The sequence below is a fragment of the Nicotiana sylvestris genome, chromosome 3 (assembly GCF_000393655.2).
Source record: "Nicotiana sylvestris chromosome 3, ASM39365v2, whole genome shotgun sequence".
NCBI classification, from domain to species: Eukaryota; Viridiplantae; Streptophyta; class Magnoliopsida; order Solanales; family Solanaceae; genus Nicotiana; species Nicotiana sylvestris.
The window spans coordinates 154,729,981-154,802,069 of NC_091059.1; the positions used below are offsets into that span (position 1 = coordinate 154,729,981).

The following is a 72,089-nucleotide window of genomic DNA, read 5'->3' on the forward strand; positions in this document are numbered from 1 at the left end:
GCCCACTAATCAGCCCGGAACAATAATCAGACGGGCTATTTTTTATTGTGTTCAGCCCGAACCAGCCCGTCCGGTTAACACCTCTAAGTCCCATATTATGAATAATCCAATCATCTGTCAATTGAGAAATAAGGCCTATAACCGTCCGATAATGAAACTCACTTGAGAACATTTTCATGATCAGAATGTTTCTAATTTTACAATTCAAGTATTAGGCAACATAACAGGCCACTAGAAAAAAAATTTCTAGTGTGAGAAACTCTGGCCTCTCTCTAAAAGAAAACACCAACTAGAAAAATACCCAACATCCCTAACACTGGAAAAACAAATGAACAGCATTAACAATTTAGAAATCCTTCCGCCAGAACCTTCTGACACTGACTCTACTTTAACTAACCAATCTACTACCTTCAAGGATAAGTTTCTATCCAATGAAAATGAGAGAAACATTTCCATATCCCAACCACCTTCTTATTTAATACCGATGGCTGTTGATATAATCGAGGAAGAAGGGGAAAAAGACCAAAGAGACGAATACACAATTCCAATAACGGGGAAGACAAACAACGTATCTACTTTCCTTGGCGACACTTAGTGATAATTAAACTTCAAGGGGAAAAAATCCCTCACCAAATTCTCAAACAAAAACTCACTGACATATGGAAGCCAACGGAAAACTTCCCTCTTATTGATCTGGGAGAAAACTATTTCACAGTAAAATTTTGAAAAGAAGAAAACATGATCAACGCTTTACAAAATGAGTCGTGGTTTATCTTTGGCCACTTTCTATCAGTCCAACTGTGGGAGCCAAATTTTGTTCCATCAAAAGCAAAACAATCCCTTACGACGATATGGATACGACTCCTACAACTCCCCACTGAGTTCTATGATGAAACAATTCTGAAGAAAGTAGGCAACACCATTGGAAGGGTTCTTAACGTAGATGTTTGCGCATCGTCAGCTCTAAGAGGCCATTATGCAAGGCTGTGTGTGGAACTTCCACTACTCAAAGCAGCTAAATCCAATGTTTGGATAGGATCCCACAAACAACAAATTTTATATGAGTGTGACAAGCTCCTATGCTTAAATTGTGGCCATCTTGGTCACTTAGTAGGCCAGTGCAAAAAAGCCAAAACACAATCTAATAAAACATCAACAGAAAAGGAAGAAGAAGAACAACTTCTCAACATGCAGGAACAATCGCACAAGATCGACGAGGAATGGAGGACTGTCACTTTTAACAAAGGGAATAAAAAAAGCGTGAAGATTGATACCCAAGAAGTTTCAAACAAGGCAGGTATTAATGTCAATATTTACGATGCAAACACAGGTAAATTTCTTAGCTCTCAAACTCTCTGTTATAAAGCTCGTCCTAATACTGGAAAAAATATAATCAAGGAAGAATCCACCCTTAACAATAACAAATTTCAATCAAAAAACCACTTCTCAGCTTTGATGGATGAGGATATGGTTTTGGAAAATCCTACAATTTTTTTTACCAGGAAGAATAATTAAAAATAATAATGAAACCAATGTGTTGGACATTAGTGACACAACCAATGAACACGTGTCACCTAACACGACAGAATTCCCTAATAACCTACAAACTTTTGCTCCTATAAACACCCTCAACCCTACTAATACGCATGCACTAACCAACAAAACAATGCCTAATCCTAATAATAATCCTCGGTATGCTTCTAATGGAAAAGCTTACTTGTCAACACCCCAAACACCAAAGCTTCAAATAGCCAATAATATTAAACACGTATCCCCAGCCCAACCCACCACCATTCTTAATAAATCCCATACGCCGTCCCCTTAAATAACATGCAAACGGACGACGAAATCATTGCAAAAGATACTGAAATCTTTTGGAATATCAACAATCAATCCAATTCTCCTATTAATTCTGATAATCCACTAGAAAATGCCAAGACTTCTTTTGCCAAGTCGGAGACGCCACACTCTCATCCAAATACTACGCCTAAGTCGTCTCCAAAACATGGCAAACCAAACACCACAAAATCCTCAAACACAGAACATTCCCACAATCGTCATTCAACCACCACTACCGGTAACCCACCAACCACTATCTTGGGTGGAGTTAGGATTGATGGGCCATGCAATCTCCTTCAACATAATGTTGAATGGAAGGGAGACAGTCATAATACTGCAGAACTCACACTATCTAGCTCAACTAATATCGGAGGGCATCCGATTGGCCATGAATAATTTCATGAATCATATGTGGGTGAACAACATTCTACACCTAGTGGCACCAAACTTGCCCCCCAACCTAACCCAAATGATGATGGGAGAATGGAATCTCCCCCCCCCCCCAATTTTGTCCAAATCCAAAACAACCACCCAGTGATGGATTTGCCATTCTTCACTCCAGAGATAGCAACAACCATCAACCCTATCTTTACCTCTTGGAATGCACATGCAAACCAAGCTTAGGTTCCCAATGCACATCATGCAACTCCAGTCCACCCTCCACAAAATACGTCACAACCTCACACCCAAGGAAATCCACCAAACCAAGAGGCAATGATAGAGGAGGTAGTGGAACCACCCATCAACTTACTCCCAGAATTAGTGAAAGAAGATTCAAACTTAGACGGGGTAAAAGTGTTCATCTTCACGGAGATGCAGGAATAGAGGCAAGTGCTCAACTGTCCATTGGTACTTTACAAGTGCACGATGGACATACGACCACCAGCCGGCTCAACAGTGGGACAACATGCCCTGATCTTAGTTCCCTTCCAGAGAAGGAACCCAGTACATGCACCAAGGGTGCTGGAGACCGGGGATCTTCACAATTGGACGATCAATATGAATAGGCCCATCTCTTCCTTCATTTGGAATGTTCGTGGAGGCAATAATGACAACTTCAGGTTAAACCTTAGGGAAATGGTTGACATGCATCGCCCTGGCATGGTCACTCTGTTGGAAACCAAAATGAATAATCATATATCTCTCTTAAACCCTTTTGGTTTCTCCGACATGATTGAGATTTCAGCTGAGGGTCATTCAGGTGGAATGGTCATCCCGTGGGATCAAAACACGGTAAATATCCATAGTTTCATGCGTAGAAGTTAGGAGATCAGTGCTACTATTGAGGTAATTCCCACATGTAAAACTTGGATTTTTACTTCTATACATGCTACCACTAACATCAACCTCATTAATATGCATGATAATTATAACGGGCCATGGCTAGTAGGGGAGATTTCAATGATGTAATAGACTCATCAGAAAAACTAGGAGGAAACCAAGTTAATAGAAATCGCTCTAAATATCTTTGGAATTGTATTAATAAATATGGCTTAATTGATCTAGGGTTCAAAGGTTGTAAATTTACTTGGACTAATCGTAGAAAGAAAAATAATGGCCTTATTATGGAGAGATTAGACAATCCTTGCCAATAGTGAGTGGTTAAGTTACTTTTCTAATGCCTTCGTAACTCACCTACCTAAAACCCACTCGGACCACAATCCTCTTCTATTAGAAATAATTCCTAAATCAAACATCTCTCTACCAAAACCATTTAGGCTTGAAACCTACTGGTGTAGACACCCTAGTTTCAATTCCTTAGTTGCGGAATGTTGGGAAAATTCCAACTACATAGGCTCCGCAAAAATCTTCCTAGATAAGGTTAAAACTTGGAAAAATATGATCTTTGGAGATATTTTCAAAAAAAAGAGCAAAATATTGGCAAGACTTAAGGGTATACAAGAATCCAAGCACTACCACACTAGTAACTTCCTACATCAATTGGAACAATCCCTTCAATTAGAGTATAACAATTACCTCAAAATTGAAGATGATTATTGGAAACTTAGAGCTAGAATATCCTGGATTCAAGAGGGTGATGCCAATGCAAAATTCCATCACATCATGGCCACCAACAATAAAAGAAAGAACAAAATTGTTTTTTTCAAAAATGAGGAAGGAAAGTGGATCAATGATCCGTATGAAATTATATCTCATATTAAGCAATACTTTAAAAATTCCTTCAAAACTTCTCACATATCTACTAATTGGAAGGACATTCTCTATGATCCCACCAGTTTCAATAACATCGATCTAACAACTGTGGATAATCGATTATCCCTTCGAGGTCACCACTGCAGTTTTTTCATTTAAACATTTTAAAGCCCCTGGACCCGATGAGATTCATCCATTTTTCTATCAAAAATTCTGGAAATTGGTGGGACCATCAGTTATCAACCTTTGTCTTCAAATTTTCCAAAACAACTCAATTCCTGAAGACATGAATAACATTTACATCTGCCTCATTCCAAAAATTCATAATGCTAATAACCTAAAGAACTTTTGTCCAATTAGTTTGTACAATACGGTGTATAAAGTTATTACAAAAATTATTGCTAATAGACTGGAACCCTTCCTAAATGATTTAATTAGTCCTCACCAAGCCAGCTTTATAAAAGGAAGGCATACTAGTGACAACGCCATTATAATATAGGAACTGATCAACCAATTCAAAAAGACAAAAGGGAAAAAGGCTAGTATGATATTAAAAATCGATCTAGAAAAAGTATTTGACCGATTGGAATGGTCTTTTATTTATCGTATGCTTAAGTTCTTTAAATTCCCCCCGTCCATCTCCAAATTAATCATGAACTGTATTAGTACACGCAAGATAGCTATCTTAGTCAATGGTACTACTACTGAGTTTTTTACACCTAGTAGAGGCATTAGACAAAGTTATCCCCTATCACCCTACATTTTCATACAAAGTATGAAAATGTTCTCTAGGCTTATCTCTCATGAAGTAGATATATGCCAATGGGAGTCACTACACCTCAATCATCAAGGCCCGTGCATATCCCATTTATTCTTCGCTGACGACTGACCCTAATGGCCAAAGTTAATGAGATATCATGCACCTCTATTAAAAGATACCTCTCTTTTTTTTGTAAGCTTCCATGTCAAAACATTAACATTTAGAAATCTAGGATAATCTTCTCAAAGAATTGCAATGCTAATTTAGCAAAAGAAGTTGCTGACCACTTTTCAATAAATATTAGTAACTCCTTTGGAAAATGCATAGGGTATCCTATTCTCCAGAATAAGCCAACACCCAGGGATTACCAATTCATAATTAATAATATGCAAAAAAAACTTGTTTCGTGGAAAGTAAAGTTTCTCAATATTGCTGGCAGAACGCCCCTCGCAATATCCGCTCTAAACTCTATATCAAGTCATGCAATGCAATACACTTACCTACCCAATAAAATTCTCAGTCAAATAGATTGTATCCTACGCAATTTTATCTGGGGATCTACAGATGAAACCAAGAAAATTCATTATGTGAACTGGGACACCGTAACCAAACAAAAAGAGGAAGGGGGTCTTGGCATCACAAAGGCCAAATCTAAAAATATTATTTACTCTAAGCAAACTTACTTGGAGAATCCTAATAATCTATGGTCCAGAATTATCATATTCAAATATGCTAACAAGGGCCCAAAAACACAATCTTCCTTTATATGAAAAAGCATTCTAAAAAGATGGTCACTCTTTTCCAAAGGCATAAGGTGGTAACCAAGCATAAATTCTAACCTAGATATATGGTACTCCACCTGGATCCCAAATATTCAAAACCTTAGACTATGCATTGAAGGTCCTCTCACATAGTTTGACTCAACACTAAAAGTGAAAGACATTATCACTTCGCGGAAATGGGACTTATCAAAAGTCTCTTTTGACATCCCTACAAATGTTAATTCTAACATTGATTTAATCCCTATGCCTCTGAAACAAGGTTGCAATGACACCCCAATATGGAAACTCAACACTAATGGCCTCTTCACTAGCAAGAGCTGCCTCAATATCATTAAGGATAACAATATTAACCCACAGTACGACTTCATGTGGATATGGAAGCTTAAATGTCCTAACAAAATAAAATATTTTCTATGGCAATGTCTACACAATCGTACTCCATTCCGCCAATACCTTCTCCAAATAGGGATCAGCATTGATAACACGTACCCTGTGTGTCGACCAGAAGAGGAATCCCCTATCCATATACTCATAAGTTGCCCTATAACTCAAACTCTTTGGTATAAACTAGGGTTTGCCAACCTAAATATCACCAACACTTCTCACTAGCTAATGCAAATAAAGGGTCTTACTCCCAGCATAAACTTATCTTATATTCATATGGAATGGCGGGATATTCTAGCCTTTGTAATATGGGGAATTTGGCTAAATAGGAACAACAACAATATTAACAACACTACTCATAGACCATCCTTGCAAAAGATTCTTAATCACTCACATGAATTTCACTTCATGACCAACACAAACCAACTCACAAAAGATACAATTCCTATCAAAATTAGTTGGCATGCACCCGAAAAAAGCTGGTTTAAATTAAACATCGATGGAGCTTTCACGGCTAAAACAATAGTGGCATAGGTGGTGTATTCAGTACTGGAAAATGGATTCTAGGTTTTAACAAATACTGCAAGGGTTTATTCCCATTACATTTGGAATTGCAGGCACTCCACGAAGGGCTTCTACTGGCAGTGAAGTTTCACTACTAGAAATCCGGTAAAAAGCGACCAAAGTTGGTCGCTTATAGGCTTAAAAGCGACCAAACATGTCTGGTCGCAATATTGCTGGTCTCTAAGGTAAAATGACCAAATATTCCGGGTAAAGACTATAGCGACCAACTTTGGTCGCTTTATTATTTTAATAATATAATTTTGGCGACCAAAGTTGGTTTCTAAATGTAAAATACGTTATTTATTTATTTATTATTAATCATAAAAAAGCGACCAACTTTGGTCTCTACAAATATTATATTTTAAAATCTGAAAAATGTTGGTCGCTAACTTCAAGAAATAATTTTTTTTAATTATAAGCGACCAACTTTGGCGCTATATTTCCAGAAATTATTATTTTTTAAAATAGAATAGCGACCAAAGTTGGTCGCTTTTGAGAAATCTGGGTTAAATAGCGACCAAGGTTGGTCGCTATTGCCCAGAAAAATATTTTTTTAAGGGAAAAGCGACCAACTAGCAACCAAAGTTGGTCGCTTTTCTTGGTATATTTTTGGCAGAAACTGCCTGTTTTGGCAGCTACACCACCTGCCAGCTTACCAAAAATCCTAAACAGACATTTTATGCCAACAACAACAACAACAATAAAAAGCAACAAAGTATAAAGTTCAATAGAACTAACACATTAAGCTAACAAAACTAAGTTAACGCTTATTACAAGCTCATTCGAAAAGTGGTTCTATTGTCTAGTTTAAAGTATATAAAGTACTCAAGGAGTGTTCTTTCAGCATCCTCGTCCGAAAGTTGGATTGTCTCGCCCGACTCATTAGGTGGCTGACTGCGTATGAATTCCCCCACATCAGCTGTGAAGCGAACCTATAAGAAAAATTATATTGAATTAGTATTTCAAATTTATATAAAAGTAAATCGAAATACTTAATGAAAAGTAAAAACTTACATGTATAGTCGAGGCTCGACCCTCAACCCACCTTTCTGGATCAGTCTCTTTCTTCTTCTTTACAATACGAGTCTCATTGAATAGCTCATCTTACTTCATTGGCATCATAAAGTTGTCTGGTGGCTTTGGTGATTATCCTCGTGGTACTATTACTCGGGATGAACTTAGATACAGAGGGTAACTTGGATACAGTACCCGACAGGGTGTCTTTGATCAATTGTTGTTCTCATTAGCGACAATGATGATGAGAAGGCAATGACATGTGTTTCAAACAGTCATGATGTAGGTAAGAATTTAACATTTCCTAAGCAGATAAAAGAAGAGGTTATAGAGGAATTCTCTACTTCCTCTTGGAAAATGAAGTGGAGAATTCCTCTATAACCTTTTCTTTTATCTACTTAGGAAATGTTAAATTCTTACCTACACCATCACTGTTTGAAACACATGCCATTACCTTCTCATCATCATTGTCGCTAATGAGAACAACAATTAAAGGCACACTATGCCAGGTACTGTGTCTAAGTTATTGACCAGTCCGGTCAATATTTTGACAAAATTAGCGACCAACCTTGGTCGCTAATGTATATCAAATAATTATTTTATTATTTTCGCCAATTTAGCGACCAACTTTGGTCGCTAAAGTTTGGTCGTTTTTTTTTTTCGGAATTCTAGTAGTGTTTGATCTATTTCCTATAGAAATAGATACGGACTCAACGGAGGTAATGAATGCCATCAATAATGGACATGCAATTTTAACTAATCTAATTCAATCATGCAAATCGTTAATGCGCCAGGAGAAGGGCCTTCTTCTCCGACATAACTTCAGACAAGGGAATATAGTGGCAGACGCACTAGCCAAGGAAGCAAAAAATAAAGAAAACAAATGTTACAAGCCAGGAGATACAAAACTTTTTGCCGATCCACCATCTTTCGTGAAGCATCTTTATGATAAAGACTTATGCAGGGAAAGTTGTTTCGTGAAGCAAGTGTCAACTTCTACTTGTAATTTGCTAAAAACTCCAGGAAATCAAAGTGTTGCTAGTGGTGGCACTCCTTTTGAAACAGGGATATGTACCCTAATGCCTTTTGGTATTGACAATATGGGTTGTAATATGTTAATTACTACTTAGTATGCAATATAACTTCCTTTTATTACTCAAAAAAAAAAGAGTATAGTGCGATATGTATGACATCAATCTCAAACTCAAATAATAGAATAAAAGGGCTACTCAACAATAATTGATGTATTTGGATGGACAATTTGGTTGTCAAGAGACTATAGTTCGAACTATCAACTTATTATTACGTGCTTCACTTGAATCCAGTAACTTATCTTGCAGAGTAATATTTTTTTCCTTCCCCTAAGCATGCTAGAAAAATAACACTCCTACTAATTTATTGTAAAGCTTTCTTGTTATTTTATCAAAAATAACTTATTATAAATTTTTCTAGATTATTGCTTAGATCTCTATATAACAATATACTTATATAATATTCATTCATTATAAAGTCAATTTTTTCCCTAAATTAATTTATATTATGTTATACATCCTCTATAAGATCATTTGTTAAAAAATATCGGAACAAATAAAATTATTATAATGAGGCTTGATTATATTAGGTTTTTTTCCTTGAACATCAAAAAAGAAAAGATTTTCCGTCTAGGCGATTTTCGCTGAAATGAAACCATTATTGCAGTTTTTTTTTTTTTTTTTTTAAAAAAAAAGGAAAAAAAAAAAGAACGGAAAAAAGAGAGGAAAAAAAAAAAAAAAGAAGAGGAAGAAGCAATATATGTCATCTGGTATGATGCTTCCCGGTAGGCTAAATCTCATTCGTTGAATAGCAGTGGGAATTTCAGCGTTGGGGCGAAAAACACAATGGCATCATTTGGAAGGAAACAGGGCGCGGCAATGGCCAGCAATCTCCTGAAAACCCTAACCGGAAGATCTTCCAATTTCCGATCCAACGCCAGAAGTTTTAGCGGTGTTGGTAGCACTGAGGTCGTCACCTCCCACACTGACAAATGGATGCAGGTACCTAACTCGTTTTCTCCTTTCTCTTATCTTCATCTTTCTATCAGATTTATCCAAATTTTTTGCTGAACGGAATTTTTGATGCCCTAGCTTATGGTATACAGAGATTTTAAAAATGGAATTTTCAGCTAGTCTAAGTCTTCCTTACCAGCGGCATGTGTCAAAATGAATTTCTGAAATTAGAGACAAAAGGAGAAAAGAGCTGAAATCGTTTCGAAACTTATCTAGTTTGATACCCTAGGAAGTCTAACTGCAGAAAAATTTGATAATTGGAGCTGTTGTTTCTTAATATGAAGCTTGAATAAATATGTGAAGGTGAGGATTGATTTCTACAGTGAGGGATTAGAAAATTTTCTGACCTTTTAGGGTGATACTTTATCTTGTGAAAGGGAATCAAATGTTGAGTATTGGATATTATTCTTTAAGTTTACGATGTGCATATTACTTGGCTAAATGGCAACCAAAATCATGCTTTAGAAGAGATCAGGGTAGGGATATCGTGCTTATAGTTTCTTCTTACATGGACTTTGAGCAATACTAATCTGAAAAGGAAAAAAAATTCAGATTTTTACTGCATACACACTTTTCTGGGTTAGTTTCAGGTCAGTTCTTAATCCCAATTAGTATTTAAAAGCAACCATGATTTTCTGTCCTCAAATGTTGGACAAGTTAGGTCTAGCGGACGATCTTGTTTTGCCAAGCTAAATCTGAGGCAAGCTTGACTTTGAGAGGTTCAGGCTTGAGTAGGCTAGCCTAAGATCTTGACCTTGACACAATCTAGAAACTGGGAGGCTTGGGATTGAACAGTTTGATTGGAGATCAATAGCGTTTTCCAATTTTCAGAGTTCAAACCGGTATCTTTGCAACTCAATTTTCAGCATTTTTCATGTGGCTGAGTGTGAAACCTCAATTTTGTGTTGCATGTCAGAGAAGGCAGTTGAAATGGCAGTCAATGTTGAAATCACGGAAAAGGAAAGATGAGATTGGAATAGGAAATAGAGTGGGAGAGAGACAAAAGAAGAAAGATTGGAGACAGGAGAGTAAAGATATGAACACAGTATTGTAGTTGGCAACAAGTGACTGATCGGAGATGGGAGTGACAGGAGTAGGAGAAGTAAAACCCGTGTCTTAACTGAAAAGTTGTTGTATTTATGTGTTTATCATATATATCTGAAGGCTGATAGTATTAGGAAGATATTTAATGGTGTTTTGATTTGGACAAAATGTGTTTAAGCTACAATTATCTCGGTGAAGAATTTAAAGGGGCTCAGGAGCATGGAGACAAACTTCTATCATACTGAGATTAGCAGAATGCTAGTCAAATTAAGCAATTCTAATTTGCTTGAGTAGCTTGTGAGCTGGCCTGGCATGCCTGCAGCCCGAGTAGTAATCAATTTTCTTCCCCCTCATCTGCAAACCAAAGTTTTATTTCTCTTTTCCAAAGGATTCTGCTCTAGTTGTCTTTCCACAGGCTGCACCATACAGTCCTATGACCATTTGTGTGGTAGAAAATGTGTTGTGTAGTCAATTTTTGGACAGGAATTATGCAATGCAGGCACTTCTATAAGCTTGTCAGAAATAATATAGAAAGGTGACCATTTTATAGAACTAATGATAATCCAATAAGCTTGATTTGAGCCGAGGGTCTATCAGAAACAACATTTCTACCTTATACATGGTAGGGGTAAGGTTTGCATACACTATACCCTCCTCAGGCCCAACGTGTGGGATCACACTGGGTATATTGTTGTTGTTGTTTGAAGCTTGATTTTTTTTAAAAAAAAAAAAATAGTGGAACAATAAGGTTCAAGATGGTTCCAAGGTTTTTTTTTTTTTTTTTTGGGGGGGGGCGGGGGGAGATAAGTGAGATGGTTCCAAGATATGAAGTCCTCGTTTTTGCTTCAGTTTCTGTCAAGCCTTTTTTATTTCAAAATTGCATCAAGGATTTTCTCCCTATTGATCAGTATCAAACCAGTGGAAGAATAAGCTTGATCAGAAAAAGCTAGTGGAACAATAAGGTTTCAAGATGGTTCCAAGATACGAATCCTCGTTTTTTGTATTGTTCCTATGATGCCACTGCTAATCCATAGTTACATTAAGAATTTTCTTCCTGGTAAATACTTTGTTTATTTTCCTGATTGTTGTGTGGTGCTTAAATGGTAGGATATTAGCAAGAAATCTCCCATGGAGTTGATCAATGAAGTTCCACCTATCAAGGTTGAGGGCAGGATTGCCGCCTGTGAAGGAGGTAATTTGAATACTACCACCATCACCATGTTCCCTTTTTTTTTCCGGGAAGTGTTCTTGAGTTGCTTAAGAAATACTGCTTCCATTACAAATCAATCTGCCTTAAAGTGCTCTTTTTTTATCTTCTGAAACAGACACTGATCCTGCTCTTGGACATCCAATTGAGTATATATGCCTTGATGTGGACGAACCAGCTGTATGCAAATACTGTGGTTTGCGCTTTGTTCAAGATCATCACCATTAGGGCTGCATGATGAGAATTCCTGAACTAAGAAGAGTCTTCTTCATTTTATATCTAAACAGTTGTGCTTATTTTGATCCTTTGTACTAATGATGCAGGCAAGTTTTGCTTCTGGTAATAAGGATTAGTACGGTCTGTGTGATCCATTTTCTTAAAGCTGGTATACAGATGCTTTTCACTAGTTCATTTCTCTTTCGTACACAGGCCATACTACATGCTTTTGCCGATTGAATCTATGTTAGGTGCCAAAGGGTTATGTTAGATATAATGTTTTAGAAGGCAAAATTGGAACTCGTCCGGAGTTTGCCCATGAGGCAAGGCACTCAAAATGTCTGGAGACATTAGGGGGTGCTTGGCCTCGTGCTGTAGGCGTTGGCTTACGCTTCAAGCGTCCGTATTTGCACCCAACATGACGCACCAGTGCACTCCATCTTTATTTTTATTTTTTTATTTTTTTATTCTCTTTTCGCGCACTCGCGTGAATTTAATTGCAAACATTCAAAATTCCGTAACTAACTCTTTACTCTTCAAAACGCTTCCCATTATCAGAGAAATTCGAGGATATTTGTCACTCAAAAGTAGAGAGACCTAACATCGTATTCTTTTTGACTAAGAATACAATGAGGGTGTGCTTCGACGAAGATTTCAGTTGAGAATAATAGTCGGTCTTCATCTTTATTTTTCCTATGTCTTCACTGTTTAGTTTTCAATATTTACTCTTCAAATTCTGTTCTTGTTCTCACTGTAAATATTTCTACATTGTCAATACATAGAACTTAAAATCACTTAAAATCTTGATATTTCTTTTATCAAAAACATAGAGGAAAAGACAAATCTTTTCCTCTTTGGAATAATTTCAGCCACTGCACTTTTATTTCCATGGGCTGAATACACAAGTGACTAAACAAAACGTGAAAAGAACACAGAATTGACCTAGGCTATGAATAATCATACCATGAAATCTGTAACTTGTAAGAAGCCAAAATTTCCCGAAATAATGGGAAAAGAATAGGTCATTCGCGGAACATTTGTCAGTAACAAAATTCTCAGTAAGCGCCCCTGATCATTCTTTGGCAAAATTATCTCAAGGAAAAAAAATTCTTCACTTGTCACCCTCAGCTGCTGCTAATTTCTTCCTCTGCTGATGTTCAGCAACTTTATAATCTACCACTTCATGAAATAAGTTAGGGTCTAATACACAGTCCTCACTTCCATATACAGCAGCTTGAACACTAGCCATCAGTTTTGCAATCTCTCTGCCTGAAAATCCCTCCGTCCTGGCAGCAGCTTCTCTAAGAATATCATCCGTCAACCCTTTTATCTCTATTTTCTGCTGCTGCTTCTTGAATAAGCTTGAAAAGAAACCAGGTTTCCTTTCCCCAGCTTGAGCTATATATCTTTCCAGATACAGTTTGATCAGCTTGAAGCGCTCACCTTCCCCAGGCAAAGGGAATTCGATGACTTCATCAATACGGTCTGCAACAGCTGAATCAAGATCACCAGGGCGATTTGTAGCTAAAGCAAGTACTATATCTTTTGACTGATCACCGGTGCGGAAAAGGAGGGCATTGAGGGCACTCCTCTGAGCTTCACTCATATAGGTTTTGTTTCGCCTGAAATTGACATGAAAAGGCAAGCTCAGAGATCTAATGGCTGAACAATCAAATTCTACATGTCCATCACCTAAACATTGTAAAAGAGTAAATCTGACAAGCATATAAATACCTGGCTATAGCTATAATATAAATATATATATAAAAAAAAAAAAAAAAAGAGAGAGAGAGATGATAGAACTGATTAATCTAGGGATCAATGTGGCATCATTTAATTTGGATGACATTTAAGGTCAGAATTTCCCTTCACCTAATCTCTCAACTTTGGCTCTGCCATCAAGTTAACAAGCAAGTCTGCCTACCTTCGCCTAAATGGAATCAGTTCAATTCTATATATTGCTTCAGGGCTTCAAGAATCATCCAATTGAATTTTCAGGAGACTATTTGTTCTACAAAGTTATTCCCCTAGATGCAATTATTTGATCTCCATTGGACTAACTTCAGCAAGTTATCACTAAAACGAGAACAAGGTACTTGTAATGAGTTCATCATTGAGGCATGCCTAGCTATCCTGAAGGTGGGGTTTTTTCAGTGCCTTGCTACTAAAACAAATTCGACCAGTACATCTTAAAGTCAGAGAAGACCCCAGAGATCCCTGAACAAGATTATATGAAATTACTTTGTCGAAGGAAGTACACCTCCTAGCATGATGGCGGGAATAAATAGTCAAACCTATCAAAAACTATTAAAGATCTCGATCAATCAAATGCAGCAATGCTAGGGGAAAGTCACTTACTCGCACAAAAATGCATCTGCTTCGTCAATAAAAAGTAATAGACCCTTTCTGGATTTTTTGGACCAGTCAAATAACTGATGTATTTTAGTGACAGCCTGCGATCCCAGTGGCGCAACATCACCACCCGTCATCAATGCATAGTCAAGTCCCTGACAAAGAGAATCAAGCATATTATTGACCACCAACAAAATTAGAATATCCAAGTTATAGATGTTCCATAAACGGAGTCCACCAACGTCAACACTCTCTTGAAAGATTGCCCTTATAAAACTTATTTATGAGTCTCTAATTTCAGAACTGTTATGCTTTGCATCGAAAAGCAATTTCTTTTTATCAGCGACTTTGTGTCAACTTATAAGATGGTTTACGTATGCCAGCTTGTGTGACACTCCCTAACCCGTATGCAATACTTTAACAAGATTGAATGAAACACATACCATATAAGTAAATATGTAACGGTCGCCAAAAAAAATTAGCTAAGAAGAGAACAACAGAGGGGAGAAAGATCTTACAGATCTGCGAGCAAGCTCTCTAGCAACCATTGTCTTCCCTGTTCCTGGAGGACCATAAAAGAGCATGTTGCGAAATGGAGCTTGATGGGATTTGGTATTAGCAGTAGCATTGGCTAATTGCTGAATCCTTTTTTCAAGAGATGGATGTAGAATGACATCCCCGAACCCTTTCTCAGACTTGGTTGCAGAACCTCCATTAGCACCCTTCGAGAGAGTGCTCATGGCTCGTGAGAAGAAGCCTGACCAAGGATATTTACCCCTAGATGACTCTCTGATCAATGATGGCTGTCCCAATATTCTGTCCACATAACTCCAGACAACTCTTGCACCTTCTCTGCAATTCAGATAACAAGCTCGCATCAGCCGTATTTAGCCACACTAGTGACTACAAGTAGAAGTACTGGCAAAATATCTTCAAGAACAACCACAGAATCCAAGAGAGACAGGGTAACCAAAACTTTAATAGTTTACCCACCACCAGATTCCAAATAAACCAACTTCTTAGTATTGGCCGTTAAAATAAACAAGTGTATTATCAATAGAGGGAGCAGTCAAACAAAACAAGTAGAGATATGAGAGTAACTAAATATTATATGAGTTCTGCATGGCTAAAATGGTAGAAATGCTTAAAAGATCAGATATCATTAGAGTAGGATTTCCTCGCCAGTGAATCTTCATTTCATCCAAACAAGGTGATTTGAATAATAGTGATGCTCAAACTAGAAGAAAGGGCAAAGAAGAATTGTCCCAATAACTACAAGAGGTTCACGAAGCCAGCGGAAAAAGATGATCCCACTGGGCCGTCATAAGCCACAGCTAAAATGATGGAAAAGTAAAGAACTGATCAACTCCTTCAACATATTTGACCACCTTAAAACCTTTAGTATAAACCAAGATGCATGTTAAAAAAATCTGATGTCTGTTCATGTGGTCTCTGAAAGAGGAAAAGAATATGCCTAAATCCCACAAATAATATTAAATAAGAAAATGCATATCACAACATTAAGCATGACTTGCAAGAGAATTGCACATGCAAACAACTTTATGTTGCTAATTTTGAAGATATATTACATACCTTGTTGTATATATTCCAGCTGCAAGAGCAGTCACGCCACCAACAGCCACAACAAGCTTATTTTGATCCGTTAGTATTGCACGGAAACCACCTACATAAATGGATATCTTCACGTCAAAAGATAATATTTATTTTGCATCAGCAGTAGCCCAGAAATGCAACCCTACCTACATTTTGTGCATTTGCACAAATTAGTGGTGCTTGATGACCTTTTTAAACAAAATAAATAAATGATACTGCTATTTATCTTTTGGAAGTTTTAATTCCCCACTCGGTAGTATCGGCACTAATCATAGTCGGCAGAGGCATGCCAAGAATCAGAAGAATGCAGCATTTATAAATAGAGTCCAGAAAATATGTCAGGCGTTTTTAATTTTTCTAGTACACATATTGAAAAGGCTAAAAAGGAAAATGAGCATAGAAAGATGTGTAGATTATAAACTCACTAATTGTGTCTAACACCAGCAAGCAAATATTACTCCATAATACTAAAAGAACTACAAATCCAAATCTCTTCCTGTTTCTCTTTCCCAAGAAACAGAAGAGTTAAATTGTCTCTTCAGCAAAAGTTATAAGCACAGCACATTGGCATGAAAGACAGGTTTAGAAGAAAAAATTCAACATCAAAACAAGAGATGTATTATGCAGGTCAATACTAATAACATGAACAAAATAGACTGATATGATCCATAATAAACATGGATAACCCGTATCAGCAAGCTAATAGATGGTCGTTAGAGAAGAACCTCCAATATGATCAAAAGTTGTGTTAATAGCAGCGACCCATTTCTCCCGTTCAGCATTTGCACGGTCTACTAGTATTCTCCTGTTAACATCCTCAGCCAGCTTTGCTTCATGTGCTCTCCCCTCTGCTTCTGCCATAGCTCTCACTCTAATAGTTTCACGTTCTATCTCTGCTTTTTCTCTCTCTGTCTGGCGGCGCTGCGCTTGGATTTGTTCTTCTGTTGCTCGTCTAGCTGCCTCTTGTCTCAGAGCTGAATCCTCTTGCATTTTTACCAACTCCTGATTTCTAGCTCTATGGTGCTCATTTTCTGCCTGCAGAATGCAAGCAGAAGTCAGTTTTATCATTTAAAGCAATACCAATTTAACCATGACAATTAAAACACTTCACATGCCTGCATCCTTTTCCTTGCTAATTCATCTTCATATCGAGCCATCTGTGACTTGATTTGTGCCTGTTGCTGAGCTAGTTTTTTTTGTTCGTCGTATATAACCCTTTGTCTCTCCTGTTAAAAGAAAGATAATCAATCATATATTTTTTCCTCCTTGGTACATAAATGTAAACTCCCTTGGGGTAGGGGTAAGGTCTGCGTACACTCTACCCTCCTCAGACCCTACTTGTGGGATTTTATTGGGTTGTTGTTGTTGGTACATAAATGTAAAGTTCAAATTTTGATATTACAAACAAGACAAGTGTTGCAATCAGATAAGTGAACAATAAATAGTTCCCAACAAGTGCACAAAGGGTTGTCGCATATTTTCTGGAAGAAATAGAAGTTCAATACACCCTACTTAGTTTAAACAAATGATATTTTTTGGAGGAGCAGCATGCAGAGACAGAAAAAACAAAGTATTAAGCAAGCAACACTCATATCTATTTCCAGTAGGGTAAAAACAAAATCCCTCACGTGGCTTAATTGTCTTCAAAGAATCGGGTCGTTTGCACTGGGTTAAGTTTGCACATGGGAATACAGAACCATGTCCTCTACAGCCAATGAAATTTCTAATCCATTTTAACCAACCACTAATGCTTAATTACATATAGTAAACATTAAAGGAAGATTTAGAGCAAAAACAAAACATAAATCAAGGAATATACTAATAAAACAATGGAGATTAAAACCAAAAACAAATTTTGAAATAAAATAACGGTGTAAGTTACAACAAGATTTGTCAACTGATACTTCTGATTGCTGCTTCATTAAAAGGGAGAATTTTTTCTCAATCGTTCAACAAAAACAAATAAAAGGAACTTTCTTTTATCGAGTTGATAAACAAGGAGTAGTTCACCATAGAATTTTAAGCTTACCGTCTCAGCTTGAGCTTGCAGTGCTTTAAACTCTTGCATTTTTGCAGTTAACTCTACCTGTCTCGTATCTTCTTGCTTTTTAATCACTTCAAAAACCTACAAACAGAAAAACTAGGAATAATTTAAACTACATAAGAATAGATAAATCATTATCTTTTTCACTATGAATTCCGCGGCAATTCCTTGTTTTTTTCTTTCTAAAACATCATTTAAACTACATAACAATAGATAAATCTTTACATTTTATAATTAAAACATTTTCCAATAAATTGATTCCCCAACAGTACCAAAAAAATTGGGATATAGGGGTTTAGTACATTACAATTGCCTTCTTAAGAATAAAGCTAGAAAATCAACTAAGACTCCATACCTGTTTGGCACTTTTGGAACTATTAATCTCTCTCAAAGCCTTAGCACCTCTCTCCAAAGCCTCAGGATCAAAACCAGCTGAAGTAGTCCTCGGATTATCATTTCGAACCTTAGGAGGAGGCTCAGGAGTTGCAGCTGCCGGCTGAGGAACATCAGCAGGAGCACTCGGTACCTTATTAGAAGAGGTGGAAAACGGAGAGAAGCTGAAACCACCACCACCACCGTCGGCATAAGCAGTTTCTGTACCAAACTTAGCAGAAGCTAGGGCTGCAAATAGCCCTGCTGCATATGTTTTTCCCATTTTCCCCCTTTCTTCTTTCGCGGTAAGAGTGAGAATTAGGGTTTAAGGGTTTTTTCAGTGATTGTGGCTTGGAGAGGAAGAAAAGGAAGACGCCATAAAAATGTTACTTTTCTTGGGAGATTGGAAAAGAAGGTTCAGGGTTTATGTAGGGTTTGAGATCTTTTGGTGAAATGGCGGCTTTGGGCCTTTGTTAAGATCTGAACCGGACTTAGTGTTATGAACCGGGAATTAGTGGTTTATTTTGGATTTTCGGCGGGTTACTTGAGGCAAATAATTTCAATTAGGAACTAGACGACGTCGTTAAAAAATTGATTGAACATGATTTAAAATGTGGTATATAAGTAGGCATTTGGACGTAAGAATTGTAAAATTTGAAAAAATGGTGAAAAAAAATTCAAGTGAAAATGGTATTTGAAATTTAGAGTTGTGTTTGGATATAAATTTCAGTTTGTGTTGTTTTTGAAGTTTTGTGAGTGATTTGAGTGAAAATTATTGAAAAATAGCTTTTTGCAGTTTTTCAAATTTTCAAAAATTTTCAAAATGCATCTTCAAGTGAAAATTGAAAATTTTATGAACAAACGTTGATTTCGGAAAAAAGTGAAATTTTTTTGGAAAAATCTTCCATCAAAATTTATGTCCAAAGGGGCACTAAGTCGTAATACAATTTATAAGTCTCATTTGGAACATTGCGATTGTTTGATCAAAAAGTATTAAGCTTTTTGCTAAACTAATTAATGAAGAAAATAGAGGATAAATCTTAGCCAAAGATAATTAACTCTAGATCTAAGTACATTGAATAAGAGAATAAGATATAATCAAGCTTATAAACATTCTAGGATCATATAAGATATTGAATATAGATGAAAGACTTATATTCTTGACGTATTATCCCGTGATGTAGTGATAAAAACGGAAAAGATGGAATGTCATCGACAGTAACGAGATCTATCTTTGTTGATTCAATAATCACGTTTACAGAGATTTGTATTCACTATCTAAGCCTTTTTCTCGGTTTTATTCACCTCTTCTCTCTCTAGGAAATGAAGGCCTCCCTTCCTTGTATTTTTACCTCATATATATATTATTCGCATTCCCTTTTGTCCAACGGTCCTTAACCAGAATGCCTTCATCCCTTGATTGTACTTCATGTCGCCTCCCTCGAGTATCACGATATTTACTTTGTCGTACAAGTTTTTTGACGGCTCGATCTCGGCAGTGGCCGAGATACTTGTTGTTATTGCGCCTTGTGGGTACGACCATGGCTTAGTCGACCCCTTACCATTACTTTTAGCGCTAATCCACGTGTGATCAGATTTTGACCCATACACTTAGTCCCTCCGTCTATTGGGGTCGCCTCTTGGCGAGCTCGATGGGTGGACTCTGTTGATTCAAAAATTGGGAGAAATATGAATGCTTTATACGAGGGACGAGAACCTCATGGCGAGGTAGCGACGTGGCGCTTCTAGAATTGCGTCGAACCGCTATTTCAATTCAAAATTGGACTGTCACGTCAGTTCAGGATGTCATCAATATTCCCCATGCGTTATTATGGCGCACGTTTTCTAGGAATTGTGTCGTTTCCCGTGCCCTTTTCGTTTTCTAATTGGCGGCTCTTGGTTTTCCCGCTCAGGACATTTATATCCCTATAAATAGGGGGAGCCTCTCATTTAAATGTTACGTTTTTCAATTGCTTAAGAAAGAACTTCACAAATCTTCTCATCCTTCTTTAATCTCTCATATTTCTGCTTCTGCTAGGATTTGCTGTGACCGTTGTCTTTTTTCCTTCGTTATTTTCGTTTCTTTCGATCAAAGAAAAAAAATGGCTAGTGCTTCTTCCTGCTTTGATAAAGTTGAAGGTGCTCCGGTACTGGAAAATGACATATCCCTGCTCGAAGCAAGGAATGGAAGTGGTGGAAGACGAGGGTTTTCTAACGGTGGATGAGGTGGTTCCTCGCCCGGGGAAGGCGAGGATCAATTTTAACAGCCCCGTCAGAGATGAACCGAAGCTCGTTCCTTCCACGATGGATGCTAAGGAGCTCACGACGTTCAAAGCAAAATGAGGGATCCCTGATCACATTGAAATGGTGCCGGCGGATCAGGACATAGTACATTTACACAGTTCGATCTTCTATGCTCCACTGCTGAAAGCGGATCTCTTCAGGAGGTCAGCGATTTTGGGTTGTCACACGGTGTGGCTGCGATGGCCCTAGGGGTGAGTTCCCTTTTGGTTTTGTGACCTTTGTCTTTACACTGACTCTTTCTCTCCTCTCTCTTTTTTTAGACTTACATGCTGGAGAAATCTCCACAGACGACGCCAAATTGTTTGACCAAAAAGTATTAAGCTTTTTGTTAAGCTAATTAATGAAGAAAATAGAGGATAAATCTTAGCCAAAGATAATTAACTCTAGATCTAAGTACATTGAATAAGAGAATAAGATATACTCAAGCTTATAAACATTCTGGGATCATATAAGATATCGAATATAGATGATAGACTTATATTCTTGACGTATTATCCCGTGATGTAGTGATAAAGACGGAAAAGATGGAATGCCATCGACAATAACGAGATATATCTTTGTTGATTCAATAATCACATTTACAGAGATTTGTATTCACTATCTAAGCCTTTTTCTCGGTTTTATTCACCTCTTCCCTCTCTAGGAAAGGAAGGCCTCCCTTCCTTGTCTTTTTACCTCATATATATATATATATATATATATATATATATTACCCGCATTCCCTTTTGTCCAACGGTCCTTAACCAGAATGCATTTATCCCTTGATTGTACTTCACGTCGCCTCCCTCGAGTATCACGATATTTACTTTGCCGTACAAGCTTTTTGACGGCTCGATCTCGGCAGTGGCCGAGATACTCATTGTTATTGCGCCTTGTGGGTACGACCACGGCTTAGTCAACCCCTTACCATTACTTTTAGCGCTAATCCACGTGTGATCAGATTTTGACCTATACACTTAGTCCCTCCGTCCATTGGGGTCACCTCTTGGCGAGTTCGATGGGTGGACTCTGTTGATTCAAAAATTAGGAGAAATATGAATGCTTTATACGAGGGACGAGAACCTTATGGCGAGGTAGCGACGTGGCGCTTCTAGAATTGCGTCGAACCGCTATGTCAATTCAAAATTAGACTGTCACGTCAGTTTAGGATGTCATCAATATTCCCCATGCGTTATTATGGCGCACGTTTTCTAGGAATTGTGTCGTTTCCCGTGCCCTTTTCGTTTTCTAACTGGCGGCTCTTGGTTTTCCCGCACAGGACATTTATATCCCTATAAATAGGGGGAGCCTCTCATTTAAATTTTACGTTTTTCAATTGCTTAAGAAAGAACTTCACAAATCTTCTCATCATTCTTTAATCTCTCATATTTCTGCTTCTGCTAGGATTTGCTATGACTGTTGTCTTTCCTTTATTTTTTTCGTTTCTTTCGATCAAAGAAAAAAAATGGCTAGTGCTTTTTCCTGCTTTGATAAAGTTGTAGGTGCTCCGGTACTAGAAAATGACATATCCCTGCTCGAAGCAAGGAATGGACGTTGTGGAAGACGAGGAGTTTCTAACGGTGGATGAGGTGGTTCCTCGCCCGGGGAAGGCGAGGATCAATTTTAATAGTCCCTTCAGAGATGAACAGAAGCTCGTTCCTTCCACGATGGATGCTAAGGAGCTCACGACGTTCAAAGCCAAATGGGGGATCCCTGATCACATTGAAATGTGCCAGCTGATCAGGACATAGTACATTTATACAGTTCGATCTTCTATGCTCCACTGCTGAAAGCGGATCTCTTCAGGAGGTCAGCAATTTTGGGTTGTCACGCGGTGTGGCTGCGATGGCCCTAAGGGTGAGTTCCCTTTTGTTTTTGTTTTTTGTTTTGTGACCTTTGTCTTTACACTGACTCTTTCTCTCCTCTCTCTTCTTTTAGACTTACATGTTGGAGAAATCCCCACAGACGACGCCAAATTGTTTGACCAAAAAGTATTAAGCTTTTTGTTAAGCTAATTAATGAAGAAAATAGAGGATAAATCTTAGCCAAAGATAATTAACTCTAGATCTAAGTACATTGAATAAGAGAATAAGATATAATCAAGCTTATAAATTTTCCAGGATCATATAAGATATCGAATATAGATGATAGGCTTGCATTCTTCAAGTATTATCCCGTGATGTAGTGATAAAGACGGAAAAGATGGAATGACATCGACAGTAACGAGATCTATATTTGTTGATTCAATAATCACGATTATAGAGATTTGTATTCACTATCTAAGCCTTTTCTCGGTTTCTTCATCTCTTCTCTCTTTAGGAGAGGAAGGCCCCCCTTTCTTGTCTTTTTACCTCCTATATATATTATCCGCATTCCCTTTTGTCCAATGGTCTTTAACCAGATTGCCTTCATCCCTTGAGTGTACTTCACGTCGCCCTCCTCGAGTATTACGGCATTTACTTTGCCGTACAAGATTTTTGACGGCTCGATCTCGGCAGTGGCCGAGATACTTGTTTTATTGTATCTTGTGCGTATGACCACAACTTAGTCGACCTCTTACCATTCCTTTTAATGTTAATCCACGTGTAGTCAGATTTTGACCCATACAACGAATTCATCAGATTCAATCTCTGAAAAAATTATAATAAGGCAGCACGAATACGAATTAATAGGAACCCTATAATTTAAACTATAATTATTGTGTTATGTTATTAACTAATAGAAACTGGAGTATAAAATAGTGACGTAAATTTGGGTTGTGTGATGTGCTTAAATTACAGTTATTAGTATATGAGTTGCTTTTTACGTTGTTATTATATGCATAATTAGCGTATCTATTTCTCGTTCTTATGTTTTAGTAAATATTTAACTTCCAATAAGTGAACAGACCGAGACATTATAGTACTGTCAAGGACTTAGAAACATGACTCTTTTTATTTACGAGTTGCCTTTTAGGTGTAGTCATCACTTAATATTTCATTATCTTGAGTTTTTATTGTGAACAGATGTTGACTGGAAAGAGTATTGATAATGAGTTTATAGATATGGATTCTCCCATTTAGTAAGTTAACTTTGAGTTTGACTCTCATATTGTGTCTATAACATTTTTCTAGCATAGTACTTAGAGAAGGATTAGTTAAAAGTTACTGGTGAGTTTCTAAGATCATGTGAAGTTTCATTTTGGTTTTTCTCAAAATACAAAGGCTTACATGCTTATTTCATAGAAATTAACATTATATAAGTATGTTTAATATATAATTAAACTTCATAAGCAAGATAAATGAATGTAAAAGTGCATCCAGCTATTTAGAATTGATAAAAGATGCTCGTTGTGATTTGTGAATAACCCATTTGTTTTTCCTATTGACCGGTAAAGTTGTGATACTTATTCAGGAAAAGGTTTTGGAAACCCTCTTATTGTGTTATGTTAGATTATCTATTAATTAGCTATGTTATAGTGTGATCATTACCAATATTAAGTAAGTAGGTCAACATCTAAGGGTGTAACGTAATGATCAATGAAAGTGGATGGAGAACCTTAACATCTTACATTGAAATATAATAGGGAAAAAATATACTAGATTATTTGTCTTACATATGTCAAATTTAGCTCGTACACCATCGTAAAAAAAAGGTTAGAGGTCGAAGAACAGTGTTATTTTTCAGGTATATGAGAATGCTTTAGTGTTCCAAATTATTAGTGGTGAAAAAGTTGAGGGGCATTTGCATCTATACCCGCTTTTTGAGTCACGTTTTAATTTGTACCCGCTTTGCAAAAAAAATTGCAAGCGTACCCATTTTTTCGTGTAATTTCAGCATACGGGCCTGAAGTAGCAAAGGCAATCACGCAAACTTCAGCATTTTAGTAGACGGGCCTAAAGTAGCAAAAATTATTGAACCAAGTCTGCTGAAGTTTGTGTTTGTAATTGCTGAACTTAAGCATTCTAGTGCTGAAGTTTTGTTCTCTATTTGCTGAAGTTTTATTTGTAATTGCTGAACTTAAGCATTCTAGTAGCCGAAATTTTGTGATGCTGAAAGTTATTTAATTCATTTGTAAAAACTTCAGCACTAAATAAGCTTAAGTTTTTTGTCCTGAATTCATTAGTTTTGTCATTAAGCTTTTTCAAAAACTTCAGCAGAAGATGCTGAAGTTATTAAGTTCATTTGTAAAAACTTCAGCACTAAATAAGCTAAAGTTTTTCTGTCCTGGATTCATTAGTTTTGTCATAAAGCTTTTTAAAAAACTTCAGCAGTTTTTGACTCAAAAGATATTAAAACCTTTTTGAACAAATCAATCAAAGATAAAGGGGCAAATCTTAGCCAAACATAATTAACTCCAGATCGAAACGTTAATGATAATGAACGCATATGAGACGAAAGAAACATTATTGATCTCATTAAGATTAAACATTGCCTTCCCCATCCACTGATGAGAAAGTAGATTTACATGTATTCTTTGGGGTCAATTCCCCCCTTTCCTAAGATACAAGAAAGAGGCTTTTTGTCCTCTCTTGGGAGAATGGCAAAGTCCCCCACATTGAGAGCTTTTCTTGGTTATATATAGTTGAGGTCCTTTTACACGTTCCTTGACTCGACCCTTCTTGTCACTAATGTCCCCTGGTCTTGACTTTAGGTGTTGCTCTTTTCGATTTGTTGGACGTCTCAGAGGAGAAAATGGAGTGTGCTACGTTGACTTTCACTGTCTGGTTATCGAGGCGGGGTATCAGGCGACCTGGTTGTGGTGGTCAGATTTGACCAATACAGTTAGTTCTTCCGTCTGTCGGGGTCGTCTTATGTCGGACTCAGCAGACGGATCACGTTTGTTACGAAATCGAGAGAAATCTGGCCTACAACTTTCCATTCATTAGTCGCATTTTGTGGGTTTTTGGCGGAGGGGTGGTGTTCTTTCGATCCTCATGGACCGTTGGCGTTTTTGAAATCGAGGCGTTGGTTGGCACTGAAGCGTTGGTTCGTAGTTATCACCATTATGACACACGTTTCTAGGAGACTGAAACGTTTCGTGCCATATCAGATTCGAATGGTGACTCTTGGGTTTCGTGCTCGGGAAATTTATGTCTCTTATAAATAGAGGGAACTTGTCTTTTGATTGATTCACTTCATCTTTCGCTTGAGAGAGTTCTTCAGATATAGCTTTTTTTGAAATCTCGAATTTCTGCTTACCTTCTTGCTCACTGAAATCTGTCACCTCTTCTTCTTATTACTTCTTTTTGGAGCGTTTTCTGCTAAAAACAAAAAAATGGATGGTGATTCTTCTCGCGATAACCTTCCTGCCACAAATCCGGTACCGGAAAGTTCTGTTCCGGTCTCCGGAGGGGCGGATGCGGCGGAGGATGATGAGGTTCCTTTAGTGATTGAGATTTTGCCTCGTCCGGGGAGAGAGGTGACTGATTTCAGCTTTAGCGGCGGAGTAGAGCCGGAATCTGTCCCCTCCGTCGTGAGGGAAAGGGGGATTGTAGAGTTGAAAGAAAGGTGGGTGATCCCCGATTACGTCGATATGCGGCTGGTGGAAGGGGACGACATAGTTCACTTCGACCGTCCTGGGTACTGCATGTTTTACGCCTACCCCTTTATTGTAGGGTACACACTTCCTCTTCCCATGTTGGTGGTGGACTTTTGCCATTTCTACGAAGTGTGTTTGTACAAGTTGTTCCTCATGCTGCTCAAGTATGCGGAACTCGCCGGTCGTGAGGTCACTTTGGACCATATGCTCAACATTTTTTCTCCTCAACTGATTCGCGGTTCAATAATCCATATGCACCCTCGGGGGTCGAGGAGTCTGGTGGTCAAGATGGGAGACAGGATCAATCGTCGTTTCTACGAGAACTACTTTTATGTGCGGACTGAACACATTGTGGCGGACCCAACGGGATTCCCTGAGAGATGGAACTTCGCACGTAAGTTTGCATCTTTAGTTAGTGAAATGTTCGACCATTTTCTGTGAGCACTAAACTGTCTCATTTTTGCAGCAGAGAGATTGCCTCTGCCGCCTGTCAAAGGGATTCGCGAATGGGTAGAGGCCATTCTTCCCTATATAGTGGGAATTCGCACGTGGTCGACCTTTCACGAGAGGTTCAGGCGCATGCCCCTTACAGATGAGATGACGCCTTTATCTACCGTTTTCTCTCCTTTTATGTTTGTTTAGCCTCTTATGCATCGTTCATTGTTGCCAGGGAGGGTGCGGAGAGCAAGGGCCCCTCAGTTGGCTTTCCGCCAGCCGGCCGCATCTGCTCACCCTATTGCCGTATCTATTGTACGACCTTCATTGAGGGCCGCTTCCGTTGAATCCGTAGCCTTGGTTACTCCACCGAGGGCCACTTCCCAAGATGAGGTCCCAACCAATGTCGTTCACCCAATGGACGAGTCACCATCTATTAGGGAGGAAGAGAGACCACAGAAGAGATGGAGAGTAGAGTTCGAGATGGTGCCCCCAATAGTAATTCAGTTAGACGACTTTCCTCCGATGGGCTTCGGAGAGGGTGTTATTGTGGCTCCTCCCGTAGGGGTGGAGAAAACCTTGGAATTGCCGGTGCCCGTGACCAACAAGCGGAAACTCCTGCCGTCGTCTTGGCTCAATCAGAAGCCCCTGCCGTCGTTGATGATCAACACCTTGTTGCGGTAAAGGGGCCCGACCTCTGGGGTTGTTGTGGCGATTTCGGACATGACCTCATCTTCTGCAACTGGTCGTGCTTTCTCTTCAACGGCAGAGAGGGGAAATTATGTGGCGATTGATGACTATGAGTCTGAGTCAGACCTGGACACTAACGATGTCAGGATGTTTGAGGAGGGTCTCACTCATTCGGTGGTTAATGCGGGGGGCTCGGCCCGTACTCTTCATATCCCTTCTGGCGTTAATCTCTTGGCGGAGGGGGAATATATGGTACTGCAATTCAACCTGTTGTGCTCCGAAGGTGAAAACAAGTCCCTTCGGGATGTTCCCGATGCTGAGTTGAGGGACGAGGTGGCCGTCATGTGCTTAAGGGTACGATACACTTTGTTTTCGCTTTATGCTCTCACCCTTTTCAAAAGTTCTAGTTTAACCTTGTCTTTACGTTTTCGAGACTTACATGGTGGAAGTGGAAAATATTCGCAGGGATAACATCCGGGCAAGGGTTTTTTTGAAGATGCTCGAGAAATACCGTCGCTACCGTGACAGGTGTTGCGAGATACATGAGCGGTTGAGGACTGATCCCCGTAATCAGGCTCTAGGTGAGGAGTTGGAGAGAAGGGACCAGGAGTTAATGCAGACCATCCTTAGCAAGAGCGAACTCGAGGAGCAACTTCGCATTAAGGACGAGGAGCTCGAGTTGGGTAGGGGATCGCAGCGGAGTGTGAGCATTTGTAGGGTAGGTTGAGGTCGATACAATCGGAGATGGACCAGAACTTGGTCAAGGTCGAGGCGATGAGCATGGAATGGATGAGAAAACTGACCGCGATGGAGAGCAAAGTTGCTGGGCTGGAGAACATTGAGAGGCCTGGTCTGAGGCTTTGGCGAGGGTGATGGCCCTGGAGAATACCATCCACGTACTCCACTCTGAATAGGAGTTGGAGAGAGCGACAACTACCCTTAGGGAGGCGAGGCTCGAGGAGCGCATTGGCGTGATTGATCAGGAGGCGTTGGTTCTGGGATATCGGGTCGCGGCCTTGGAGGCAGAGAACGAACGATTAAAGGCTCAGATTGAGTCGTCTTCTGTTGCCGTCCCTCGCTAAATGCATGAGCTCTTGGTTTATGCTGAATCCCAGCGGGACATATATAAGAGTTTGTGGGAGGCGAGCATCGTGGCCAAGGCTGCTTATGAAGAAGTGCGAGCAAGAGCTCGGGAGGCTCGCATTAACTGTGGATATGACGCGGCGACGCCCGAAGCTAATAGAGATGTGGAGGATGGTAGTGGTGAACCTCTTGGAGATGATAATGATGGTGGTGGTGATGACGGCAGTGGTGACGCCGAATGAAGAATGTTGTCCTTTGTTTTTATTTTCGTTTTGTTTGTCGATTGTCATTCGTTCGTTGTTGTTTTTTTTTCTTATTTGGTTGGTCTGGGCAATATGTAAGCGGCGATAACCCGCACTGTGACTTTGCATAAATAAAGGTTTTTTTCTTCGCTATTTGCCTTGTACTTCATTTTCTATTTCGACTGTTTACGGTTTTGGTGCGAAATAGAGGCTCGTCTGGCGAGTCCCGATTTTCATTTCTTTCGGTGGTTGTCGGCCTTTAAGGATGCAGTTTTGAACTTGTCGAAATATCGGCATGTCGTTGTTCGATCGTGGTCGAACTCTTATTTTCATTTGGCGAAGGCCCTTAGCCTTAAAGGGTGTTATTTCGAACTTATCGAAATAACAACCCGTCGTCGTTCGATCGAGGTCGAACTCTTCTTTTCTTTTGGTGAAGGCCCTTAGCCTTAAAGGGTGTTATTTCAAAATTATCGAAATAATAACCCGTCGTCGTTCGATCGAGGTCGAACTCTTCTTTTCTTTTGGCGAAGGCCTTTAGCCTTAAAGGGTGTTATTTCGAACTTATTGAAATAATAGCCCGTCGTCGTTCAATGGAGGTCAAACTCTTCGTTTCATTTGGCGAAGGCCCTTAGCCTTAAAGGGTGTTATTTCGAACTTATCGAAATAACAGCCCCTCGTCGTTCGATCGAGGTCGAACTCTTCTTTTCATTTGGCGAAGGTCCTTAGCCTTAAAGAGTGTTATTTCGAACTTATCGAAATAACAGCCCATCGTCATTCGATCGAGGTCGAACTCTTCGTTTCATTTGGCGAAGACCCTTAGCCTTAATGGGTGTTATTTCGAACTTATCAAAATAACAGCCCGTCGTCGTTCGATCGAGCTCGAACTCTTCTTTTCTTTTGGCGAAGGCCCTTAGCCTTAAAGGGTGTTATTTCGAACTTATCAAAATAACAGCCCGTCGTCGTTCGATCGAGGTCGAACTCTTCTTTTCTTTTGGCAAAGGCCCTTAGCCTTAAAGGGTGTTATTTCGACCTTATCGAAATAACAGCCCGTCGTCGTTCGATCGAGGTCGAACTCTTCTTTTTATTTGGCGAAGGCCCTTAGTCTTAAAGGGTGTTATTTCGAACTTATTGAAATAATAGCCCGTCGTCGTTCGATCGAGGTCGAACTCTTCTTTTCATTTGGCGAAGGCCCCTGAGCCTTAAATGGTGTTATTTCGAACTTATCAAAATAATAGCTTCGATCGAGGTTGAACTCTTCTTTTCATTTGGCGAAGGCCCTTAGCCTTAAAGGGTGTTATTTTGAACTTATCGAAATAACAGCCCGTCATTAGTCCCGATTCCTGGAGAGTTAGGCATCTTTCGTGGGAGTCCCAGTCTGTTTTGTATCGCTTGCACCAGATGGTGCAACGCTGATGAATACAAGGTGTTAATGTTTCGTTTTCAGGTTCATGCAGTGTACACTTTATGGTTTTCTTGTCTGACTCCTACCTTCCAGCTCAGAGATGTTGTCGGCAAGAGGTATTTCCGCTGTGTTGAAGCGATTTTTGCCCTTTAATCGAGATATTCCTGTGTATGTTCGTCCACGCGGGTCTTATATGCTTGCCTGGACAAAGAGTGGGAGGTGAGGATGAGGTTTTCTTCGCTCCCGCCCGGTGGTCCGATGGGGGAATGCAAGTCGGTAACATCGTTTGCTTTTTTTAGTATATCGATGGCTGATGGGGCGAAGATTTCCGAGCCCGGTGATCTTGCTTGGCTCTTCTTCCTTTCCTGCGATGCTCTTGTGTCTTGCGTGGGCTGGGTTTTTCCTCCGTGCTCTCTTTGACGAATGATTGTACTTTTTGGTTTCGATCTAGGAGAAACTAGGAAATTTCCACTAAGAAATCTTTACAAACGACACCAAATTGTTTGACTCAAAAGATGTTAAAACCTTTTTGAGCAAATCAATCAAAGATAAAGGGCAAATCTTAGCCAAACATAATTAACTCCAGATCGAAACATTAATGATAATGAACGCATATGAGACGAAAGAAACATGATTGATCTCATTAAGATTAAACATTGCCTTCCTCATCCACTGATGAGAAAGCAGATTCACATGTATTCTTTGGGGTCAATTCCCCCCTTTCCTAAGATACAAGAAAGAGGCTTTTTGTCCTCTCTTTTGGGAGAATGGCGAAGCCCCCACATTGAGAGCTTTTCTTGGTTATATATAGTTGAGGTCCTTTTACTCGTTCCTTGACTCGCCCCTTTCTTGTCACTAATGTCCCCTAGTTTTGACTTATGTGTTGCTCTTTCCGATTTGTCGGACGTCTCATAGGAGAAAATGGAGTGGGCTACATTGACTTTCACTGCCTGATTATCGAGGCGGGGTATCGGGCGACCTGGTCGTGGTGGTCAGATTTTGACCAATACAAGTAGAAGATGCTGAAGTTATTTAGTTCATTTGTAAAAATTTCAGCTTATTTAGATAAATACTCACCTTATTCTTTCATAGTGTATTACTACTATAAAATAATCAGATTGCCAACAATACCTAAATCATAATTTTTTGAAATAATAAACGTGAAAAGAACAGAATTATCATGAAAAGAATCACTAAGTGTGACCTTAAACTTCTCGTGCGTGGAAATATTCACAAATTATTGTCTACTAACTTACGTAATTATTAATAATTTGTTTTTAAATAATCTGATAAACATACTTATGACAATCATCCCATGAACTGAAGTTTCATAGCAACACCAACAACAACAGAAGAAAGAAGAAGAAGAAAAAGAAGAAGAAAAAGAAGAAGAAGAAAACAAATGAGGAGAAGGAGAAAAGGGGCTGGAGTTACTTAAAAAGTGGGTACAAGTTAACACTTAAAAAAATGAGTTTAGGTTAAATGGGGGCGACCAAATAGGGCGCCCCGTGCAATTTTTACAAAAGCTGATATACAAATAGGCTTCTAACGGAAAAGGCAGAGGCCTATATTCTCTTGCAGGGCTCACTCTTCTTTTGTTACTAGGCCTTCCAAGCCATTTCAGGAGGCAAGTGCATAAATAGCCAATTTCAATGATGCTATTTAGAGATTAGCCAGTACTTATTATGTCCTGAAGTTTTAAACTAAAAATCTTAACTTCAGGACAACTCAGAATATTTTTGTCCTGATAAAGAACTAAAATTCAGAACATATTCCTAAATAGCAGCCTTTAGAGTGACAATGTGGTGTCATTTCTACCCATTTCAGTTAGCGTAATATACTGTAGCTTCCTTCTTTTGTTCCCTTTTTTTTTGTCGTTTGGACAATGTTTGAGTTAAAGTCGATAAAAGGTACACTTAAAGAACAACAACAACAACCTAGTAAAATTCCACAGAATTCTTTGGGAGGATATTGTATACGCAGACCTTACCACTACCCGATGTAAAGAAGTTGAAGTTAAAAATATGTATCGAAGTTGGAGGTGTGTTCGGACTATGGACATCAGCTTCAGTTGGAAAAAAAATATGGGAAAGTTGACATGAAATACACTTCCATATCACTATTTCACTTAATAATTTTTCACTTAAAACACAAAACTTCATGGTTTTTGTAAATACTATACTGAAATAATTTCTAGATCTAAGATTCACAATGTATCGTTGATCAGCTAATTTTAGATACTATTTGGGGAGGGACTTGACCCTTTATATTGTTTTTTATTTGTTTCGAAACGGCACTTAAAGAGGCTAATTAATCCTCAATTGTTGCATCACATGCAAAGCATTTCATGTTATTAGCCACCGGGAAAGAAGGAAATTGCTCTTTTTTTAATGGCTAAATAAAATCATAGGTTCTCTTTGCCATATTGATGCAATTGGTTTAGCAAATTCCCACCAATCAAAGAAAGAAATGATAGCAAAGCAAGGCACAATATAATTTGTTGGGACGAATTGAGGTGCACCTCTATTTTTGGTCGATACTGAATAGTGGCATAAAAGGCAGGTTGTTTGGTTAAATTCGCAAAATTCTTGGGGTACCATTTGATACTTTTAAGTTGGATATTTTTTTACATGATACTAGAACTAACTTAATAATTTGTTATTCGTGTGTGATTTTTAAAACATTATAGTATAAGGTCATATATCAAGTATAAAAAGAGATTCAGCATTGTGTCCCACGCAAGGATTAGATGCATAAATTAATTTATTCGCACCATCTCTTTTAACCCTCGTAAACTTGTTACTTAATTTTTGTGTTTATGAACTAGCATTATTTCTTTATTCAATTTTCTCAAATAATTAACCGTCATCACGAACAATATATGTAGTACTGAGAGCTGAGTTCTAGCAACTTTATAATCGGAAAGTTTTCCTTACAAAGAACATGAGACAGCTTCACACAAAAAGTGAGGAAATACGAAAAAGAATAAACTTACAAGTTACAAACCCAACGAACTTAACCATTCAGTGTCAAAAGTTAAAAAAGACAAAGAAAAAAACATTCACAGTAATTGGATATGAGAATCCACACACAACTACGTCTACAGTTCATTAGCGACTTGGACATTAATATTTTTGGGATGTCTCAAAAAAATTAAGAATCACATCAAACAGATACAAAACGGACCTAATCCCTTAATTAATTACAGGCACAAAAGGTCGTTTTCACTGGGTAGAGGCTGGTGGCGCAGCTAGTTTGGCTCTCAGTTCTTTCCTCAGTATCTTTCCAGACGGAGACTTTGGAATGGCGTGAATAAAATACACCTTGTGCAATCTTTTATAGAATATCACCTGCATATCATTTTATGTTACATATAAGTCTATGATACGTGTGGATTAGTAATCTGAAAAATAAGGTAAATTACGTGCTATAACAGGCATTGATAGAGTGCTGAGTGGCGGAAAATTAATACCTGTTTGGCAATAAATTCCTTTATAGCTTCTTCAGTAATTTCAAAACCATTGGCGGAGCGGACCACAAATGCAACTGGGACTTCCCCTGCCGCATCATCCTTTTGCCTGCACAAATTGTTAAACAATTAACCTAATTTATACTTTCAAATTAATACATGCATATATTTGTATAATTAATCAGTGTAGAGTTGTATTGCACTTACGGTACAACAGCAGCATCTGCAATATCTGGATGGCTTATCAGAAGAGACTCAAGCTCAGCTGGTGGCACCTAACAACATTTAAAGTTAAATTGGTTAGTAATCTGTATACTAATTCTAGTTTTTCTTGTATTAGATGTCACTCCTGAAGTGAGCTCTAACCCAATTGTGCTAAAAATCCATCCTATAAACCATAGAATACTAAGCATTATACCTGGAAACCTTTGAACTTGATGAGCTCTTTCACTCTATCGACGATGTATATTTCATCATCGTCATCTACGTATCCAATATCACCAGTGTGGAGCCATCCATTGACATCAATGGTCCGTGCAGTGGCTTCATCATCATTCAAATAACCTATTTGACATATATAACAATGTTCAGAGGCAGACCCAAGATTTTTACGCGATGGGGGCATTAGTATTCTGTTCAACCAATGGCCCCTATAGGCTTTTAGTATTTAAGGTGCCAAGTATTTTAAATTAACAACTATCAAAATATATATACATACAAGATTCTTGTCGAAGCTTACGGGGTCCGGTGACACCTCACACATAGGTCCGCTTCTGACAATGTTACTTAAAATTATAAAATATATATTGTCTCGACTATTTGAATAAGTCTTTTTCTCCCAATCTTGTAGTCTTAATCTTACTTTTAATAGACCGCTTTAAATGAAGTTATAAGTAATAATTATTTTAAATGTCAGTGTATAGAAGTTAAACTCATGATAAATTAATGACCTTTCATGATTTGTGAACCGCGAATGCAAATTTCACCGGGTTGGTTGCGGCCAAGGGAGCCACCAGTTTCACGGTCGACCACTTTGAGGTCTGCATTTCGAACTACTGAACCACATGAGCCAGATTTGGTTGAAAATGGTTGCTTTGCAAATGCTGGGCACATTGTTACTACTGGTCCTGCCTCTGTCATACCATACCCCTGCCAATTCACGTTCAATTCCACTAATTAAGCGCAAAATAATTTTTATAGTTCAGACCTACAGTAGTAAAAATATAGAAATTCCATATTAATACTATTTCCAAAAAGTTTGTGACCTGATTATACTTTATGATCGCAAGTCAAATATGACCCACTAAAATGGGTCAACTTGGGCTTCTATCTTAACCAAATCAATCCTTATATATTCATGAGTGTAATAAATAATATAGTCAAATCTCTCTATAACAACCATTCATTGTAAAAGTCAAATTTTATGGAACCAATTTTCATACTATGTTATCAAATATATTCTCTATATATACTAGCAATTCACTATAACCAAACAAATCCAGAATAAATGAAGCGGTTATAGAGAGATTTGATTGTAGGATGTGTCTATATGATACATATCCAATCCCCCCCAAAAATATTAGTTTAAGCCACATATTTTTATATTTTTAAATTGCCAAAGGACATTGGAAATATAAATTCGTCCCACTTCTGAAATCAAAGGTAGAACAAACTTTTGGAAACAGATTTAAGTACAAGTTTAAAGTAATTGTATTCAGTTTTAAAAAATCTTGATAAAATGGTGATGAATTTAATTTTTCTCAGTATTTGATATGCCAATATGAGACCAGATCAACATATCTTATTCTTTTCATGAGAGGTGAATATGGCAAGATCTAGAGCAATTAAAGACTGTCTACTAGTGCTACCGACCTGCCCACTAATATTAAATGGCCATTGGCCTCTATCTACCACTAACATATGGAGTACTATATATCAATTACACTAGTAATATTTAAATGGGCTATTTAATTTTCTGTCTAGTACGTTCAGAAAATGCAACCATTTCAATAGTCTGAAATATGACGAGACTGTAATATGATAGCAAGAAATAAATGCTAACTTAGTTATTAAAAAAAATAACTATTAAATGATTCGAACGTTCCAGTTGTATCCTCGATCTCAAATGCTGGTTACGTGTAATCCATAAATTCAACCGGTTATTTATTATGTGAGAAAAGCAAGTTGTCAATGTAACCTGACATGTAGATTATGCGTAATTTCACATGCTAATTACGTCTGATCTACCTTTAGATTATGACAATTTGGAAGAAATACCAACAATTATACCACATATAGAGAGTGTCTTTTTCAATAAGTTTAATATCCAGCACTCAATTTGAACCTCTAACAGCATTTTCCGGTTTATTAGACCTTTTTGGTAGGTGACACTGACAAAGTTTGCGATCTTGATTATTACAACTACTTGTGACTACACTATTTTAAGAAGAAAAAAAGTTAAAAAGCTTGTGCATTACCTAAAAAACACGACTTTCTACTAAAATCTTACATTCCGTTGCCCGGTTGAATTGACTTCCTTAGGGGGCGTTTGGCCATAATTTTTTTTAAAACTTTTCTTTTTTCAAAAAACAAATTCACTTTTTCGAAATCTTTCAATTTTTGGCTATGAAATTTTCAATCTTTACTTGAAGATGAATTTCAGAATTTTATAATTTGAAAAACTCCAAAATATTATTTTTCAAAATTTTCGCTTCAAATTAATTCACAAAAATTAAAAAACAATCCAAAATTATATTCATGTCCAAACAAAACTTTAATTTTTAGATACCATTTTCACTTGAAAAAGATTTTATTTTTTTCCTGAAATTTTACAATTCTTATGTCCAAACGACCACTTAGACTTTCATCTTCTCTTTTTCATTTTAAGTTAATTAATGTAAAATTTTAAATTTTTTACTTCTACTATTGGTTGCTAAGAAATTCTAACGCCAACGGAATTTGAAATTTTATGTCAAGTGGATTGTAAACTTTTATTTCCCTAACGCCAGGGAATTTAAAATTTATGTATATATAAAAAAAATTAATTTATCCTATTTACACAGTATAACTTATTAGTCCAAATTATTGACTATACGAATAGGGAAATAAATCATTCAAATGACATGAAATTAAATTGGTTATAGTTTGTTGGCCAAAATAAGAAATCAAGAAGTGTAAGTTTGTTCTTTGTTTGCTTAGCTATACGAAAATTCTGGGCACTGTAAAATTTTACCTGTCCAAATATAGCTTGCGGGACTCTACGATGCAGCGCTTCCTCCAACTCTTTCCCCAGCGGCGCCGCCCCGGACAACACGAGCCTAATCGAACTCAAATCGAACGAATCAACCATCGGATTTTTCGCCAACGCAAGAACCAAGGGCGGAACTACAGCAGCAACTGACACGCGGTGGTTTTGTATCAGCTCCAGCAATGCACCAATTTCGAATTTTTGCATTAATAAAACACTAGCTCCGGCTCTTAACGAGACTAAAAGCACTGAATTTAGCGCAAATATGTGAAACAGAGGTAGCACACATAGCACCACGTCATCATTTTTCAAGTACAAATTTGGATTGTCTCCGTCGACTAATTGAGCTACTCCTGTGATTAAACTTTTGTGAGTTAAAATCACACCTTTTGGTAGCCCTGTTGTTCCTGAAGAAAATGGTAAAGCTACTGGGTCATCGGGTTGGATTACAATTCCCTTTGGCATTTCCTCTTCGTTAGCTTCAGAAAGTACATAGAAATGTAAACAATTTTCAGGAGGGTCATCGACTGTAACGACTGAAAAATCTTCGCCAATTTTAAGGTCATTCTCTCCAGAATCACGAAATTTATCCACGTACTGAGATTGAGTAACGATTAGTTTTGCATTCGACGCTTTTAATTGCTTAAACGCTTCAGCTTTTGTGTAGAATGGATTAGCTGTAGTTATAACAGCGCCGATCATAGAAGCCGAGAGAAAAGTAAACACAAATTCAGCGCAGTTCTGGAGAAAAGTCATGATTACATCTCCCTTTTTGATTCCTATATTTGTTAAACCAGCAGCTATTTTCTGACAAATGAGATGAGTTTCAGCAAAAGTGTATGATTTCCCACTGCTGCCTGATATAAGACATGTCCTATCTTGAAATTCAGAGAGCCTCTCAAATAAATAGACATGAAGAGGGACGTTATTAGAAATGGTTATATCTGGTAATCTTGATCTAAATACATGTAACTCTTCAGAAGATTGATTAGAAGAAGGAATCACAGAAGAAGATAACTCTGCCTTTTGGGCTTCAACACTAGCTACACTCAACATATTTTGTGGGGGGGGGGGGGGTTTGTATTTTGGTTCTGATTGGAACAGAAATCTTCTTTTTTTATGCAGAGAAAAATGGCTGAATGAAAAGTCTTGAGTTGTGACTGGTGAGGGTGTGAGAGAAACAAAGAAGGAATTTTTTTAAAAAGAGATTTGCTATAGTAAGGAGAAGGGAAGGTGACATAAATACATGGGAAAGTAAGGTGCAAAGAGTTAGGTAGGTATATAAACGTGTGGCGTTGGGGGAGAAAGAAGGAAAAGGCCAAAGGGGGTAGTTACGTTACAAAAGTTGAGACTTGGGACTTCCTCAACCTGAAGTCTGGCAGGTCAAGAGTAAGAGATCAGTGACGTGGCCGTGTCTGAACAAGATATTCTAATAAGGGATTCAAAAAAAAAATACTTTAACATATGATTTAAAGCAATTTTTTAACTTGAATTACTATTTAATTAAAAAAATTCTTAAATCGAGGAGATTCATTTGTTTGACCAAAAAAATATTGAAACCTTTTCGATTAAATCAATAGAAGAAATGAAAGGGTAAATCTTAGCTAATTTGAATAAACTCAAGATCTATAAACTAATCGAAAAATAATGCATAAGATGAGATAGATGTGATCAATCTTATTGATACTTTTCATTTTGTCTCCCATTAATCAGTAGAGGAAACCACTTTACATATTCTCTTGGAGATTGTTTCGTTCTTCCTTCTACTATGAAGGTTATAGAGGAGAGGAGAGAGAGAGAAGAGGCCCCCTTCTCGGGAAGGTTTCCCCCTATATATATTTATGGAATCTTTGCTATGTGCTTGGTTTGATACTCTTTCATACTACGTCCGCCTTGGTCGTCCCCTGGACGTTGTTTTTTGACTTGGCGGGTATTGTGAGCACGAGATTTGGAATAGACCATGTCATCTTTCACTGCCTCGCCGCTTGGACGAGATGTCAGTTGGATCGACCGTAGCGGTCAGATTTCGACCAATATAGTTAGTCCATCCGTCTGCCGAGGTCATCCCCTATCGGGTCTGACAGACGGACTATGATTGTTACATATCTGAGAGAAATCTGACTACCTACCCATTGGGTTTTATTCTTAGGTTTAAGTGAGGTAACGACGCCCTTTCAATATCCTTGGACCGTTGCGGCTGTTTCGGAACAGAAACGTCGTTTGGATTGAAACGTTGTTCGTGGTTGCCGCCATTATGACACACGTTCCTAGGGAATTAAAACGTTTCGTGCTTGCGGGATTTATGTCTCTTATAAATAGAAGGAATACATCATTCGATTGACACACTTCTTTACCCTTTACTTGAATGAACTTTGCGAATATTTTTTCCTCCTGATACTTTGAATTTTTCTTTCCTTTTCTCTATCCATTCGCTTTACCAAATTGACACAATGGCTGGTGATTCTTCTCGTGCCGACCTCTCTGCCACAATTCCGGCACCGGAGAGTGATGTTCTGGCCACCGGAGGAGCAGAAGTCGTAAAGGATGAGGAGGTCCCATTGGTAGCTGAGATCTTGCCTCGCCCTGGGAAAGCATGGACCGACTTCTACAGTCCCGCCGGGGAGGAGCCGAAACCTGTTCACTCTGTTATAAATGAGGAGGGGATCGCAGAATTGAAGGCTAGGTGGGGAATTCCTTGCTACGTCGAAATACTGTCGGCGTTAGGGGATGACATTGTCCATTTTGACCGCCCATGGTACTGCGTGTTCTATGCCTACCCCTTTCTTGTTGGATACACGCTTCCTCTCCCTCTCCTGGTGGTAGATTTCTACCGCTTTTATGAGGTATGCCCCGCTCAACTTTCGCTGTACCTATATAAACTGTTCCTTATGTTGCTCAAATTTGCGGAGCTCGCTGGTCATGAGATCACTTTGGGTCACATACTCAATATCTTCGCCCCTCAGCTCATTCGCGACACGATGATTCACATGCGCCATCGAGGGTCGAAGAGTCTGGTGGTGAAGATGGACGACAGGGCTAACCGTCGCTTCTACGAGAATTACTTCTATGTGCGAATCGAGCACCTTGTGGCGGATCCTACGGGGTTCCCTGAGAAGTGGAACTTTGCACATAAGTTTCTATACTTTTAGTCGGAGAGATGTCCGACCACTTTTCGTTGTAGTACTAAACCCTATTATGTTTTTACCGCTGCGAAACTACCCCTCCACCTATTGAAGGTATCCACGAGTGGGTGAGTGCCATCCTTCTTCATACAGCGGGGGTCCGCACATGGTCGACCTTTTATGAATAATATGGACGCAAGCCCCTTACAGGTGAGATGTCATTTCTGTTCGCTATTTTTTTTGCCTTTTCTCTTTTTACTTGGTTTCTTATGTGCTATTTGATCACGCCCAACTATGCCTTATAAAAAGGACAAGCAGTCGTTGCAAATATAATCCGAGTATTTAGTCCAGAGTCGAATTCACAGGGAATTAACCTACCAATTACTCTTGTTAGAGTCACTAAATTCTTCGTAATCAACTTTGCAGATATTTTGAATAATAATTGGCGATATTTTTACTAACTATAACTGAATAAAGTTAAGTAAACTAACACCTAACTATGACTGAGTTGTAAACAAATAAGAGAAGGATCTAAGGTTGTGATTTCTCCTATTGATGGAATCCCTTCCTGTTATGTTTCGCATAGAATTGCTTAATCGTCTCTATCGATTGTCACACCTCCTTTTTCCGCACCCGCATGGGCGCAAAGGAGTTTTTTCCAAGTAAAGGACAATCGAAACGGGATTGGTTTAATTATTTCAGAGTCGCCACTTGGGAGATTTAGGGTGTCCCAAGTCACCAATTTTAATCCCGAGTCGAGGAAAAGAATGACTCCATATTACAGTCTGCGTACCAGAAATCCGGATAAGGAATTCTGTTAACCCGGGAGAAGGTGTTAGGCATTCCCGAGTTCCGTGGTTCTAGCACGGTCGCTCAACTGTTATATTCGGCTTGATTATCTGATTTCATACAAGTGTGAACTTATGTGCAAAATTTAACTTTTAACCGCTTTTATCATTTACTGTTTTTATCAAGAATTGCAACGTTGTGAAAATGTATCTCGAACCACGTCACAATCAATGTACCCGTGGTCGTCGACACACTTTGACTCCGTTGAGATTTGGATTTGGGTCACATCAATGTGCACCCGAGTTTAAGGAAATTAAATTATTAAAGGCGCGCCTAAAGCGACTAGCGTATTTATTTTGGGTAGGACCGTGGAATTTTACTAAACGGTCCATCCCGAAGTCTAAACAATTTTTAAAGCAAATATTTACTGAGGGCCCCGCAATTTGTATTTTATTTGGCGAGGCTCATCTCATTCCTTTTTTTTTTCTTTTTTTTTTTGAAATGAATTTGCAACGTCATGGACACGCACCTCGAACCACGTCACAATCAATGTACCCGTGATTAGAGACACATTTCGAATCCGTCGAGATTTGGATTTGGGTCACATAAATGTGCACCCAAGTTTAGGAAGGTAAGGTTTATTAAAGCGTGTCCTAAAGAGACTAACGTGTTGTTATTTTAGGAGGGTTGTGAGATTTGCTAAACAACCCGTCCGGGAAACTAAATGCTTCAATGATTTACATTTAACAAGGGCCCCGCATCTGCGTGTTTTGTTTATTTTCATCGAGGCTCATCTCGTTCTTATTTTAAAAGGACATCCTATAGCAACTACGTTTCTTGTCGTGTTCGTCTCTATCAATTGAAAACGGTAGACAGTCCTAATTAATTACATGATTGCGAGTTTATCTATAACAGAATTCCGAGTGCTTGCGCAAAATCAGAAAACATGGCCATGCACGTGGGCAGCTAATCGGTCATTATGGGCCCAAACCCAGCCAACATAGTATCGGCTGGGCCTGGGCCGCTGCCTTTCTGATGAAAGCCTGCTGGGTTCGTTTGATTCGGGCTCGACCTTCGTGAGGTTGAGAAGTGCAGACTTGCGCTGTTTATTTTAAAGCAATGGTTCGCCAATTATAAGGAGGCAATTTATCAAAAGGAAATGAAGTTAACTAACATGGACGGTTTTATGCATTTAAAGACATGTTAAACGCAATTAGATAAAGCCTAGGTACAACCTATTGCACTGGGAATACTTTTATCTATCAACCCATATATACAAACTAACATTCTATCACCACACATTGATATCTACTAGGCATGCAGGCTAGCTTCAGTATCTAGACAAGAAAGTAAGCTATTATACATTACATGAAGTTTAATATAACAGTCTATGTATGAAATAAACATCTTCAGCTCTTCTCTTTTATATTCATGCTCAACTTTCAAGTTACATTGACACTATTAATCGTGTACCTGGTATAGCAAAGAAAAAGAAGAAGGAGAATGGTCAGCTGAGTAGTATGCAGCAAATACAGCAACAGCAGATAAACACCAACAACACAGCAACAACAACCAGCCACAATGATGGAGCTCACAAGTGGTCGAGCAACAAACAAACAGTCCCAGAGGCAGAATGATGAACCAACAATATTTCCCAGAACAAAGAGGAACAACCAATAGTCGAGTACCAAACCAATGAACCCAGAAAAGAAAGATGAAACAACAGCAAACAGAGTATTCAATGCAGCAACACTACCAATTCAATAACCAGAAACAGCTCAACCAATGCAAACCAAGAACTTGGCCAAGACAGCTTGACCAATATGCACTCTTATACAACTTTCAGGCAGTGTTTGGTTGCAGTGTTTATTGGAAACTAACTTATGTTTTTCAGTTTTCTTTGAACTCACCAGACCTCTCTTTAGACTACAAATTTTCCAGCCCTTTGTTTTTCCCTCTCTGAAAGCTAAAAGTCCAGCCTAAGACCCTTAAACTTCAGCCCCTGTTTTAGTTATCAAATGGCCTATTTATAGGCCAAATGCACCATTACAGCTGAGCTGCCCTGCCTGCCAATTGGCAGAATGCCCATACTCTTTAAGCCCATGCTCAGCATGCTTGGTGTCAGCTCCCTTTATTCCCCACGCCTGGTTTTGTTTAATCCAGAATTATGGGCTCATTTGTTTATTCATTTTGAGCCCCCATACCCTTGTGTCTTGTTCCCCCATTGGTATTAGTTTAATCCTAAGTTAGTACCCTTTTTGTCAGCTCACTTAAACTAATTACTTCTGTTCTTTTTAAACACCCCAGAATACCCCCGTTAACCTTGATTATTACTGCCCCTGCCTATTGCAGCATTAGGGCATTTTTGCACTGATGAAAACTCGAACTCAGGACTGCCTAGACTGAACCCTTTTAGTCATTTTTATAATGCCAACAGACCATTTCAAACATTACTAGGTCATCCAGCCAGTGTCCGAGTTTAATTAGTTATGTGAAACTCCTAGCTCCTTCGATCCATTAGTTATAGAAAACTAATCGACGACATTTATCGAGTCGACTATACTAATTATAGCAGGTAATAATCAGTCGCTCATATAAACAACACGTTCGGGGACCTAAAGGGTATCAGACAACTTTTATTAAATTACTGGGCCTATATGAATTAGTTCCTTTGACGATTAATCTAACTGACGATCATGTTTATCACAGAGTGTATTCAGAACAAACAGAAGACAATCGACCAAATAAAGGGTCTTTAACAGAGATGAAAGAAATCTGGAAGAAGTAACAAAATAACAAACAAACACAAAGAGATATGCTGACAACTTATTTGGAAATAAAACAAAAGAACGGAAAACTTACCAAAATGTTTAAACCAAACAGACCCAAATCAAACTCGACTTCGAACCTTTGAGGCCGAACAAACCTTAATCAGGGTGTTCTCACATGAGAACACCTTGGTTAAGGTCTATTAGACCTCAAACCTATGTCAAAACTGGCCGGGTTCCCCAGGTGCATGTGCTTCAGAAGTCTGGATTTCCAGATCTGGATTTTTGGGAGTTGTGGGTGGATTCGGACCAAACCAAGCTTGGTTTGGTCACGAGGAAGGTCAGGAGAGTGTCTAGCATGAAGATGGGGTGGTTTGGCATAGGTCCAGGTTCGACTCAAATCTTCAAACGAAGATTCGAGACGAACGGAAGTGATTCGAGGCTTGTGGTTAGTGGATTCGTGTTCAGGATGGTCGGGTGCATCGGGGGTGTTATTTTGGTGGTCATCGGAACTGTGGTTGCCAGGCTTATGGTGGGAAACCTAGGCTGCTAGGGTTTGAGAGGAAAGGGAGCCTGGGGAAGATGGTGAATAGTGGCCGAGGGGGGGGTGTGGCTTGGGGCGTGGGGTAAGGGGGTTAGGTTTATATATGTATTGAGGGTTTAGATCCTGGCCATTGGATCAATTGAGATCAAGGGCCAGGATCTAACCATTGAGGAGGGACGACGTCGTTCGGGAGATGATAGTGGGTTATGACCGGGTAGGGGATTGGATCGGGTCATGTTGACGGGTTTAGAGGAAGGCCTGGATCCGTTGGATCAATGGGAATGAACGGCCCAGATTAACTTGCCTGAAACGACGTCGTTTCGACTTAGCAGGGGCTGTATTGGACCGTTTGATTGCCATGAATCAACGGCTCAGATTGAGGCGCTGATACGACGTCGTTTGGGACGTGTCCGGGCAGCCTGTGTTTGGACTGGATCTGTGTCCTGGTCTTGGGCCTATTTTGTTTCATTTCTTGGCCCAAACCGATTTTCCCTACTCTTTTGCTTTTGTTTTCTTTCTTATTATTTTTTCTTTTCTTTTAAACAAAATAAAAATAACAAATAATAAGGTAACGGATTTAAACAACAATGCAACATTTTAACACAATTATCACAAAAATATTTACGTAGGTTAGCTAAAAGCCTAGGGCGAACGGTGCACATATATATTTTTTGAATTTTCTTTTACTGACCGAATTATGGTTTAACCATCCTAATACATATATTTTGTATTTTGTTTGTTAATGATTAAATGCAAAAAAAGAATGGACAGATCCACAAGTGACTAACAACACATGAAAACTCGAACAATTGTACAACGAAGCCATTTGTCACTATTTTTATTTTCTTTTGGAGCGAATGTCCGTAAAGCAAAAATCACGTGCTTACAGCTGCCCCTCTTTGCACGGAGACACGAAGGGTTTTCGCGCAAAGATAAAGCGAGCGATTTTTGCCCGTCCGAATACTCCGTGTGAAGCATTTTTGAAAAAGATTTGACCGAACCTTTGCTTCGGAGGTTTCCTACATATCCTGGGCTGAACAGGAATCAGGTCAATGTAGTTCGGGAAATTTTGGTAGCTGGGACTACCATGTGACTGTATTGCTTGCTGTTGTTGTGCGCTGTTGCATGCTGCTGTAGGATGCTACTGCTCAACCGATCTCCCTATTACATTGCTCTAAAAGGAAAAACAAGAAGTTAAGCTAGAGTATGAGGTCTCATCTATCTCCCACTTGTTCTTGTTGTCTTGCTTTCTTGTCGGCTAATGCTTTCCTCTGACGCCTGTATTTTGTGAACTTGGAGATGATGCTGATCCTTCGCTGACGTTTGAATGCCAGTTTTCGTCACTTTGCTTGACCCGCTGGGGATACGACTTTCTTCTTTAAATCTTTCAATGGTTTCCTCAGTGGTATGGCTTTTCATCAGAATTGTTATGTTGGGCATGCCATAGCGTTCCCAAACTGCTCTTTTGAGACGCGTTCCTTCTTCCCTTTGAATGTGCGCTTGCTTTTGCAGTTGTCTGCTTCTTGGTGCTGAGGATTTTATTGTTTCCCGTTTGGGGATCTCTGTCGTAACCTTCCGTCTTCAGGTGGGGTGACTGATTCCAAAATCTAGAGCTGAATGTATTCCCGCATTATACTGGTGGGCGACCTAGAACTTAAATGTATTCCCGCATTATACTGGTGGGCGACCTAGAAAAAGTATTCCCGCATTATACTGGTGGGCGACCTAGAACTTAAATGTATTCCCGCATTATACTGGTGGGCGACCTAGAACTTAAAAGTATTCCCGCATTATACTGGTGGGCGACCTAGAACTTAAATGTATTCCCGCATTATACTGGTGGGCGACCTAGAACTTAAAAGTATTCCCGCATTATACTGGTGGGCGACCTAGAACTTAAAAGTATTCCCGCATTATACTGGTGGGCGACCTAGAACTTAAAAGTATTCCCGCATTATACTGGTGGGCGACCTAGAACTTAAATGTATTCCCGCATTATACTGGTGGGCGACCTAGAACTTAAAAGTATTCCCGCATTATACTGGTGGGCGACCTAGAACTTAAAAGTATTCCCGCATTATACTGGTGGGCGACCTAGAACTTAAAAGTATTCCCGCATTATACTGGTGGGCGACCTAGAACTTAAATGTATTCCCGCATTATACTGGTGGGCGACCTAGAACTTAAAAGTATTCCCGCATTATACTGGTGGGCGACCTAGAACTTAAATGTATTCCCGCATTATACTGGTGGGCGACCTAGAACTTAAAAGTATTCCCGCATTATACTGGTGGGCGACCTAGAACTTAAAAGTATTCCCGCATTATACTGGTGGGCGACCTAGAACTTAAAAGTATTCCCGCATTATACTGGTGGGCGACCTAGAACTTAAATGTATTCCCGCATTATACTGGTGGGCGACCTAGAACTTAAAAGTATTCCCGCATTATACTGGTGGGCGACCTAGAACTTAAAAGTATTCCCGCATTATACTGGTGGGCGACCTAGAACTTAAAAGTATTCCCGCATTATACTGGTGGGCGACCTAGAACTTAAATGTATTCCCGCATTATACTGGTGGGCGACCTAGAACTTAAATGTATTCCCGCATTATACTGGTGGGCGACCTAGAACTTAAAAGTATTCCCGCATTATACTGGTGGGCGACCTAGAACTTAAATGTATTCCCGCATTATACTGGTGGGCGACCTAGAACTTAAATGTATTCCCGCATTATACTGGTGGGCTACCTAGAACTTAAAAGTATTCCCGCATTATACTGGTGGGCGACCTAGAACTTAAAAGTATTCCCGCATTATACTGGTGGGCGACCTAGAACTTAAAAGTATTCCCGCATTATACTGGTGGGCGACCTAGAACTTAAATGTATTCCCGCATTATACTGGTGGGCGACCTAGAACTTAAAAGTATTCCCGCATTATACTGGTGGGCGACCTAGAACTTAAATGTATTCCCGCATTATACTGGTGGGCGACCTAGAACTTAAAAGTATTCCCGCATTATACTGGTGGGCGACCTAGAACTTAAAAGTATTCCAATTGTTTCCCCGTTCTTCCGAGAAAATTTTCGACAATCGGCAGAAAATTTTCTGCCCCGGTTTTTGGTAACTTCCATGGCATTGCATCTTGTTGCCGTCATCAATTCTTTGCTCTCCTGCAAAAGACAAAAGGTTTTAGTCAGTTTTAATCGTGGGGGTAGAGGGTGCCTTTCTGGCGAGCCATTTTTCTCTCTTCCCCTTTTCTTGCTCTTTGTCCCCATAATTGGTTGGCAGGCAAAGTTGCCTGTTGGGGATCTCTAGCCTGCTGGGGATATGGTTTTCAATTTATCCCCTTTTCTGCTTTCTTTTAAAACACATGATGTGGGAGTCTGCTTCTAACTCCCGAAACCACTCCCTTTGGAGCTTACTTCTTCCAACATTTCCGAGCACAGTCCCTGCATCGCCTGGGGCCGGCCTTTTAAGACTGTTTGTATTACCCTGCATTGGGTGAATTTCCCTTCGGTTTCTGGTAGTAAGCTTTGAAAAATCCTTTAAAGAACACTTTTTTAGGAAAAGAAAATAAAGATATGGAAAAGAGAAAATCTTTCTGAACCAATCTTTTGTGGGAGGAGACAATCAAAAGAACTTATCTGGATGACACAACTGGTCCCCGTGATCATGACATGCACCATAGATTCCCGACCCAGTCTATTTGTATCAATTGATTTGTCCGACGGGCTGACTTGCTGGGGATGATAAATGGATGTTCATCTTGTTGCGAATGTGGTAGGTTTCGCTGCTCTATCTTGTCGCCTCATAGTGCCCTTCGAGGGGTTTTCACTAATGAGACTCTCTCTTTTCTCTCATCTCCCGGCGCCTTATGGTGCCTGTGAAGGTTTTCACCAATAAGACTCTCTCATTTCATTTCCCTCATCTTACATCGCCTCTCGGTGCCTGTGAAGGTTTTCACCGATGAGACTCTCTCATTTTATTTCTTTTCGAGGAATCGGGGTGTTGTAGATATGATCCTCTCTTCTGGAGATTCTTTTGACTATCAACTCATTCCCAGTCTTACGATCCTTTTCTTTGCTGGGGATCGGTGTATCATTCTCGGCCTTATTTGCCGGATTTGGCATCTCTCGAACATTGATCGGGAGGTCTTTTGGATGTCGATGTTGGTTTTGGTGTGGGATTGAAGGAAGGCTAAAAAAAAATGAAAACAACTTGGAGGGTGATGTGCTACAACTTTTGGAATCAAACCTTTGTTGGAACTTAAAACATAACTTCTGCCCCAGTTTTCTTGCTTGGGGAATTTATTTATTTTTTACTTTTATGTTGTGCTACGTGCATTACGCACGCTGTGTCTATTATGCATACTATGTACATTATGCATCCTATATTTATTATGATGCATACTATGACCGAGCCGTGAGGCGCCTACGTATCCTCTTTGAGGAATCAGGTCAAACGTAGTTCCCACGGTTTTGTATTTCTTTATGATTTCATCTTCTTTTTCTTCTTCTTTTTCTTTTCTCTTTTTTTTTTTTTTTTTTCATGTCCTTTCCATTAGTGATTCCAAAAGAGGGGTATGAAAGGATTACTTAAGGCTCAAAGGGGGAAGCAAGGGTTAAACAGTGTTTGGATAGAAGAAAGAATTGCCTCCGTCATCTCATTATCCATCAAATGCCAAATACAAACAAATAAACCAAAAATTGCCATAATTAAAGAAATTACGCATAATATCTCTTGACTGCATCTGAATTGATAGCCATGTCGACACATCTACCTTCGATATCTGTCAAACACAGAGCGCCGTTGGACAATACTCTGGTCACGATATAAGGCCCTTGCCAATTTGGGGCGAATTTGCCTTTTGCTTCGACCTGATGTGGGAGGATCTTCTTTAACACCTGCTGCCCTACCTCAAACTTCCTGGGGCGCACCTTCTTGTTATATGCTCTTGCCATTCTCTTCTGATACAGTTGACCATGGCACACTGCTGCCAATCTTTTCTCATCTATCAGGCTCAACTGTTCCAATCGAGCTTTTACCCATTCATCATCATCAATCCCGGCTTCAGCGACAATTCGGAGGGATGGAATTTCGACCTCCGTTGGTATCACGGCCTCAGTTCCATACACCAACAAATAAGGAGTTGTGCCTATGGAGGTCCGGACGGTAGTGCGGTACCCCAACAAAGCAAAGGGTAATTTCTCGTGCCATTGTCTGGACCCTTCCACCATTTTTCGTAGTATCTTCTTGATATTCTTATTGGCTGCTTCGACTGCTCCATTCGCCTTGGGACGATATGGGGTGGAATTGCGGTGTGTAATCTTGAATTGTTGGCACACCTCTCTCATCAGGCTGCTATTAAGATTCGCGCCGTTATCCGTAATGATCACTTTTGGGATCCCAAATCTGCAGATGATATGGGAGTGAACAAAGTCCACCACCGCCTTCTTGGTTACCGATTTGAAGGTTTTAGCCTCCACCCATTTGGTGAAGTAATCAATGGTCACTAGAATGAACCTATGACCGTTGGACGCTGCTGGCTCGATGGGCCCAATGACATCCATGCCCCATGCTACAAACGGCCAGGGTGCTGACATCGTATGTAACTCTGTTGGCGGAGAATGAATCAAATCTCCATGTATCTGGCACTTATGGCATTTCCTTACGAAAGTGATACAGTCGTGTTCCATGGTTAGCCAATAACACCCTGTTCGAAGGATCTTTCTTGCCAATACATATCCGCTCATGTGTGGCCCACAAACTCCGGCATGTACTTCCGCCATAACCGTCGTTGCCTGCCCGGCATCTATGCATCTCAACAACCCCAAATCCGGGGTTCTTTTGTACAATACTCCTCCACTGAGGAAGAAACCATTCGACAAACGCCGAAGGGCTCTTTTTTGGTCTCCAGAGGCATGTTCTGGATATATCCCCATTCTGAGATATTCCTTGATATCATGAAACCAGGGTTCGCCATCTGCTTCTTCTTCTATGGTATTGCAGTAGGCGTGCTGATCACGGACTTGGATATGCAGAGGATCAACATACATTTTGTCAGGGTGGTGCAGCATTGATGCTAAGGTGGCTAAAGCATCTGCAACCTCATTGTGAACTCTCGGGATGTGTTTGAACTTCACCGATCGAAATTGCTTGCTCAGATCATGCAAGCATTGTCGGTATGGTATGAGCTTCAGATCTCGTGTTTCCCATTCACCCTGAATTTGATGTACCAAGAGGTCCGAGTCTCCCAAGACCAAGACGTCTTGGACATCCATGTCAGCAGCCAAGCGCAGACCCAGAATGCAAGCCTCATATTCGGCCATATTGTTAGTGCAATAGAAGCGCAGTTGGGCCGTAACAGGATAATGCCGTCCTGTTTCAGAGATGAGTACTGCCCCTATTCCCACCCCTTTTGCATTTGCCGCTCCATCAAAGAAAAGCTTCCAACCCGGTTCCTCGGGTAATTCCAACTCATTTGTATGCATCACCTCTTCGTCAGGAAAATACGTTCTTAAAGGCTCGTATTTTTCGTCAACGGGATTCTCTGCCAAATGGTCTGCTAGTGCCTGGGCTTTCATGGCCGTCCTTGTTACGTAGATGATATCAAACTCTGTGAGCAGAATTTGCCACTTTGCCAACCTTCCCGTGGGCATAGGTTTCTGAAAGATATACTTCAATGGGTCCAAGCGGGATATGAGATAAGTAGTATATGAGGACAGGTAGTGCTTCAACTTCTGAGCTACCCAAGTCAGGGCGCAGCATGTTTTCTCGAGTTGAGTGTACTTGACCTCATGCACTGTGAATTTCTTGCTAAGATAGTAGATGGCCTGCTCCTTCCTTCCTGTGTCATCATGTTGCCCCAGTACACAACCAAATGAATTTTCCAAGACTGTCAGGTAAAGGATTAGGGGTTTCCCGGGCTTAGGCGGGACCAACACGGGTGGATTAGACAGATACCCTTTGATTTGGTCGAAAGCCTCTTGACACTCTGTCGTCCAACCTTCTGCAGCATCCTTTCTCAGTAGCCGAAATATGGGCTCACAAGTTGCTGTGAGTTGAGCGATGAACCTGCTGATGTAATTGAGTCTACCCAGCAAACTCATTACCTCTGTTTTGTTCCTTGGCGGTGGCAAATCTCGGATGGATTCAATTTTGGATGGGTCTAACTCAATCCCCCGTCGACTGACGATGAATCCTAGCAACTTTCCTGATGGAACCCCGAATGCGCATTTGGCCGGGTTAAGCTTGATATCATACCTCCGGAGTCTTTGGAAAAATCTCCTTAGGTCTGCCACATGGTCCTCCTGACGCCAAGATTTGATGATCACATCATCGACGTACACCTCTATTTCTTTGTGTATCATGTCATGAAACACAGCAGTCATTGCTCGCATGTACGTTGCCCCAGCGTTCTTTAAACCGAACGGCATTACCCGATAGCAGTAGGTTCCCCATGGCGTAATAAATGCTGTCTTCTCAGCATCCTCCTCATCCATTAGGATCTGATGATAACCCGCATAGCAATCCACAAAGGATCCGATCTCGCGCCCAGCGCAATTATCGATCAGGATATGAATGTTGGGTAACGGGAAATTGTCCTTGGGACTTGCTTTGTTGAGGTTGCGGTAGTCGACGCACACCCTGATTTTTCCATCCTTCTTTGGGACTGGTACCACATTGGCCAACCATTCGGGATACCGAGTGACCCGAATGACCTTCGATTGTAATTGCTTGATCACTTCTTCTTTGATCTTTACACTCATTTCTGTTTTAAATTTCCTTAGTTTTTGCTTGACCGGAGGGTGTGCCGGGTCAGTGGGCAATTTGTGAACCACTAAATTGGTGCTCAATCCAGGCATATCATCATATGACCATGCAAAAACATCTTTGAATTCCCTGAGAGTTTTGATCAATTCTGCTTTGACATTCGGCTCAATGTGGATGCTAATTTTGGTCTCTTGGATGTTATCAGCGTCTCCTAGGTTCACAGCCTCAGTGTCATTTAGGTTAGGCTTGGGTTTCTCTTCAAATTGGCATAGTTCTCGATTTATTTCTTCGAAGGCTTCCCCTTCGTCACCTTCGGGTTCATTATCACAAACGACCTCTTGCATTGTTGAGTCAGATTCAGATTGATTTATTAGACTAGGTCGAAGATCCGCTGTGCATGCCATGTCATTAGGACCAGTAAAAAGAGAACTGTTCAGAAAGAAAAAGAACAAAACAAGAAATTAAAATGGGACAAAAGAAAAGAACTTTATTAAATTCGCAGGATAAAAAGGGTTCACACTTTTACAAAACGAAAGTAAAATTGGGATTACACCCTTGGATAATCCGATCAAACAAACAAACAAACAAAACATTAATCAAAGCCTACTACCAAGACTCCCCTCGGACAGGAAGAGGAGTAACCGTCCAATTGTTGGTCTTGGCCTCAGGCCCCACAAATTGTATCTCTGCCCTGCTGGAACCCTCTCCAGCTTCCACCATACTGACATCCGCAAATAGCCTTTCAAAACTCTGATTGAGGTCTTCATTTATTCCGATCAAAGGTCCTCGAATCTTTGGGATTGCTGACCCCTTGGTACTAGCTTTAACAAAAGACCTCGAGAGGCGTGGTACTGGTTTAGGCAGAAACCAGACTCTCTTCTTCATTTTTCGCGCTTGCTTCCTGTCTGCTGGGGTTGGTTTGAACCCCAACCCGAAAGTTTCCAGATTCTTAGGAAGGGAGACAGGTTGGACTATCCCTTGAAGTTCAACTCCCAGGCCTTTTCCCGGCACAAACCCATTACCCAGCATCTCCGATACCATCATGACTGTCGCGGCAGCTACCCTAGGGTGCGGGATGATTTCTCCTTCAGAGATTTTGTTGGCCGACCCTGTATCGAGAATCTGGTAGACCCAAGGACCCTTGTCATCAGTGGTCTCTATGAAAGGCACAATGGTTCCGCCCATGGTGCATGTTGTATCCTCACCGTGCAACACGACCTCTTGTCTTTCCCACTCGAACTTCACTGCCTGATGTAGGGTGGAAGGCACCGCTTTAGCTGCATGAATCCAAGGTCGTCCTAACAGCAAATTGTAAGATACCGTGGCGTCCAATACCTGGAATTCCATGGTAAACAGGACCGGGCCAATGGTTAGTTCAAGTACAACATCCCCCACAGTGGCTGTTCCGTTTCCGTCAAACCCTCGGACACAGATGCTATTCTCCCGGATTCTTCCACGGTCAATCTTTAACTGGTCCAGGGTGGATAATGGACAAATATTGGCGCTTGAGCCGTTATCCACTAATACTCGGGTTACCACCGAGTCTTCACATTTGACAGCTAGGTATAGAGCTTTGTTGTGCTCTGTACCTTCCACCGGCAGGTCATCATCTGAGAATGTCACTCTGTTCACCTCGAAAATCTTGCTGGCAATGGTTTCCAGGTGGTTTACAGAAATCTCACTGGGTACATGGGCCTCGTTCAATATTTTTAACAGGGCTCGGCGATGTTCCTCGGAATGGAGGAGTAATGACAATAGTGAGATCTGGGCAGGTGTTTTTCTCAGCTGCTCAACCACAGAATAGTCTTGCACTTTCATCTTCCTCAGGAAGTCTTCGGCCTCTTCTTCTGACACTGGCTTCTTGGTTGCCACTGGGTTGGTTTTCCTTAACTCCATCGGAGCAAAACATCGACCTGATCGAGTCAGCCCTTGCGCTTCACAACTGACTTCTTCCACCTGTTTTCCTTGGTACGTTACCACTGCTTTTTCATATTTCCAGGGGACAGCCCTGCTGTCAAGCATTGGCAGTTGGACCACCGGCTTTATGGTTACCCGTTCTCTACATACCCCTATCAACACGACCGCCGGTGTGGGCAGGATCCCTGGTATTACCAACTTGCTTGGCTCGGGTTTGCTTGCTATGACGGACGGGTTCTTCCCCCATAATACTACCGGCTTGACACCTTCTCCCTGCGACTGTGCATTTGTTCCTCCCCTGGTTAAGACTTCTTTTGGGGCAGCTTGGATCATCATCACTGTTTGTGAGGGTTTTCTTAATTCACCTCCCTCACACACCAACTCAATCATGTGAGCTTCGTGGTGCGCTGGCAGTGGATTTTGGTTGATGTTAGGAGTCTCCGGTGTCTGGACCTCGATCTTATTGGTGTCAATAAGATCCTGTATGGCATGCCTTAACTTCCAACACTTCTCGGTATCGTGCCCGAGCATCCCTGAACAGTATTCACAACTGATTGAACGATCCAAATTCTGAGGCGGGGGATTTGGTTCCCGAGTATGGACGGGACTAACCAAACCCAATTGCCGCAGCTTGTGGAACACAGCGGTGTAGGTTTCTCCCAGTTCGGTGAAGGTTCTTTGCTTCCGCAACCTGTCATTTCTGGCATCTGGATTTCCCCGGAAACCTGCCCCTGAAGGATTTCTATATGCCCTTGGTGGAGGGTAAGTGTTTTGTGGTGGTGCATATATGTTCTGGGGAGCCGGTGCGCGCCATTGTGGGCGAACCGGAGGCTGAGTGTATACCTGGGCTTGGTGTACGGAACAATGTGGTTCTCGAGGTGGATAGAAATTTTGTGGTGGGTTGTATGGATAGTTTGACCTGTGAGGCCTGGGTTGGTTGTAGTGTGGCCTGCCAGCCCTGGACCAACTGCCTGCCTCGATCGTGGCAACCTCTTCTTTCTTTCTTCTTAGCGCACCTCCCGTGCCGCTTTGAATAGCCTGGGTCGTGGCCTTAAGTGCCGAATAGTTTAAGATCTTGTCCGACCTCAAACCTTCTTCTATCATGACCCCTATTTTGACTACCTCGTTGAAAGATTTTCCAACCGTTGTCACCAAGTGACCAAAGTAGGTTGGATCCAATGTCTGCAAAAAGTAGTCTACCATTTCTCCCTCTCTCATGGGAGGATCGACCCTAGCTGCTTGTTCTCTCCAACGGAACCCGAACTCGCGAAAACTTTCCCCGGGTTTCTTCCCAGTCCTCAATAACGTGAGACGGTCAGGGACTATCTCTAGATTGTACTGGAAATGACCTGCAAAAGCCTGTGCCAGATCATCCCACGTGTACCACCTGCTGAAATCCTGCCTGGTATACCATTCCAGCGCAGATCCGCTCAGACTTTGGCCGAAGTAAGCTATCAAAAGCTCATCCTTGCCTCCTGCCCCTCTCATTTTGCTACAGAACCCCCGCAAATGTGCCATGGGATCACCGTGCCCTTCATATAAATCAAACTTGGGCATCTTGAACCCAGCCGGGAGTTGGACATCTGGGAAAGGGCACAGATCTTTGTATGCCACGCTGACTTGATTGCCCAGCCCGTGCAAGTTTCTGAAGGATTGCTCCAGGCTTTTGAACTTTCTTAACACTTCATCCTGTTCTGGGGCCTTAACAGGCTTCTCAACCTCTGCCGGTACTTCCAAATGGGGATTGTAAACCTGTGGTTCCGGTGCGTGGAATGTAGGCTCAGGGGGATAGTACTGTGTATCGTGAGCCTGAAACAATGGCTCACTGGTCGTTCGCTGCAAAGGGGCTGATGCAGGTCCCACAAAAATGGGAATATTGGATGTTGGGAGAGGTTGGTGGGGTGGTGGAGCTTGGGAATCATGAGGGCTTCTCTCTTGATGATAGAGGGGGTTTGGGCGGCTTGTGGAAGGGCCAGAGTGAGGGTACTCCGGTACGTGTCCCAGTGTCTCAGGGCTCTTTTGCGTTTTGGCCAGGGCTAGCTGCATGGCATGCATCTCCAGTCCCATCCTCTCAATTTTTTCCATTGCCTCTTTTAGCAACTGGCTCATCGGCCTTTCTTCCTCATTACTATTCTCAGAAGTGGTCATGCTTGTTGCTACCGGTCCTTTGGATCTGGTTTGGTATGAATGTGTTGCCAGAATTCTTTAACAACTAACTGTCTGGTATCAGACAACAACAAACTTTGTTAGTGTTAGAGCTTAACAGATTTGATCATAACACATAGAGGATGCAATGCACCTAGGCAGTTAACCGTTTCTACATGCTTTGCTTCAAACCACATGCGTCATCCCGGTTTGTTCATTCGTCTCTTTTTTAGAGTATTATGCGAAACCCCGCGTTTTTATTTTGTATTTTTATTTTTATTTATTAAAAGCGGTCGAATCTTATGGGGATTGCCTACGTATCACGTCCCCGCGTGAATCAGACCAGGCGTAGTTCTGCCTTAAAGTAAAGAAACACAAAATTCTTGTGAAATCGTTAAATTCATTCTCAAAATTTTGCTATTACAAATTACTTCAAGCAAGGAATAGCAATAGTACAGGACTCCACAGTTCTTAAGCCGTTTTGACTAAAAGAAAAGAAAACAACATATGGAAAAACAACAAAACCAAATAAACAAAACTCAACCAAAGATTAATTTTCCAACTTAGGGGCCCACGAGGCATCATTCGGCCTTTCCGCGGCCCTTGGTGTGAGGTCTCTCTGCAGACCTTTCAACTCATTCATGATTCGGTGAACGCAACCCATGATGGAAACAATGAGGGTCTTCCGGGGCATTTGCTCGCATGCCAGGCATCTCACGTAGATGTAATGCCCAATCTCGTCGATCCTTCCTCGAATGTTGTCCCTTTCTGCGAACAAATGCCTTATCTGCCGGTTCTTCAATCCCAGTGTTCGCGCGTTGTTGGCAAGCTGATCCTGGAATATCTCCATTTGTCGTTCCATTCTGTTCATTGCATCGTAACATTGCCTTCTGTCGGCTTGGGCATTTCGTGTTTGCTTGAGGATCCTTTCTCGAAGAGAGGCATTCGTTTCCTTTAAGGTCCCGATGCTCAATTCATACTCCCTTATGACTTGTTGCAGGTGCTGCCTCCGAGCCATCGCACCGTTTGCCCACTTGGTTCGCAATTTTGCCGTGCTGGCCCTGGCTTTTTCCAACTCTTTCTGGCATTTCGCAACCTGATCCTTTAACCCTGCTATCAATCTTTTATCTGCCCGGCTTCTCAGCTGGCTATTAGCCTCTTTTTTCATTCTCCGGATCTGAGCTTTGAGGACCTCGCCTTCTCTGATTAACTTGTTCCTTTCTCCCTCGTGGGCAGCAGACTGTAATTGGCACTCAAACCTCATATCCTGAACTTGTTGCTTTAGTTTGCCTGCTTTGACGAGATATTCCTGCTCTTTGGCCAACCAGCCCCACTGCTCTTGTGAAGATTTGACAAATTCTTGCAGGTGAGGTCTTTTGGTCGGTCTTCCAGATGATGTCTCCCCTTTGTACCAGGCCTGATACCCGGGCGAAACTTCCCCTTTTGCCTGATTCATTACACAAGTATTTGCTTCTAAGTATTGACATTGGCTCCAAATTTGACGAACCCTTGCTTCAGGAAACTGGCCGTCGGGACTGATCTCGATTACCTGGATGCTCAGATCCTCGTTTTTCGGCACTATCTGATACCTCCCAAGTTGCCTTAAAACCCGATGTGGTGCGTATGGTTGAATGCTCTTAAGTCCCATTAAGAGGAAATGGGGCCTAGCTGCTGGCATGTATATGACTTCGTCGATTGATAACCATCCTAGCGCCCATTGTATTCGACTGGCGTTGAGGGTATGGAAATATGAGGTCCATGCTGTGACTCCTTCTGGCAGGTAGGTTTCATTAACTCTGGTATAGAACTCCTCTATGCAGGTCTTTCCTGCGGATCCATGGCTCAGAAACGGGGCTCGGTGACATAGGTGTTCGGTCATCCACATTTGCAACAACAAATTGCAACCCTCGAAAAAGCTTCCTCCGGCTTTGCAAGAAGTGAGTGCCCGGAATATATCAGCTACTATCATGGGCGCCAACGTACTATCACTCTGTGTGAGCAACGTACTGACGACCCCTGCTATCTTTATGTCAATATTCCCATCTTTTCTTGGGAATACTAGTAGTCCTAAGAAAGTTATCATGAAAGCAATTCGTCTATGTTCTTCCCACTTCTGGCGATTACCTTTGCTGCACAACTGGTTTTCTGGCTTGTCGAATCCTCCTATGTGACCATATCTTTGATATATGAAACTCATGCTGCAAAAACCTTTTGCCAAGTCAGGGTTATGAATTGTTCTGACTATTTTTAAGGAGTCCAGGAACCGGTGTACTGCCACAGCTCTCGGAGCAATCAGATATTTGTGCCTCAAAGGAGTCTCAGCGCTGCCGATATACCCTGCTATTTCTTCTAAAGTTGGGGTAAGTTCGAAATCTGAGAAGCGGAAGACATTGTGCGCAGGATCCCAGTGGGGGACTAGTGCCCTTATGATATCTCCTCGTGGCCTGATATCCAACAAACTCGTGAGGCCTTTCAGATACTTCTTGATTTCGTCATGCCCCTCTTTGCCCAAATCATTCCACCAGAGCCGCAATTGGAGGGGAATTTTATTCATGATTGAAAATGGTTCATTCGGAATCGTGCTCATTCTGCACATTTATTAATAAGATTTTAACAAACGACACTTATCCTGCTAAAAGCAAAAACATATGCGATTTTTTGAATTTTGAATTTTCATGTATATATATATAAAACTTTCTAAAGAAGTCAATATATATTATTTTTATTGTTTATTTGTTTATTTATTTATTATATTTTTTTTTTTTCGAAAAACTGGGAGCCTGAAAGGACTTTTCTAGACTTATAACAAGATAAATACTTTTACCATAAGTAAAGATATATACATTTGGAAATAAAGCAAAACTTTCGAATTTTTCATATATATATATACATATATTTGTAACAAATGATAAAAGTAAAGACAACACAAGACTTTTTTTTTTTTTTTATTATTATAAAAAACAATTTTAAAAATAAGATTTTTTTTTGATTTTTATGATAAGACAACTCTATATTTCTATTGATATAATTTTATTATGAAAGATAGAACAACGACTTTTCAAAATTTTGGCCGAGTTTTGACAGTATTTGTTTTTTTTTCAAAATCAATTCCCAACCGTTATTTCCCTTTTTTTTTTTCACAATATTCCAAATATCAAAAACACCGGTCAGCATGCGGGTATGAGACAAATAAATGCACGGAGAACAGTGGGATGCACCAGAATGGTCTTTTCATATCAGGTTGCTAGTCCTAGACGGACCCAACCCCTGTGTTGAGTCCCCTAAGTCATATGCAACGTGATGCAAATAAGCGTTCCTACTAGGGATCCGGCATGAAGTCACGTTATTCTATGTTCAAAACCTGGGTCGGTGTTCTAGACAGTGTACCCGAGCGGACAACTCGAGTTGAGGAAGGAGCTCCTTTCCGGGAACCAAAAGGCCAGCCGGCTTAGAAACTTTCCGAACCTCTTTTATTTGGGGTATGACACTAACAGAATAGGGAGTCTCAACCAGTAAGCACATCCCCGGAGGTAAGAAGAGAAAGGTTTCGGCACAGTTTATATACAGTTCAAATAATATCAAAGCGGTAAAAGCAGCATTTAGCACATTAGGCTCAAAACATGTAATAATCAGATAATAAATAAAGCCAAATAATAACAATTATTTTAAGCTCGAATTCTTAACCCTGAACCAGTGGTTCTGGGTCATATCCCCAGCAGGAGTCGCCAGAGCTGTCACACCTCCTTTTTCCGCACCCGCATGGGCGCAAAGGAGTTTTTTCCAAGTAAAGGACAATCGAAACGGGATTGGTTTAATTATTTCAGAGTCGCCACTTGGGAGATTTAGGGTGTCCCAAGTCACCAATTTTAATCCCGAGTCGAGGAAAAGAATGACTCCATATTACAGTCTGCGTACCAGAAATCCGGATAAGGAATTCTGTTAACCCGGGAGAAGGTGTTAGGCATTCCCGAGTTCCGTGGTTCTAGCACGGTCGCTCAACTGTTATATTCGGCTTGATTATCTGATTTCATACAAGTGTGAACTTATGTGCAAAATTTAACTTTTAACCGCTTTTATCATTTACTGTTTTTATCAAGAATTGCAACGTTGTGAAAATGTATCTCGAACCACGTCACAATCAATGTACCCGTGGTCGTCGACACACTTTGACTCCGTTGAGATTTGGATTTGGGTCACATCAATGTGCACCCGAGTTTAAGGAAATTAAATTATTAAAGGCGCGCCTAAAGCGACTAGCGTATTTATTTTGGGTAGGACCGTGGAATTTTACTAAACGGTCCATCCCGAAGTCTAAACAATTTTTAAAGCAAATATTTACTGAGGGCCCCGCAATTTGTATTTTATTTGGCGAGGCTCATCTCATTCCTTTTTTTTTTCTTTTTTTTTTGAAATGAATTTGCAACGTCATGGACACGCACCTCGAACCACGTCACAATCAATGTACCCGTGATTAGAGACACATTTCGAATCCGTCGAGATTTGGATTTGGGTCACATAAATGTGCACCCAAGTTTAGGAAGGTAAGGTTTATTAAAGCGTGTCCTAAAGAGACTAACGTGTTGTTATTTTAGGAGGGTTGTGAGATTTGCTAAACAACCCGTCCGGGAAACTAAATGCTTCAATGATTTACATTTAACAAGGGCCCCGCATCTGCGTGTTTTGTTTATTTTCATCGAGGCTCATCTCGTTCTTATTTTAAAAGGACATCCTATAGCAACTACGTTTCTTGTCGTGTTCGTCTCTATCAATTGAAAACGGTAGACAGTCCTAATTAATTACATGATTGCGAGTTTATCTATAACAGAATTCCGAGTGCTTGCGCAAAATCAGAAAACATGGCCATGCACGTGGGCAGCTAATCGGTCATTATGGGCCCAAACCCAGCCAACATAGTATCGGCTGGGCCTGGGCCGCTGCCTTTCTGATGAAAGCCTGCTGGGTTCGTTTGATTCGGGCTCGACCTTCGTGAGGTTGAGAAGTGCAGACTTGCGCTGTTTATTTTAAAGCAATGGTTCGCCAATTATAAGGAGGCAATTTATCAAAAGGAAATGAAGTTAACTAACATGGACGGTTTTATGCATTTAAAGACATGTTAAACGCAATTAGATAAAGCCTAGGTACAACCTATTGCACTGGGAATACTTTTATCTATCAACCCATATATACAAACTAACATTCTATCACCACACATTGATATCTACTAGGCATGCAGGCTAGCTTCAGTATCTAGACAAGAAAGTAAGCTATTATACATTACATGAAGTTTAATATAACAGTCTATGTATGAAATAAACATCTTCAGCTCTTCTCTTTTATATTCATGCTCAACTTTCAAGTTACATTGACACTATTAATCGTGTACCTGGTATAGCAAAGAAAAAGAAGAAGGAGAATGGTCAGCTGAGTAGTATGCAGCAAATACAGCAACAGCAGATAAACACCAACAACACAGCAACAACAACCAGCCACAATGATGGAGCTCACAAGTGGTCGAGCAACAAACAAACAGTCCCAGAGGCAGAATGATGAACCAACAATATTTCCCAGAACAAAGAGGAACAACCAATAGTCGAGTACCAAACCAATGAACCCAGAAAAGAAAGATGAAACAACAGCAAACAGAGTATTCAATGCAGCAACACTACCAATTCAATAACCAGAAACAGCTCAACCAATGCAAACCAAGAACTTGGCCAAGACAGCTTGACCAATATGCACTCTTATACAACTTTCAGGCAGTGTTTGGTTGCAGTGTTTATTGGAAACTAACTTATGTTTTTCAGTTTTCTTTGAACTCACCAGACCTCTCTTTAGACTACAAATTTTCCAGCCCTTTGTTTTTCCCTCTCTGAAAGCTAAAAGTCCAGCCTAAGACCCTTAAACTTCAGCCCCTGTTTTAGTTATCAAATGGCCTATTTATAGGCCAAATGCACCATTACAGCTGAGCTGCCCTGCCTGCCAATTGGCAGAATGCCCATACTCTTTAAGCCCATGCTCAGCATGCTTGGTGTCAGCTCCCTTTATTCCCCACGCCTGGTTTTGTTTAATCCAGAATTATGGGCTCATTTGTTTATTCATTTTGAGCCCCCATACCCTTGTGTCTTGTTCCCCCATTGGTATTAGTTTAATCCTAAGTTAGTACCCTTTTTGTCAGCTCACTTAAACTAATTACTTCTGTTCTTTTTAAACACCCCAGAATACCCCCGTTAACCTTGATTATTACTGCCCCTGCCTATTGCAGCATTAGGGCATTTTTGCACTGATGAAAACTCGAACTCAGGACTGCCTAGACTGAACCCTTTTAGTCATTTTTATAATGCCAACAGACCATTTCAAACATTACTAGGTCATCCAGCCAGTGTCCGAGTTTAATTAGTTATGTGAAACTCCTAGCTCCTTCGATCCATTAGTTATAGAAAACTAATCGACGACATTTATCGAGTCGACTATACTAATTATAGCAGGTAATAATCAGTCGCTCATATAAACAACACGTTCGGGGACCTAAAGGGTATCAGACAACTTTTATTAAATTACTGGGCCTATATGAATTAGTTCCTTTGACGATTAATCTAACTGACGATCATGTTTATCACAGAGTGTATTCAGAACAAACAGAAGACAATCGACCAAATAAAGGGTCTTTAACAGAGATGAAAGAAATCTGGAAGAAGTAACAAAATAACAAACAAACACAAAGAGATATGCTGACAACTTATTTGGAAATAAAACAAAAGAACGGAAAACTTACCAAAATGTTTAAACCAAACAGACCCAAATCAAACTCGACTTCGAACCTTTGAGGCCGAACAAACCTTAATCAGGGTGTTCTCACATGAGAACACCTTGGTTAAGGTCTATTAGACCTCAAACCTATGTCAAAACTGGCCGGGTTCCCCAGGTGCATGTGCTTCAGAAGTCTGGATTTCCAGATCTGGATTTTTGGGAGTTGTGGGTGGATTCGGACCAAACCAAGCTTGGTTTGGTCACGAGGAAGGTCAGGAGAGTGTCTAGCATGAAGATGGGGTGGTTTGGCATAGGTCCAGGTTCGACTCAAATCTTCAAACGAAGATTCGAGACGAACGGAAGTGATTCGAGGCTTGTGGTTAGTGGATTCGTGTTCAGGATGGTCGGGTGCATCGGGGGTGTTATTTTGGTGGTCATCGGAACTGTGGTTGCCAGGCTTATGGTGGGAAACCTAGGCTGCTAGGGTTTGAGAGGAAAGGGAGCCTGGGGAAGATGGTGAATAGTGGCCGAGGGGGGGGTGTGGCTTGGGGCGTGGGGTAAGGGGGTTAGGTTTATATATGTATTGAGGGTTTAGATCCTGGCCATTGGATCAATTGAGATCAAGGGCCAGGATCTAACCATTGAGGAGGGACGACGTCGTTCGGGAGATGATAGTGGGTTATGACCGGGTAGGGGATTGGATCGGGTCATGTTGACGGGTTTAGAGGAAGGCCTGGATCCGTTGGATCAATGGGAATGAACGGCCCAGATTAACTTGCCTGAAACGACGTCGTTTCGACTTAGCAGGGGCTGTATTGGACCGTTTGATTGCCATGAATCAACGGCTCAGATTGAGGCGCTGATACGACGTCGTTTGGGACGTGTCCGGGCAGCCTGTGTTTGGACTGGATCTGTGTCCTGGTCTTGGGCCTATTTTGTTTCATTTCTTGGCCCAAACCGATTTTCCCTACTCTTTTGCTTTTGTTTTCTTTCTTATTATTTTTTCTTTTCTTTTAAACAAAATAAAAATAACAAATAATAAGGTAACGGATTTAAACAACAATGCAACATTTTAACACAATTATCACAAAAATATTTACGTAGGTTAGCTAAAAGCCTAGGGCGAACGGTGCACATATATATTTTTTGAATTTTCTTTTACTGACCGAATTATGGTTTAACCATCCTAATACATATATTTTGTATTTTGTTTGTTAATGATTAAATGCAAAAAAAGAATGGACAGATCCACAAGTGACTAACAACACATGAAAACTCGAACAATTGTACAACGAAGCCATTTGTCACTATTTTTATTTTCTTTTGGAGCGAATGTCCGTAAAGCAAAAATCACGTGCTTACATCGATCATGAGCCTTCTTACTACCGTAAATCTCTCCCGAGTAATTACGACAATTTACTAGACGCACTCTCCCGAGTTACACTAGTTGACTTTTATTACAACTCACTTTAGATCGCACCCAAGGTTTCGTTATTCCTAATCCTACCTTTAAACCCTCGGTTATTGATTCCTCATATACTTTGGGAATGGTAATGTTCAACAATTACCTAAATATACACTCTCTCCCGAGTAATACATACTAAATAGGCACAACTAATTGAGGATCCTGTCAATTAACTACAACAAAAATGTTGTTGAACAAATAGAGATTAAACTGGGTAAACTGCATTATCATAACATGAAGTTCATCCTTCAACAGGTTCCATCAAAACCCTAGACTAAATAATTAGCTACTCATAATCGTGTTCATCATAACAACATCAAAATTTATCATGAATGATAAATACAAAAGGAAGAAAGGTAGAACTCGATGTCAAATTATCCTCCTTGCCTCTTGCCTCTTCTTGCCTTCAACAAAGCTGTAAAAACCTTGATAATGTCTTTTTGGACGAGCTAGACCTCATATAGGTTAAGTGGAATTACCCCCGGACTTTCAAGTTTACCCCCGAACTTATGCTCTCCGAACTGGACTAGCGCGGCCGCGCTCGAACCGCGCTAATGGTTGCGCATATTGCCTAGTGTTCTGCCTCTATTTTCTGGACTAGCGCGGTCGCGCTAAGGTCGCGCTAAGAGGGTTCATCATTTTATCTCTTCTTTTCTTTCTTCTTTCACACGTAGGGGTGTTCGTCGGTCGGTATGGTACAGTATTTAGATATTTTGGTTCGGTATTTTCGGTATTCGGTTTCTTAAAATCCTATACCAATACCGTACCTAATTAAATTCGGTATGGTTCGGTTTTTATCCTTTCGGTTTCGCTTTATTCGATTCTGTAACTTCGATTTATTCGGTTTGCATAATAACTAATACATAGAGCCATACACTCTAATATTCTTAATTAAAGTACTCAAAAATATAAAACTAAAAATGTTTGTTGACAAAAATTTTGTCCAAAATATCGACCCAAATAAAGAAAACTATACATAAAAGAAGATTTTATCGTTAGAAATGTCTTGTTACTTATTTAGAGTTAATTGATGAACTTTGAAAATAAAGGAAAGTAAAATTTTAGATTTTTTTAATTTATGTTATAATTGATAATATGTGTTTTGTGTAATATAATATATATTTCGGTACGGTATTGGTATTTCGGTATTTTATCTTAAAATACCAAATACCATACCTAATACCAATTTTTTTTTTAAAAAACTTAAACCAAATACCAAAATACCGTATACCAAATACCAAAATTTTCGGTTTCGGTACGGTGATTCGGCATTTACCAAATTATGCCCAGTCTTATTCACACGTCCTCAGCTCCGAGGGGCTTCCCTTGCTTCAATTTAACTCCAAACACTGTCCTAAGTCTCCATAAGCACAACTTGCTCCTGCAAAACATGAAATTCACAATTAGAACCAATTTATCGTCATTTAACTATCCTAGAATAGTGAAACATAGTCAAGTTGGGGCATAAATAGTCGCCAAACTATATAAATCTAGCCTATTATCAACACCCCATACTTAAATCATTGCTAGTCCTCGAGCAATTCACCACACTCTATGAAGGTTCCTTCACTAAGCTTTTCCCCTAACGTATCACACCAAGAAAAAATCACCAAAGTTACATCTAGTAGTGTACCATCTTTTCCTCAAGAGTCGATTCTCACGTGCCGTGCAATATTCATACTTACTCAAATTACTCTATACAGAGGTCAAGACTTACCTTTCCTTTGTGAATCACATGCCCTCACATCACACAAGAGATTAGTTCCACAAATAATAATATTAAGAGCAATTAGGAACTTAGATAGACAAAATCCGCTCTCTCTCCGAAAGAAAATTCATATGCCACATAGATGCACCATAGGCTTGCCTGTAGTGTACTACTCTACTAATCGAGCTCATTCAGTCTAAGGTCAATTAGGACTGTATTTGGTTGTAATATAGGCTAAGGGACATGTAGGATATATTTGGATATAGTGAGTAACCTCCCTAAGCAATTTTAATACAATCACATTCGCATTCAACACCATACTTATGTCAGACCAGACATTCCACCACACTTCTATTTATAATACCCCAAACTCCAGTAGGTGCAATTGTATCAAGTCACCACTTCTCAAGTACTACATTTACTCATTCTCTTTTTTAAGCAGTGCTTATTCTTTTACTTTTTCAAAATACTGCACATTTTTCTCTATTTCATCGGTTCCACTCAAAAACCAAACCACCACCCCACACTTTAACTTCTGCATATTTCATAACCATTCAAGTGCTCATGGGAGGTAAATAGGTTCAAATAAATGCACCGTTCAAACAATTGGGTAAGGTTTGTAATGTGGTTGCCAAAGAAACAGGCTTATAGGCTCAACGGGGTTAACTACGATGTATCACATTTAGGTGGGTCTACTTTATATATCTGGCTTAACAAAGAATTTCTTATATCACTTCTAATACTGAATAAAGCTACTGTTTCGCTTTGCAAATACACGGGGCAAGTTCTAGGCATCAAATGCAGAACATAGAATACAGTACAAATCACACACACCTGGCACATGACTCACTCCAGATTGGCTTATAAAGACACTCTCGTTTGAGTACTCAAGTCAGTTACAAACATACAATTTAAGGCACTCTAACAAGAATCAACCACTCAGACTAAGCGTCACACTCTGGTGTCTACTGTGTTCAGGTGTATCAATGCCAATGACTTCTTTTCTATTTCAGCTCATAAACCATCAGTACTAACTAAAAACTAGAAACAAAACAAACAAAAACTAACTACACCCGATTCAAGCAAAACCCTTGAAAAAGAACCGTGGCCTAAATAAAAACCAAGGGGGAGTTACTACACTTTCTAAAACAAAAAAAAGTCTTTTTGGTATTTTCTTTAGACTTACTTCCCTCAATAAAAATGTTTAGAAGATTCATCATCAGGAAGAGTCCAACATATTTCTATTTTTTTTCTCTTTAGATTTTCACGTCGACTTAGACCCTCAAGAACCCCGTCGTCAGGACAAGTCAACTTACCTAATTTAACTATTTCTCAAAACCATAAAAACAATCAAGACAAACAAAGAAAACATAAAACAGTCAAGTTGTTACATATACACACATACATTGAAGTATCCCCCACCCCACACTTAAAAGGAAGACATGTCCTCATGGCATACAAAATAAAGAACAATGAGGTAAAGGAACTTTCATGATTGATCACTCTTGATCGGAGACCGTCTCCGGGTTTATATTGCATGCACGACCCAGAGCTCGCAACCAACACAATATTTTCTTCTCCGATTTCACCTGCTGGGTAGCTACCACATTAACACGTGTACCTAAGTCAAAGACTGAGGTATGCAATCCTGCCACCTTCCACTCTAAAGTGGTGAACTGGGTAACCCGAGTAGGGCCAGATGGTCCTGCAGCCTCCGCAATCCGCTCATGGGTTGGTGACTCAACCCTCACCTTCTCCTGCTCAGCCTCCTCTTCCTCAGAGTCATCAAATTCAACACTATCATCACCACCAGCTGCCACAGGCTCCTTTCTAGTAGTTACCTTATCAGCTCAGAACTTGGAGTCTTTTGGCACTATCCCATCCATATTCAAATTCTCCGGCACACGAGCGGCCCGGCAAAGCCTAGTGACTAAGGAAGGGAAGAAGAACCTATACCTCTTCACTCGAACAACGGGTGAACATCTCCTCGTGAATCAGCTTGGCCGTGTCAAAGTTGAGACCACTCATAAAATACCAAATTAGAGCCGCCCGAGGAACATTCACCTCTGTGGTTTTGGAAGACGGGATCAGGCGGTTGTTGATGACATACAACTAGCATTTCCCTTCAAAGGTGAGCACCGCGAAGTGAAACTTCTTCCCATACTTCATCCATACAATTTCCTTGTCGGGTACACAAATGGTGGCAAAGAACCTCTCCCACTGGGTGTATTTTCTCCCATACAGTTCATAATAGTCTTCATACTCATCCATAGGAGGGGGCAGCTGGTATATCCTCCAAATAGCCTCAACAGAGGCATCCACGGCCTTCCTGCGCACTGTTACGACGCCATTCACATGTTCTTTTACATTGGCGCAGAATTCACGGACAACCATCACATTACCCTCGCCCGACTCTTCAAAGAAGATTTGTAGCCCCCGCCTTACCAGCTCATTATACAAGTTAGGGCAGCCCAGTTGGAGTGACCTTATATCTATGCCCCTCTTCGGTATCAGTTTCTTAGGGGCCTTATCAACAAAGCGGTCCTGAGCCTTGGTAGAAATGAACCTGCTACTATCAAAAGGACGAGCAGGAGCTGACCCGCGCGCCCTGGAATATCCAGCTTGACCGCTGGAAGAAGCATCTGTGGTGCAGCGTTTCCTGGATGGTGCCATAGTACCTGGAAGAGGAATAACATTAGCACAACCCAAAAAAAAATGTGACTCAACTGTGATTACTCAGACTTCATTCGCACAATTGGTCACAATTACCATTTACACTCACTGTGTCATTTAAACAAACACCTTGTGGGCATTATATACCAGAACTCCCAATTAAACATGTTGTACCCCAATTACCACCAAAATTTCCTCAAATTCGCCCAACTAGGTTAAGATATGCAACTCCACAAACATCTTCACCCACAAGCACCACACACACACTACAAATTATTTCTAAGAAAAAGAGAAGAAAAACTACTACATACTTAAGAAATTAAAACAAAAATCTGCAAAAAAAGAAGAAAAATAGCAAAAAGAAAACCTTATCTGTAGTGAGAGAAGATGGTTAGAAGTGAAGAAGAGTAGGGGAGGGCTTGGCTTGAAGCTTGGGGAATTTGGGTTGGGATTAGTTGGGAATGGAGAAGGGGGGAATTTGGAGAAGAAGGGAAATTAGAAGATGGGAGTTAGGGTTGGGGTTCTTGAGCGTTGGGTATTTGGGAGGAGAAAAGGGAATAGTTAGGGGGGGGGGGAATAAACAACTAAATAATTAATATACAAAATAAAAAAAATAAAAAAATAAAATGTTAAGTTAAATAAAGTATCAGGTGGACGGGACTAGCACGGTCGTAGCGCGGTCGCTCTAGTTGAGGCAGAATGTTTGGCCATATACGCGGCCACTAGCGCGAGTACGCTTCAAGCGCGATCACTAGCACGGGCGCGTGATCGAGGCCAACCTTGCACTACTATTGAGTAGCGAGAGAGGTCGAAACAGCTTTTACCCGATTAAGGCCGAGATCGATTTCCACAGGGAGTTAGAAGTTGGAGTCGAGTGTCTATCTAAAGTGGAGTTGTGTATTTGCTCTTGATTGCACTTCTAAACATTTTGGGTTTTGATTTACTTCTAATTGTATAGAACTACAATGATCAATTAAACTAAAATAATCTAAGATTAAACTATTGCGAGTTGTACAAATGGATAAAAGGCACTAGGGTAGTGACTTTTGCCTAGGTGGTCAATTGACAGATACTTGAGTCTAAGGCATGATTGTCACATTTGGGGAGTATGATATAACCATTTCACGATTCTACTCACTCTACACCTCTCGATAGTTCGAGTGGTTTTGCCCAAATTGACTCTCTCAAGACCAATTGGGTATGCAAATTTGCACAAGCAATCAAGGTTCAAGTCGGGTATTACTATCTTTAGGTTAACCCTTTAATTGGGGATATCAATCTCTTGAGTACGCCCCAATTCCTTGTTGGACCAATTTCAGAGACTTAGGCTCTCTTTCTCAAGAAGAGCCAAAGTCAACTAAACACAAACTACTGTTTGCAACCACTAATTTAGCAATTAAACATGAAATTAGTCCAAATACCAAACACCCATAATCAATCAAGCCCTAAAACACAAGACTCATCAACTACTCACACTAGGGTTGAGCCACAACCCTAGCTTATCGGTCTAGCTACTCATAATTAGAGAAGAAAATAAAGAAATAGATGAAGAAAAACTCATATTAATTAATTTCTAAATTAAACTTGAAGATTCAATGTTGAAATAAAGCTAAAATTACTCAAAACAGCTAAAAATATCGAAGTCACGAGCGCAACCTTCAGTACAAACTATTTGATGACCTAAAAATGAGAAAAAAACTATTTATACTAAGCTGAAAATTTTGGACAAAAATACCCTTGCGGGGTTAGTGTGGCCCACACAAAAATCACGTGCGGCCGCACTAGGGCTCTGAACTTGAATAAATGGCTCTCTGAACTTGGGCAATGCGGACCACACAAAATCGAGTGCGGCCGCGGTGGCTTCTAGTGCGGTCCACATGAAATGGAGCGCGGACTGCATTGGGCTTTAAACTTGGAACTGACAACTCTCTGAACCTTGGCTCTACGGACCGCACTAAATCGAGTGTGGCTGCATTGATCCCAAAGCGGACCGTACAAAACCCCTTGCGGTCACATTGCCTTTGTGCCTGAATAGCAGCCTCTCTAAACTTCACTTGTGCTGACCGCACCGAATGGTGTGTGGCAGCACTGGCCCTGTTTTGCCTGAGATTTGTCTTGTCTTGGTACTTGTGCAAGTTTCACTCCCTTTTGAGCTGATCTTTGACATCTTGTCACCTTGTTGATCAAACCTGCAATCAAGCACAACTTGTGAGCCTTTTGGGACTATTTTGTACACATCTCTAATCAAAACTTAAGAATGAAGTAGTATAAAATGTATCAAAATCCCTAGTTATCAGCGCGCTACTGGGAGAGATGCCGAGGCAGAATGTTTGGCCATATGCGTGGCCTATAGCACGACCTGTAGCGTGGGCATGCTCCTGCACTCAAAAGTTTTCCACTTTTTTACCTGTTCCTTCCGCGTTTGATGGACTTATCACCCGCCCAAGCTCACCTGCATTGGTTAGTACTTACCAAAATGAAAAATAACAAATACTAACTATACTAAAGTCAATACGCATTGGGTTGCCTCCCAACCAGCACCTTAGTTAATGTCGTGGCACGATAGTTACAACAAATCAATGGGTTGCCTCCCATGCAACGCCTGATTTAACATCGCAGCACGATGCAGATGAGTGCATTTAAGGCTCGCTCAACCTCTGAGGTTCAGTCAGATGGATCACTGACACTTCCTTAGGTTCATCCATGCCCACATATGGTTTCAATCTTTGTCCATTGACTCTAAATGTATGAGATTCTTTCTTCGAGGCAATCTCTATGGCACCTGAAGGGAATACTTCGACCACTTGAAATGGTTTAGACCATCGTGACTTGAGTTTAACCGAAAATAACCTTAATCTTGAGTTACAAAACAACACCATATCTCCGGGATTAAAATTTTGCTTGACAATGTTCTTGTCGTACAACCTCTTCATTCTCTCCTTGTACAACCTCGTGCTCTCAAAAGCAAGAAATCAGAACTCATCTAGCTCATGCAATTCTGTGACTCTATTTGTTCCCGCAGCCTCAATGTCCAGATTCAGCTGTTTCATTACCCACCAAGCTCTATGTTCTAGTTCCACTAGCAAGTGACAGGCCTTCCCGAACACCAACTTGTATGGTGACATACCCATTGGTGTTTTGAAAGCAGTTCTATAGGCCCAGAGTGCATCATCTAGCTTTTCGCCCAATCAATTCTTGTGGAATTCATAGTCTTGGTCAGCACACTCTTTATCTCTCTATTCAACACTTCGACCTGTCCACTAGTCTAAGGATGATATGGTGTTTCCACCTTGTGGCACACATCGTACTTTTCTAGTAATTTCTCGAAGGCTCGATTGTAGAAGTGAGTGCCTCCATCACTGATAATAGCTCTCGGGGTCCCGAAACGGGTGAATATATTCTTCTTCAAAAAACCCACCACCACTCTTGCATTATTGGTGGGGAGTGTTGCAGCTTCCACCCATTTGGACATGTAATCCACAGCAACAAGTATGTATTTATTGCCAAAGGATCTGATGAAGGGGCCCATGAAGTCTATCCCTCATATATCGAACACTTCTACCTCTTGAATTGGGTTCATGGGCATCTCATGGCGATGGGAAATGTTCCCGATTCACTGACATTCATTACGGCCCTTCACCCATTGATGTGCATCCTTAAACACTGTTGGC

The 72,089-nt window shown here is 40.3% G+C and overlaps 3 protein-coding genes across 3 annotated transcripts; 1 reads left to right on the forward strand and 2 right to left on the reverse strand.

Moving 5' to 3' along the window:
• Nucleotides 1-9,214: 9,214 nt before the first annotated feature.
• On the forward strand, nt 9,215-12,199 carry LOC104219756 (NADH dehydrogenase [ubiquinone] iron-sulfur protein 6, mitochondrial). The gene is made up of 3 exons (XM_009770481.2): nt 9,215-9,530; nt 11,694-11,778; nt 11,912-12,199. Exons 1-3 carry the CDS (start codon nt 9,375-9,377, stop codon nt 12,019-12,021), a joined length of 351 nt encoding a protein of 116 aa, XP_009768783.1. The 5' UTR covers nt 9,215-9,374; the 3' UTR covers nt 12,022-12,199.
• Nucleotides 12,200-12,794: 595 nt separating this feature from the next.
• LOC104219755 (uncharacterized) lies at nt 12,795-17,201 on the reverse strand. The gene is made up of 6 exons (XM_070171100.1): nt 17,087-17,201; nt 16,701-17,006; nt 15,955-16,045; nt 14,880-15,213; nt 14,368-14,516; nt 12,795-13,631 (listed from the first exon to the last, which is right to left on the reverse strand). Exons 2-6 carry the CDS (start codon nt 16,963-16,965, stop codon nt 13,121-13,123), a joined length of 1,350 nt encoding a protein of 449 aa, XP_070027201.1. The 5' UTR covers nt 16,966-17,006; nt 17,087-17,201; the 3' UTR covers nt 12,795-13,120.
• Nucleotides 17,202-32,931: 15,730 nt separating this feature from the next.
• LOC104219753 (4-coumarate--CoA ligase 2) lies at nt 32,932-37,979 on the reverse strand. Its single transcript, XM_009770479.2, has 6 exons — nt 36,749-37,979; nt 34,467-34,665; nt 33,935-34,080; nt 33,724-33,791; nt 33,520-33,625; nt 32,932-33,397 (listed from the first exon to the last, which is right to left on the reverse strand). The coding sequence occupies exons 1-6, from the start codon at nt 37,817-37,819 to the stop codon at nt 33,272-33,274; spliced, it is 1,716 nt and encodes a 571-aa protein (XP_009768781.1). The 5' UTR covers nt 37,820-37,979; the 3' UTR covers nt 32,932-33,271.
• Nucleotides 37,980-72,089: the final 34,110 nt, after the last annotated feature.

What these genes read in the sequence shown, in the direction of transcription:
- LOC104219753 (XM_009770479.2), bottom strand. Translation starts at nt 37,819, where the DNA reads ATGTTGAGTGTAGCTAGTGTTGAAGCCCAAAAGGCAGAGTTATCTTCT. An exon ending in CGGTTCACAAATCATGAAAG is followed by an intron (nt 34,081 to 34,466) that starts GTCATTAATTTA and finishes TATGTCAAATAG; the next exon opens with GTTATTTGAATGATGATGAA. An exon ending in GCAGATGCTGCTGTTGTACC is followed by an intron (nt 33,626 to 33,723) that starts GTAAGTGCAATA and finishes CAATTTGTGCAG; the next exon opens with GCAAAAGGATGATGCGGCAG.
- LOC104219756 (XM_009770481.2), top strand. Translation starts at nt 9,375, where the DNA reads ATGGCATCATTTGGAAGGAAACAGGGCGCGGCAATGGCCAGCAATCTC. An exon ending in ACACTGACAAATGGATGCAG is followed by an intron (nt 9,531 to 11,693) that starts GTACCTAACTCG and finishes CTTAAATGGTAG; the next exon opens with GATATTAGCAAGAAATCTCC. An exon ending in GATTGCCGCCTGTGAAGGAG is followed by an intron (nt 11,779 to 11,911) that starts GTAATTTGAATA and finishes CTTCTGAAACAG; the next exon opens with ACACTGATCCTGCTCTTGGA.
- LOC104219755 (XM_070171100.1), bottom strand. Translation starts at nt 16,965, where the DNA reads ATGCAAGAGGATTCAGCTCTGAGACAAGAGGCAGCTAGACGAGCAACA. An exon ending in AACTTTTGATCATATTGGAG is followed by an intron (nt 16,046 to 16,700) that starts GTTCTTCTCTAA and finishes CCATTTATGTAG; the next exon opens with GTGGTTTCCGTGCAATACTA. An exon ending in GAGAGCTTGCTCGCAGATCT is followed by an intron (nt 14,517 to 14,879) that starts GTAAGATCTTTC and finishes TCTCTTTGTCAG; the next exon opens with GGACTTGACTATGCATTGAT.